General features: G+C 46.0%; 2 protein-coding genes across 4 annotated transcripts; one reads left to right on the top strand and one right to left on the bottom strand.

The window, feature by feature from the left end:
* The first annotated feature begins 20,157 nt into the window (after nt 1–20,157).
* LOC119349887 (reticulon-like protein B12) lies at nt 20,158–21,704 on the top strand. The gene is made up of 3 exons (XM_037617986.1): nt 20,158–20,528; nt 20,642–21,034; nt 21,169–21,704. Exons 1-3 carry the CDS (start codon nt 20,489–20,491, stop codon nt 21,339–21,341), a joined length of 606 nt encoding a protein of 201 aa, XP_037473883.1. The 5' UTR covers nt 20,158–20,488; the 3' UTR covers nt 21,342–21,704.
* Nucleotides 21,705–22,043: 339 nt separating this feature from the next.
* Nucleotides 22,044–31,350, bottom strand: LOC119349886 (protein argonaute 4B-like). Of its 3 annotated transcripts, none has more exons than XM_037617983.1 (23): nt 31,118–31,350; nt 28,689–28,974; nt 28,385–28,590; nt 28,054–28,284; nt 27,823–27,959; nt 27,628–27,725; nt 27,445–27,542; nt 26,728–26,887; nt 26,532–26,648; nt 26,310–26,417; nt 26,153–26,215; nt 25,963–26,076; nt 25,722–25,887; nt 25,510–25,622; nt 25,268–25,405; nt 23,820–23,947; nt 23,643–23,708; nt 23,469–23,532; nt 23,253–23,364; nt 23,062–23,135; nt 22,868–22,962; nt 22,734–22,765; nt 22,448–22,626 (listed from the first exon to the last, which is right to left on the bottom strand). In XM_037617983.1, the coding sequence occupies exons 2-23, from the start codon at nt 28,971–28,973 to the stop codon at nt 22,448–22,450; spliced, it is 2,784 nt and encodes a 927-aa protein (XP_037473880.1). In that variant the 5' UTR covers nt 28,974; nt 31,118–31,350. The 3 variants fall into 3 exon arrangements, with proteins under 3 accessions (XP_037473882.1, XP_037473880.1, XP_037473881.1); XM_037617984.1 differs by having other exon boundaries at nt 31,122–31,350; XM_037617985.1 differs by lacking the exon at nt 31,118–31,350 and having other exon boundaries at nt 22,044–22,626; nt 28,689–28,973.
* Between the last annotated feature and the right edge of the window lie 40,739 nt (nt 31,351–72,089).

Here is a 72,089-nt window from a genome sequence, read left to right as displayed (position 1 = left end):
AAAGACTGTTAATAGGTCTACAAGGAATTGGTCCAAGAAACTGGACGATGCATTATGGGCCTATAGAACTGCATATAAGAATCCTATGGGTATGTCTCCGTATAAAATGGTTTATGGAAAAGCATGTCATTTACCTCTCGAACTAGAACATAAGGCATATTGGGCTATTAAAGAGCTCAACTATGATTTCAAACTTGCCGGTGAGAAAAGGTTATTTGATATTAGCTCACTTGATGAATGGAGAACCCAAGCTTATGAAAATGCCAAGTTGTTTAAAGAAAAAGTTAAAAGATGGCATAACAAAAGGATACAAAAGCGTGAGTTTAATGTAGGTGATTATGTATTGCTATACAACTCTCGTTTAAGATTTTTTGCAGGAAAACTTCTCTCTAAATGGGAAGGTCCCTACGTTATCGAGGAAGTCTATCGTTCCGGTGCCATAAAAATCAACAACTTCAAAGGCACAAATCCCAAGGTGGTAAACAGTCAAAGGATCAAATACTATATCTCAGGTAATCCTATAAATGTTGAAACCAATATTATTGAAACTGTAACCCCGGAGGAATACATAAGGGACACCTTCCAGACCGTTCCAGACTCCGAAAAGGAATAGGTATGTGGTACGGTAAGTAAATCGACTCCAAAACAATTTTTAAGGCAATATTTCTCCGTTTTGGAATATTTAGAAAAATAGAAAAATAAGTGGCAGTCCGGGAAGGACGCGAGGCCTTCACGAGGGTGGAGGGCGCGCCCCCCTACCTCGTGAGCACCTCGTGTGCCCTCCGAACTCCGATTTCTTGCACGATACGTATTTTGGTCGGTAAAAATTCATTATATATACTTCTGAAGGTTCTGACTCTCGTATCACGCAAATATCCTCTGTTTTTGTTTTTGAGCTGTTGCTGCTGCAGATTAGAGCAAGATGTCTTCTCAAGAGTCAGTCGGGGAGAGCCGGGTATCTAACCCAGCACCGGAACCAAGGGCAAACAGCGACGCTAACCACTTTGGGCCAGCAACGGAGGAAGAGATGGAGGCTGACCTGATGAAGGTAGATGCCATGGAAGATCAAGAAGTCACCTCTCGCCTCCGAGCTGGGTTTACGATGGGGGAACTACAGAGCTCAGCTATTCCAAACTTGGTTATCCCTTCCAATGGTAGATTTCTTCCTTATGAAAATATGAGGAGGAGTGTCTCTTGTTCTCCCGCAGCTATGTAACACCCTTGGGTGCAAGGAGCTTTAGCCGTTACAGGAAAGCTTCACAAGGAAATAATGGACCTCAAGCAGCAAGTCAATAAGCTCGAGGAGGAGAACCATATCTTGAGGGGAATCATCGCAAGAATATTACACCAACAACAAAGAAGGAGATATAATCACATGGGTATGTGCACTCCCCTTGGCAACTGCCAAGCTTGGGGGAGGTGCCCTGGTATCGTATCACCATCACTACTCCTATCTTTACCGTTTTTCTTAGTTCGATCCTTTTAGTAGTATCTTGATTTAGTGGAATAAAGTCATGGCATGATCTAGCTTTGAGTTTTGCTTTATGATCCTTCTTTGTATTCGAGTTCGTGAGCTATATAATAAAGATTAGTGTTGAGTCAAGTGCTTGATTATTTTGCAATGATCTTGGGTGAATAGAAAGAAGAAAAGGAATAAAAATAATCAAAGAGTTCATATCGATCTTATTGAAAGTAATGAGTTCACATAGAAAGAGTATGATGATTAAAGGTTGTTGGGAGTTGGCAAATATAGCTCTGGTCATTGTTGCAATTAATAGGAAGTAATAAGGAAAGAGAGGTTTCACATATAGATATATTATCATTGACATCTTTTATGATTGGGAGCACTCATTAAAATATGACATGCTAAAGAGTTGAGGTTGGACAAGGAAGACAACATAATGAGTTATGTTTTCTTATATCTGAGATAAAGTATGTTGTCATGGATCCTCTAACGTGTTGAGCTGCCTTTCCCCCTCATGCTAGCCAAATTCTCAGCACCAAGTAGAAATACTACTTGTGCTTCCAAATACCCTTAAACCAGTTTTGCCATGAGAGTCCACCATATCTACCTATGGATTGAGTAAGATCCTTCAACTAAGTTGTCATCGGTGCAAGCAATAAAAATTGCTCTCTAAATATGCATGACTTATTAGTGCAAAGAAAATAAGCTTTGTACGAACTTGTTGTGGACGTAATAAAAGCGACGGACTGCATAATAAAGGGTCTACATACAAGGGGCAATATAAAGTGACGTTCTTTTGCATTAAGATTTTGTGCATCAACCCTAAACGCGCATGACAACCTCTGCTTCCCTCTGTGAAGGGCCTATCTTTTATTATTATCCTCTACCTTATGCAAGAGTCACGGTGATCTTCACCTTTCCTTTTTCATTTTATCCTTTGGCAAGCTCAGCATGTTGGAAAGAACATGATATATATATCTAATTGGATGTAGGGGAGCATGAATTATTATTGTTGACATTACCCTTGAGGTAAAAGGTTGTGGGGCAAAACTATAATCCCCTATCTTTTTCTGTGTCCGATTAAAACTCCGTAACCACAAGTATTGCGTGAGTGTTAGCAATTATGAAGGACTAAGTGATAGTTGAGTATGTGGACTTGCTTTTAAGCTCTTACATAGACTCTTTCCGATGTTATGATAAATTGCAATTGCTTTAATGGCTGAGGTTATAATTTGTTGGTGCTCAATAAGGTTTCTGATTCATACTTTTTGCTTTGTGAAAAGATCATCACTTGAACATAAGTAATCATATGATAAAATCTATATATGTTGTTGTTATGGAAATAATCATGATGCCTTCATGCCCGTATTTTATTTTTATCGACGCCTCTACCTCTAAACATGAGGACTTATTTATTGTTATCAGCTTTTCGCTTGAGGACAAGCGAGGTCTAAGCTTGGGGGAGTTGATACGTCCATTTTGCATCATGCTTTTATATCATTATGTATTGCATTATGGGCTGTTATTTCACGTTATGTCACAATACTTATGGATATTCTCTCTTATTTTACAAGGTTTACATGAAGAGGGAGAATGCCGGCAGCTGGAATTCTGGGCTGGAAAAGGAGCAAATATTGGAGGCCTATTCTGCGCAACTCCAAAAGTCCTGAAACTCCATGGAATATCTTAAAATAAATAAATAAAAATCGTCGCCAAAGATGAAGGCCACGGGGCCCACACCCTGCTCACAAGGGTGGGGGGGCGCCCCCTACCTCGTGGGCCCCCTGGTGGCTCTCCGACGCCCATCTTCTCATATATGAAGTCTTTCGATGAGAAAAAAATAGAAGGCAACCTTTTGGGACGAGACTCTGCCGCTATGAGGCGGAACCAATCTAGGGCTCCGGCAGAGCTGTTCTGCCGGAGTCACTTCCCACCGGGAGGGGGAAATCATCACCATCGTCATCACCAATGCTCCTCTCATCGGGAGAGTCACCAGCACCATCTCATCTCCAAACCCTAGTTCATCTCTTGTATCCAATTCTTGTCTCCAAGTCCGGGATTGGTGCTAGTAGGTTGCTGGTAGTGTTGATTACTCCTTGTAGTTGATGCTAGTTGGTTTATTTGGTGGAAGATCATATGTTCAGATCCTTTATGCATATTATTACCCCTCTGATTATGAACATGAATATTCTTTGTGAGTAGTTACGTTTGTTCCTAAGGACAAGGGAGAAGTCTTGCTATTAGTAGTCATGTGAATTTGGCATTCGTTCGATATTTTGATAAGATGTATGTTGTCTAGCCTCTAGTGGTGTTATGTGAACGTCGACTACATAACACTTCACCATTATTTGGGCCTAGAGGAAGGCATTGGGAAGTAATAAGTAGATGATGGGTTGCTAGAGTGACATAAGCTTAAACCCTAGTTTATGCGTTGCTTCGTAAGGGGCTGATTTGGATCCATATGTTTCTTGCTATGGTTAGGTTTACCTTAATACTTTTGTTGTAGTTGTGTATGCTTGCAATAGAGGTTAATCATAAGTGGGATGCTTGTTCAAGTAAGAATAGCACCCAAGCACCGGTCCACCCACATATCAAATTATCAAAGTACCGAACGCGAATAATATGAGCGTGATGAAAACTAGCTTGACGATATTCCCATGTGTCCTCGGGAGCGCTTTTCCTATTATAAGAGTTTGTCCAGGCTTGTCCTTTGCTACAAAAATGATTGGGCCACCTTGCTGCACTTTATTTACTTTTGTTACTTGTTGCTCGTTACAATTTATCTTATCACAAAACTATCTGTTACCACTTATTTCAGTACTTGCAGAGAATACCTTGCTGAAAACCGCTTATCATTTCCTTCTGCTCCTCGTTGGGTTCGACACTCTTACTTATCGAAAGGACTACGATAGTTCCCCTATACTTGTGGGTCATCATCAAGTAATTGGAATCATCCTCAATTCTTGAGCCGGCACATGAGCTCGTCTTGAAAATTTCTGACAACCATCACATTTACTGACCAAATCTTCTGCATCAGCATGAGCCGTCAGCCAATAAAACCCATGAAGAAAAGCCTTAGCAACAATAGACTTAGAACCGGCATGATGGCCACAATCTCCTTCATGAATTTCTCTTAGAATTTCACGACCCTCCTCAGGGGAGATGCATCATTGAAATACCCCTGTAACACTGCATCAGTGTAGCTCACTATTGACAATAGTCATTGACTTAGTCCTCCGGGTTATTTACCTGGCCAAAGTTTCATCATCAGGTAACTCACCTCGGGTCATATAAGCCAAATATGGATCTGTCCAATCAGGAATAGCATGGAGAGCCGCCACCAACTGTGTCTCCGGGTCAGGAACTTCAAGATCTTCCTCCGTAGGCAATTTAACCGAAGGATTATGTAGAATATCAAGGGAAGTATTAGGTGGCACCGGCTTATGCTGGGACCCTAGCCGGCTTAAAGCATCAGCAGCCTCATTTTTCCTGCGATCAACATGCTCCAATTGATAACCCTTGAAATGACCAGCAATAGCATCAACCTCGCGGCAATAAGCCGCCATGAGTGGATCCTTTGAATCCCAAGTTCCTGAAACTTGCTGAGCCACCAGGTGTGAGTCGCGAAAACACCTCACCCGGCTTAGATTCTTCTCTTTAGCCATCCGAAGACCATGGAGCAAGGCTTCATACTCAGCAGCATTGTTAGTACAAGGGAACGTCAACCTCAAAACATAACAAAAATTATCACCTCGCGGGGAAGTCAAGATAACTCCAGCCCCCGAGCCTTCCAATTGCCTAGATCCATCAAAATGAATAGTCCAATACGTGCTATCCAGCTTTTCCTCAGGCATCTATAGCTCTGTCCAATCATTGATGAAATCCAAAAGTGTTTGAGACTTGATAGCCATCTGAGGCATATACTTCAAACCATGAGGTCCAAGCTCAATAGCCCACTTGGCTACCCGACCTGTGGCTTCTCTGTTTTGAATAATATCCCCTAAGGGAGCAGAACTAACCACAGTGATGGGATGACCAAGGAAATATTGTTTCAACTTACGGCTAGCCATGAACACATCATAAACCAATTTCTACCAATGTGGGTATCTCTGCTTAGATTCAATGAGCACCTCACTGACATAATAAACCTGCCTTTGAGCCGGATATTCCTTACCTGACTCTTTCCTTTCCACCACCACTGCCACACTGACAGCTCTATTGTTTGCAGCCACATATAAAATCAAGGGCTCCTTCTCAATAAGAGCTGCAAGAACCGGCGGTTCAGCCAGCTGTCTCTTAAGCGCCTCAAACGCCTCATTGGTAGCATCACTCCAGACAAAATGATCTGTATTCTTCATCATCTGATAAAGAGGAATAGCCTTTTCCCCTAGGCGGCTTATAAACCGGCTCAAAGCCACAATACGACTCACCAAATGCTGGACGCCATTTATGCATGCCGACTTAGCCAAAGAAGTGATAGCCTTGATTTTCTCCAGGTTAGCTTCAATGCCTCTCTCAGAGACCAAGAAACCCAATAGTTTGCCAGCTGGCACGCCAAAGACACACTTGGCCGGGTTAAGCATCATCTTATAGACCCGGAGATTTTCAAAGGTCTCTTTCAAATCATCTATCAAAGTATCTTTCTTCTTGGATTTCACAACAATATCATCCACATAGGCATGAACATCGCGTCCAATCTGGTCATGGAGGCAATTCTGAATGCACCGTTGATAAGTCGCCTGGGCACTCTTGAGCCCAAAAGGCATAGACACATAGCAGAATGCTCCAAAGGGAGTGATGAAAGTTGTCTTCTCCTGGTCCTTAACTGCCATCTTGATCTGATGATAACCAGAATAAGCATCCAGAAAACTCAAATGGTCACAACCCGCCATAGCATCAATAATCTGATCAATATGAGGGAGAGCAAAAGGGTCAGCCAGACAGGCCTTATTAAGATCTGCATAATCCACACACATGTGCCAAGTGCCATTTTTCTTAAGCACCAGCACCGGGTTAGCCAACCACTCAGGATGAAAAACTTCAATGATGAACCCAGTCGCCAAGAGCCGGGCCACTTCTTCACAAATGGCCTTACGCCTTTCTTCATTGAAACGGTGAAGGAATTGTTTGACCGGTTTAAACTTTGGATCAATATTGAGAGTGTGCTCAGTGAGTTCCCTCGGTACACCTGGCATGTCTGAAGGTTTCCATGCAAAGATGTCCCGGTTCTCACGGATGAACTCGATGAGCGTGCTTTCCTATTTCGGATCCATATTAGCACTGATGCTGAACTTCTTGGATGAATTTCCAGGAACAAAGTCAACCAGCTTAGTGTCATCCACCGACTTAAATTTCAACAAGGGGTCATGCTTTGTAGTTGACTTCTTCAAAGGTGTCATATCTGTCGGGTCAACATTATCTTTGTAAAAGTTCAACTCCTCCCTGGCACAAGCAGACTCAGCATAAGCGACATCGCCTTCTTCACAGTCCAGCGATCTTCCTATCACCATGAACCATGATGGTGCCTTTATGACCCGACATTTTAAGCTGCAAATAAATATAACAAGGTCGTGCCATAAATTTGGCATAAGTCGACCGTTTTAACAACGCGTGATATGGACTTTTGATCTTGACCACCTCAAAGGTCAATTTTTAGCTGTAGAATCATGGTCATTACCAAAGGCCACTTCCAGGGTTATCTTACCCACCAGATATGCCGACTTACCAGGCACCACCCCATGAAAAATAGTAGAAGACATCTTAAGATCTTTGTTAGTCAAATTCATACGGCAAAAAGTATCATAGTATAGGATATTGATACTACTACCTCCATCCATAAGCACCTTTGTAAGCTTGTACCCTCCTACCTGAGGAGCAACCACCAGTTCCAATTGACCCAGATTTTCAACCCAGGGCGGGTGATCCTCACGGCTCCATATGATAGGCTGCTCAGACCACCACAAATATCAAGGGATCGCCGGCTCAACCAAATTCACCGCCCGCTTATGGATTTTTTGATCTCGTTTGCACAGACTCGTGGTGAACACATGATATTGACCACTATTTGGTTGCTTTGGATTGCTCTGATCACCAGACTGTTGCTGCTGATTCCCTTGCCAGATTGCTGATTAAAGCCACCTTGATTGCCTTGGCCCTGAAAACCAGAGCTTAAGCCACCACCTCCAAAGCCAGGTCCGTGAGAGCCGGATCCTGAACCGCCATGCTATTAGGGAACGTTGCAGAAAATAAAAAAAATCCTACGGTTTCACCAAGATCCATCTATGAGTTCATCTAAGCAACGAGTGATAGGACTATGAGTGCATCTACATACCTTTGTAGATCGTGAGCGGAAGCTTTCAAGAGAAAGGGGATGATGGAGTCGTACTCGCCGTGATCCAAATCACCGATGACCAAGTGTTGAATGGGCAGCACCTCCGCGTTCAACAAACGTACGGAGCGGGTGACGTCTCCTCCTTCTTGATCCAGCAAGGGGGGAGGAGAGCTTGAGGAAGAAGGCTCCAGCAGCAGCACGACGGCGTGGTGTTGGTGGAGAGGCAGTACTCCGACAGGGCTTCGCCAAGCACTTAACGGAGGAGGAGAGGTGTTGGGGAGGGGAGGGGTTGCGCCTTGGATCAGATGTGCAGCCCTCCCCTCGCCCCTCTATTTATAGGGGAAGGGGGAAGGGAGCCAGCCCCCTCTAGATGAGATCTAGAGGGGGGGCGGCGGCCAGGGAGGGGGCTTGGCCCCCAAGCAAAGGGGGGCGCCCCCTTTAGGGTTTCCCCCCCAACCCTAGGCGCATCGGACCAAGGGGGGCGCCCAGCCCTCTAGGGGCTGGTTACCTGCCCCTTATGGCCCATGAGGCCCTCCGAGAGAGGTGGACCCTCCAGGTGGACCCCCGGAACCCCTTCGGTGGCCCCGGTACAATACCGATATGCCCCCGAAACTTTATGGTGACCGTATGACAACTTCCCATATATAAATCTTCACCTCCGGACCATTCCGGAACTCCTCGTGACGTCCGGGATCTCATCCGGGACTCCGAACAACATTTGGTAATCACATACAAGTCTTCCTGATAACCCTAGCATCACCGAACCTTAAGTGTGTAGACCCTACGGGTTCGGGAGACACGCAGACATTACCGAGACGACTCTCCGGTCAATAACCAACAGCGGGATCTGGATACCCATGTTGGCTCCCACATGCTCCTTGATGATCTCATCAGATGAACCACGATGTCGAGGATTCAATCAACCCTGTATACAATTCCCTTTGTCAAATGGTACGTTACTTGCCCGAGACTCGATCATCGGTATCCCAATACCTCGTTCAGTCTCGTTACCGGCAAGTCACTTTACTCGTACCGTAATGCATGATCCCATGACCAAACACTTGGTCACTTTGAGCTCATTATGACGATGCATTACCGAGTGGGCCTAGAGATACCTCTCCCTCATACGGAGTGACAAATCCCAGTCTCGATCCGTGTCAACCCAACAAACACTTTCGGAGATACCTGTAGTGCACCTTTATAGTCACCCAGTTACGTTGTGACGTTTGGTACACCCAAAGCACTCCTATGGTATCCGGGAGTTACACGATCTCATGGTCTAAGGAAAAGATACTTGACATTGGAAAAGCTCTAGCAAAACGAACTACACGATCTTGTGCTATGCTTAGGATTTGGGTCTTGTCCATCACATCATTCTCCTAATGATGTGATCCCGTTATCAACGACATCTAATGTCCATAGTCAGGAAACCATGACTATCTGTTGATCAACGAGCTAGTCAACTAGAGGTTTACTAGGGACATATTATGGTCTATGTATTCACACGTGTATTACGATTTCCAGATAATACAATTATAGCATGAATAAAGACAATCATCATGAACAAGGAAATATAATAATAATCCTTTTATTATTGCCTCTAGGGCATATTTCCAATAGTCTCCCACTTGCACAAGAGTCAATAATCTAGTTACATTGTGATGAATCGAACACCCATAGAGTTCTGGTGTTGATCATGTTTTTCTCGCGAGAGAGGTTTAGTCAACGGATCTGCGACATTCAGATCCGTATGTACTTTGCAAATATCTATGTCTCCGTCTTGAACATTTTCACGGATGGAGTTGAAATGACGCTTGATGTGCCTGGTCTTCTTGTGAAACATGGGCTCCTTGGCAAGGGCAATAGCTCCAGTGTTGTCACAGAAGAGTTTGATCGGCCCCGACGCATTGGGTATGACTCCTAGGTCGGTGATGAACTCCTTCACCCAAATTGCTTCATGCGCTGCCTCCGAGGCTGCCATGTACTCCGCTTCACATGTAGATCCCGCCACGACGCTCTGCTTGCAGCTGCACCAGCTTACTGCTCCACCATTCAACATATACACGTATCCGGTTTGTGACTTAGAGTCATCCAGATCTGTGTCGAAGCTAGCGTCGACGTAACCCTTTACGGCGAGCTCTTCGTCACTTCCATAAACGAGAAACATGTCATTTGTCCTTTTCAGGTACTTCAGGATATTCTTGACCGCTGTCCAGTGTTCCTTGCCGGGATTACTTTGGTACCTTCCTACCAAACTTACGGCAAGGTTTACATCAGGTCTAGTACACAGCATGGCATACATAATAGATCCTATGGCTGAAGCATAGGGGATGACGCTCATCTCTTCTTTATCTTTTGCCGTGGTCGGGCATTGAGCCGAGCTCAATCTCACACCTTGCAATACAGGCAAGAACCCTTTCTTGGACTGATCCATTTTGAACTTCTTCAAAATCTTATCAAGGTATGTGCTTTGTGAAAGACCTATGAGGCGTCTCGATCTATCCCTATAGATCTTGATGCCTAATATGTAAGCAGCTTCTCCAAGGTCCTTCATTGAAAAACACTTATTCAAGTAGGCCTTAATGTTGTCCAAAAGTTCTATATCATTTCCCATCAAGAGTATGTCATCTACATATAATATGAGAAATGCTACAGAGCTCCCACTCACTTTCTTGTAAACGCATGCTTCTCCATAAGTCTGGATAAACCCAAACGCTTTGATCATCTCATAAAAGCGAATGTTCCAACTCCGAGATGCTTGCACCAGCCCATAAATGGATCGCTGGAGCTTGCATACTTTGTTAGCATTCTTAGGATCGACAAAACCCTCTGGCTGCATCATATACAGTTCTTCCTTAAGATGCCCGTTAAGGAATGCCGTTTTGACGTCCATCTGCCATATCTCATAATCATAGTATGCGGCAATTGCTAACATGATTCGGACGGACTTCAGCTTCGCTACGGGAGAGAATGTCTCATCGTAGTCAACCCTTGAACTTGTCGATAACCCATAGCGACAAGTCGAGCTTTATAGATGGTAATATTACCATCCGCGTCCGTCTTCTTCTTAAAGATCCATTTGTTTTCTATTGCTCGCCGATCATCGGGCAAGTCTGTCAAAGTCCATACTTTGTTTTCATACATGGATTCTATCTCGGATTGCATGGCTTCAAGCCATTTGTTGGAATCTGGGCCCGCCATCCCTTCTTCATAGTTCGAAGGTTCACCGTTGTCTAACAACATGATTTCCAGGACAGGGTTGCCATACCACTCTGGTGTGGAACGTGTCCTTGTGGACCTACGAGGTTCAGTAGTAACTTGATCCGAAGTACCTTGATCGTAATCATTAATTCCCTCTCCAGTTGGTGTAGGCACCACAGGAACCTTTTCCTGAGCTGCACTACTTTCCGGTTTAAGAGGTAGTACTTCATCGAGTTCTACTTTCCTCCCACTTACTTCTTTCGAGAGAAACTCTTTTTCAAGAAAGGATCCATTCTTGGCAACAAAGATCTTGCCCTCGGATCTTAAGTAGAAGGTATACCCAATGGTTTCCTTAGGGTATCATATGAAGACGCATTTTTCTGACTTGGGTTCGAGCTTTTCAGGTTGAAGTTTCTTGACATAAGCATCGCATCCCCAAACTTTTAGAAATGACAGCTTAGGTTTCTTCCCAAACCATAATTCATACGGTGTCGTCTCAACGGATTTAGACGGTGCCCTATTTAAAGTGTATGTAGCTGTCTCTAGAGCGTATCCCAAAATGATAGCGGTAAATCGGTAAGAGACATCATAGATCGCACCATATCCAATAGAGTGCGATTACGACGTTCGGACACACTGTTACGCTGAGGTGTTCCAGGCGACGTGAGTTGTGAAACGATTCCACATTTTCTTAAGTGCGTACCAAATTCGTGACATAAATATTCTCCTCCACGATCTGATCGTAGGAACTTTATCTTTCGGTCACGTTGATTCTCCACCTCATTCTGAAATTCCTTGAACTTTTCAAAGGTCTCAGACTTGTGTTTCATCAAGTAGACATACCAATATCTACTCAAGTCATCAGTGAGAGTGAGAACATAACGATATCCTCCGCGAGCCTCAACGCTCATTGGACCACACACATCGGTATGTATGATTTCCAATAAGTTGGTTGCTCGCTCCATTGTTCCGGAGAACGGAGTCTTGGTCATTTTGCCCATGAGGCATGGTTCGCATGTGTCAAATGATTCATAATCGAGAGACTCTAAAAGTCCATCAGCATGGAGCTTCTTCATGCGCTTGACACCAATGTGACCAAGGCGGCAGTGCCACAAGTATGTGGGACTATCATTATCAACTTTACATCTTTTGGTATTCACACTATGAATATGTGTAACATTACGTTCGAGATTCATTAAGAATAAACCATTGACCATCGGGGCATGACCATAAAACATATCTCTCATATAAATAGAACAACCATTATTCTCGGATTTAAATGAGTAGCCATCTCGTATTAAATGAGATCCAGATACAATGTTCATGCTCAAACTTGGCACTAAATAACAATTATTGAGGTTCACAACTAATCCCGTGGGTAAATGTAGAGGTAGCATGCCGACGGCGATCACATCGACCTTGGAACCATTCCCGACGCGCATCATCACCTCGTCCTTCGCCAGTCTCCGCTTATTCTGCAGCTCCTGCTGTGAGTTACAAATGTGAGCAACGGCACCGGTATCAAATACCCAGGAGTTACTACGAGTACTGGTAAGGTACACATCAATTACATGTATATCACATATACCTTTAGTGTTGCCGGCCTTCTTGTCCGCTAAGTATTTGGGGCAGTTCCGCTTCCAGTGACCCTTCCCTTTGCAATAAAAGCACTCAGTCTCAGGCTTGGGTCCGTTCTTTGACTTCTTCCCGGCAACTGGCTTACCGGGCGCGGCAACATCTCTGTCGTCCTTCTTGAAGTTCTTCTTACCCTTGACCTTCTTGAACTTAGTGGTCTTATTGACCATCAACACTTGATGTTCTTTCTTGATTTCAACCTCTGCTGACTTCGGCATTGAAAATACTTCAGGAATGGTCTTCACCATCCCCTGCATATTGTAGTTCAACACAAAGCTCTTGTAGCTCGGTGGGAGCGACTGAAGGATTCTGTCAATGACCGCCTCGTCCGGGAGGTTGATCTCCAGCTGGGACAGGCGGTTGTGCAACCCAGACATTTTGAGTATGTGCTCACTGACAGAACTGTTTTCCTCCATCTATCAACTATAGAACTTGTCGGAGACTTCATATCTCTCGACCCGGGCATGAGCTTGGAAAACCATTTTCAGCTCCTCGAACATCTCATATGCTCCGTGTTTCTCAAAACACTTTTGGAGCCCCGGTTCTAAGCTGTAAAGCATGCCGCACTGAACGAGGGAGTAATCATCAGCACGTGACTGCCAAGCATTCATAATGTCTTGGTTCTCTGGGATGGGTGCTTCACCTAGTGGTCCTTCTAGGACATATGCTTTCTTGGCTGCTATGAGGATGATCCTCAGGTTCCGGACCCAGTCCGAATAGTTGCTGCCATCATCTTTCAGCTTGGTTTTCTCTAGGAACGCGTTGAAGTTCATGTTGACATGAGCGTTGACCATTTGATCTACAAGACATATTTTGCAAAAGTTTTAGACTAAGTTCATGATAATTAAGTTCATCTAATCAAATTATTAATGAACTCCCACTCAGATTGACATCCCTCTAGTCATCTAAGTGTTACACGATCCGAGTCGAGTAGGCCGTGTCCGATCATCACGTGAGACGGACTAGTCATCATTGGTGAACATCTCCATGTTGATCGTATCTTCCATACCACTCATGTTCGAACTTTCGGTCTCTTGTGTTCCGAGGCCATGTCTGTACATGCTAGGCTCATCAAGTTAACCCTAAGTGTTTTGCATGTGTAAAACTGTCTTACACCCGTTGTATGTGAACGTAAGGATCTATCACACCCGATCATCACGTGGTGCTTCGAAACGACGAACTTTAGCAACGGTGCACAGTTAAGGGGAACACTTTCTTGAAATTGTTATAAGGGAGCATCTTATTTACTACCGTCGTTCTAAGTAAACAAGATGCATAAACATAATAAACATCACATGCAATTATATAAAGTAGTGACATGATATGGCCAATATCATATAGCTCCTTCGATCTCCATCTTCGGGGCTCCATGATCATCTTCGTCACCGGCATGACACCATGATCTCCATCATCATGATCTCCATCATTTTGTCTTCATGAAGTTGTCACGCCAACGACTACTTCTACTTCTATGGCTAACGCGTTTAGCAATAAAGTAAAGTAATTTACATGGCGTTCTTCAATGACACGCAGGTCATGCAAAAAATAAAGACAACTCCTATGGCTCCTGCCCGTTGTCATACTCATCGACATGCAAGTCGTGATTCCTATTACAAGAACATGATCTCATACATCACAATATATCATTCATCATTCATCACAACTTCTGGCCATATCACATCACATGACAATTGCTGCAAAAACAAGTTAGACGTCCTCTAATTGTTGTTGCATCTTTTACGTGGCTGCAATTGGGTTCTAGCAAGAACGTTTTCTTACCTACGAATATCCACAACGTGATTTTGTCAACTTCTATTTACCCTTCATAAGGACCCTTTTCATCGAATCCGCTCCAACTAAAGTAGGAGAGACAGACACCCGCTAGCCACCTTATGCAACTAGTGCATGTCAGTCGGTGGAACCTGTCTCACGTAAGTGTACGTGTAAGGTCGGTCCGGGCCGCTTCATCCCACAATACCGCTGAAGCAAGAAAAGACTAGTAGCGGCAAGCAAGTTGACAAGATCTACGCCCACAACAAATTTGTGTTCTACTCGTGCAATAGAGAACTACGCATAGACCTAGCTCATGATGCCACTGTTAGGGAACATTGCAGAAAATAAAAACTTTCCTACGGTTTCACCAAGATCCATCTATGAGTTCATCTAAGCAACGAGTGATAGGAGTGCATCTACATACCTTTGTAGATCGTGAGCGGAAGCTTTCAAGAGAAAGGGGATGATGGAGTCGTACTCGCCGTGATCCAAATCACCGATGACCAAGTGCTGAACGGACAACACCTCCGCGTTCAACACACGTACGGAGCGGATGACGTCTCCTCCTTCTTGATCCAGCAAGGGGGAAGGAGAGGTAGGAAGAAGACTCCAGCAGCAGCACGACGGTGTGGTGTTGGTGGAGAGGCAGTACTCCGACAGGGCTTCGCCAAGCACTTAACGGAGGAGGAGAGGTGTTGGGGAGGGGAGGGGCTGCGCCTTGGATCAGGTGTGCAGCCCTCCCCTCGCCCCTCTATTTATAGGGGAAGGGGGAAGGGGGACGGCCCCCTCTAGATGAGATCTAGAGGGGGGGCGGCGGCCAGGGAGGGGGCTTGCCCCCCAAGCAAAGGGGGGCGCCCCCTTTAGGGTTTCCCCCCCCCCCAACCCTAGGTGCATGGGCCCAAGGGGGGGCACGCCCAGCCCTCCAGGGGCTGGTTCCCTGCCCCTTACGGCCCATGAGGCCCTCCGAGAGAGGTGGCCCCTCCCGGTGGACCCCCGGAACCCCTCCGGTGGCCCCGGTACAATACCGATATGCCCCCGAAACTTTCCGGTGACTGTATGACAACTTCCCATATATAAATCTTCACCTCCAGACCATTCCGGAACTCCTCGTTACGTCCGGGATCTCATCCGGGACTCCAAACAACATTCGGTAATCACATACAAGTCTTCCTAATAACCCTAGCGTCACCAAACCTTAAGTGTGTAGACCCTACGGGTTCGGGAGACACGCAGACATGACCGAGACGGCTCTCCGGTCAATAACCAACAGCGGGATCTGGATACCCATGTTGATGTTGGCTCCCACATGCTCCTCGATGATCTCATCGGATGAACCACGATGTCGAGGATTCAATCAACCCCGTATACAATTCCCTTTGTCAAACGGTACGTTACTTGCCCGAGACTCGATCGTCGGTATCCCAATACCTCGTTCAGTCTTGTTACCGGCAAGTCACTTTACTCGTACCATAATGCATGATCCCGTGACCAAACACTTGGTCACTTTGAGCTCATTATGATGATGCATTACCGAGTGGGCCCGGAGATACCTCTCCGTCACACGGAGTGACAAATCCCAGTCTCGATCTGTGTCAACCCAACAGACACTTTCGGAGATACCTGTAGTGCACCTTTATAGTCACCCAGTTACTTTGTGACGTTTGGTACACCCAAAGCACTCCTATGGTATCCGGGAGTTACACGATCTCATGGTCTAAGGAAAAGATACTTGACATTGGAAAAGCTCTAGCAAAACAAACTACACGATCTTGTGCTATGCTTAGGATTTGGGTCTTGTCCATCACATCATTCTCCTAATGATGTGATCCCATTATCAACGACATCTAATGTCCATAGTCAGGAAACCATGACTATCTGTTGATCAACGAGCTAGTCAACTAGAGGCTTACTAGGGACATATTATGGTCTATGTATTCACACGTGTATTACGATTTCCGGATAATACAATTATAGCATGAATAAAGACAATTATCATGAACAAGGAAGTATAATAATAATCCTTTTATTATTGCCTCTAGGGCATATTTCCAATACATGCGAGCCATGAGTATTCTGGAAAAAAATAGAGTTTTTATACTCCCTCATGATGAAGCAACCCTTCCACAGATGACTGGTGGGCTTCTCTTGCGTACCGTGCTTTGGGCAAGGTTGATTCATCATGGCCTCAAGGTTGAACTTCGACCCTCCAAACCGGGGCGTTGATGCTTTCCCCTTACGACGCTGATTATTGTGTTGCGCATTGGTGTTAGCCACAAAGTCCACACTGCTGTCAGCCTTGCGCTTACAGTTGCCACCTTAACTCGCTGTATTATGCTGTCCCTTTGCATTGCCACTCTTCTTCCTCTTGCTGACTTTCTCCTCATCAGACTCAGGGTCTTTAGTACTATCAGTATCGGCATATTTGACGAGAGCCGCCATGAGCTCCCCCATATCATTACAGTTGCGCTTAAGCCGCCCCAGCTTCTGTTTAAGAGGAAGAAAACGACAATTCTTTTCTAGCATCAGGACGGCTGAAACAGCGTTGATACTGTCTGATGAATGGATAACGGCCGAGATCTGGCGTACTCAATTGGTTGTTGACTCGCCTTCTCCATGGACACAAGAGTCTAAGTCTAGAATCAACATAGGCTGCTTTCATGTGTCTTTAAAATTTTGAATAAAACGCACTTTCGGCTCGGCCCATGATCTGACGGAGTTAGGGGACAATCCTTTCAGCCAAGTGCGTGCCGGCCCATCCAACATCATGGTGAAGTACTTAGCACATGTAGCATCGCTAACATCCGGCATCTCCATAGCCATCTCATAACTCTCAATCCAAGCTTCCGGGGGTTGATCCGCCGTGTAATTAGGCACTTCGCGAGGGCCCTTGAAATCCTTAGGCAAGCGCTCGTTACGTAGAGCCGGCACTAAACATGGCACTCCAAGGGTTCGGGAGGTCACACCTTCTTCCAGAGACACCAATGGGTAAGCCGGAGATTGTTTCTAAGCCGGCAGCTCAGCCTCACTCCACGCTCTGCCCTAGTCCACCAAAGCCTAAGCATCATTACCAGCGGCCGGCGGGTCAGGCCTACGAGGCTGGTTGTGGTGCCGCTCACTGATCGACACCGTTGGCGAATCAATGTGCCTACTATAACTCTGGCTTGGACGTGGGGTTGAATGAATCCGTTCACGACTCTATGAATAAGCCGCCTGTTGAGCCACTGCCGTCTGAACAAGCTCTCCGGCCCGCCGTATCTCCATCGCAGCTGGTGACTCATCTTGAATAGGGAGAGCCGCCAATCGGGTGGTCGTGGCGATCATATTGTCCAGAGATTTAGAATAATGACCCGGGGGCGTCGGAACATGCTGAGGAGGGGTCAAGTTCAAATGCGGGTGGTATGCAGCACGTGGCTGAACCGATGCTCCAGCTGCCGGTGCCTCAATGGCCCGGTCCGCAACGGGCAGGTTACTAGTTCCTGCCCCAGGTGTATTGAAAAGGTTTCTTGCATCGTACACTGGAGGTAAACGACTCTGATGCCTTTTGTTAAAGACGTCATTTGATGCATTCTGGTCCAAGCTCAAACAAAAAAATTCGACTTGAATCCACTCTGCTTCCCTCTCCAAGGCGGCTCGTTCCATCGCCATTCGGGTGTTCTCAGTGTTAAGATCCTCCTTAGCTTGAGCTATCTCAGCACGTAACTTTGCAACGTCCATATTATGTTGCGCTTGGTTCACCGGGGTTACCTCCACCGTCAGCAACGTTGATAAGCCTCCAACAGTTCATATAAAACTTGAGCCGGCGGGCGCACAGGGCCTCCTGCCCCGGCTGCTGTAGCAGTCGTTGAACCGGAGATCATTGCTGCCGCAGTCGAAGAATTCTGCACCGGCTGCGTACCGGCCATGAATATCGCAACCCGGTTTGGCGGCTCATAGGGGTCCGGAATACTGTCGCCATCGGAACAACCCCCAAGCCTATCATACTGCATTTGATACATATAGGAATTGGTCTCGCCGGTTGAAGACTCATCGCCTGAGTAGACGGCCGTCTCTCCACTGGACACAGATCCTCCTTCCAGATCCACTCCTTGAGTAAAGCCAACAAAGACACACTTTGGGGCGGCTTGAATCTTGGCGGGTCGCGCGCGCTGAGCCGTTTCGACGATGTCGGTGCAGGTGTACGGCTCAGCTTCCTACTCGTCGATCTTGCCGATGAAGACATGAATTCCGTCGAAGGGAACCCGGTACCCATACTCGATTGAGCTGGCCTCGGGGGCCCAGCCCGCGTCATCGATGTAGAGCTTGCTGCGGCGAATCTTAGTCATCCGGCCTACAGTGTATCCCTTGATCCCTGCGAAGTTGCCCTTCAAGAACTCGAAACCACCGTGCTCTGGCCCCACGGTGGGCGCCAACTGTCGTGGACTTAACATGGCAGATGTCCTAGCAAGAGGACTTAAGTGTGGAGCCATCGCTGCTAGGTTAGCTTGAAGGGGTTAAAAAGGGACAAAGGACACAAAGAGTTTTACCTAGGTTCGGCCCCTCTCAACGAGGTAAAAGCCTACTCCTGCTTTAGGTTGTATTGCTTGGGTTTTGATTACCAGGGAGCGAATATGCTTGACCTAGTTCTCGATCTGTTGTTTCTTACGTTAACCAGCCGCCGGGTCTCAGCTTTATATACATAGGTTGAGGCCAGGCGGCTTACAGAGTCCCGGCCGGCTCACACAACGTGTCCAGCTCGGTTTCTAACAATACTTGCTTCACATAACAAGTTAAACACATGTCGGCTCATCCCTTTGGGCCCTAAGTCGCCTCTGGGTCTTGGGCCTTCAATAAGCTTGGTTCATGAACCGCCATCTTCACATCTTGGGCTTCTTCATCTTGAGCCGCCCGTAGCATGACCCGGCCCCTCCTGGGCGGGTCATACCTAGTAGTTATATCCCCAACAAGTTGCAAATGATGTTAAAGGGAAGCAGAAGTTGCATGGAGTTAATATGAAGTATACTAGCCCGCCTCCCCATGTTGATGTGGCTGGTTGGATTAAGCCGCCTGAGAATCATAGAAAAAATAATGTTGACGCCTCTTTCAATGCAGCCACAGGATTGGCCGTGCTGGGAGCGGCTGGCAATGATAGTTTTAGTGATATTGTCTTCTGAACGGGTGGTATTTTTCATGGATGCTGAAATGCAGAGGAATCTAAAGTCCAGGCCCTATCTTTTGGCCTCAACCCGGCTCATAAACTGGATTTGATCCAGGTGCAGTTGGAGACCGATTGCATCGATGTGGTGGCCGTTGTGAGTGGTAGTAATGTTAGCAGGGCCAGCTGGTGGGCTTGCTATGAGAATTCTAAGGATATGATCAAGGAGTTTGGAGCTTGTTTTGTTTCCAAAGTCCATAGGGAGAGCAATGTGGACGCGCATGAGCTTGCTGCCTATGCTAGAGTGAATGGGGATTTTTCCTTTTGTTAGTTGATGTGCCACATGTTTTGAAACATGTAATTGCTGCTGATTGTAACCTAGGTGTGTTGATATACATGAAGCTCTCCTTATCCTCAAAAAACAAAATCTTGTAATTTCTTGGGATGATGACCCTCCGCATTTTCCTATATGTGTTTGCCAGCGGTGTAACAATTATTTGAATTGAGTAAAGTGTGCCACAAGTTGAAAATAAAATTTGTAGAAATACTCATTTGAGACACACAAATTGAAACTAGATTCAGATAAGTAGGTGCATAATTATACAAGTGCCCACAACATTTTTTTGAACATACAAGTGCCTTATACTTAATTATAGAAATGCTACCACTAGATTATTGAGAGGCAGGATTGATGGTAGTGGTGGTAGTTGGACACTCGGTCGGGTCGGGTCCAGGTGGATGGCCCCCACGCCCACGCACGGACCAACTCATTCCCTTCCTTCCATCATCGCTGTCCGTCCGTCTGGTGTAGCATTTCTGGTTTCTTTCTTTCTTTCTTTCCAGCGAAGCGAAAAATTGCAATTTGCAGCATAGCATTTGGGAAAGTGAATTGCACGTCTTGATCATTGATCAAACAAATTCCAATCCACCCGCTCTCTGCCTCGGATCATCCATGGATCATCGCCGCTGCCATCACCACGCCGGAGAATTCGGTCAGTAACCTCCTCCTCCTTCTCTTCTCTGTATCAGCAAGCAAGCAAGCAACCGCAGACCTGAATGAGTATGAATCAATGAATCAACCAATCGATCGATCGATCATTCGCAGTGGCGGACGTGGTGCTGTGGCGCCGAGGCCGGGCCGACCTTAGCGCGCTGCTGCTGGCGGCCGCCGTCGCCTCCTGGATCCTCTTCTTCCACGGCGCCTCGGGTTACACGGCCGTGTCGCTGGCCGCCGACGTGCTGCTCCTGCTGCTGGCGGTGCTGTACGCGTGGTCCAGGGCCGCGCGCCTCCTCGGCCGCCCCGCCCCGCCCATCCCGGACCTGCAGCCGGCGGCGGAGGAGCTCGCCGCGCTGGTCCGCTCCGGCCTCGCCGGCCTCGCCTCCGCCTTCCGCCGCGTCGCGCAGGGCCAGCCCGGCTCCGGGCGCGTCTTCGCCTGCCTCGCCGCCGCCGCCCTGCTCGGCCGCGTCGCGCGCGACCTCCCCACCCTCTGCTACGCAGGCAGGCACCTCCATTCTCTTTGCTCTGCTTTCTTTCTTGTCTCATCTCAACTGAACTGAGTAGTATCTTTCTTTCTTGAGAATCCGACGCCATGGTTGTGGCGGACTGTAATTGGATTGCCTTTGTGGCAGCAGTTGTGGTGGGCGGGCTGACGATCCCGGCGGTGTACCAGAGGTTGAGCATGGAGAGGTACATGAGGCTGGCGTCGCTCAACCTCTACAGATACGAGGTCTTGTACCAGAGCTTCTCCCTCACCTGCTACCTCAGCGCCAGGGACTACCTCGTCGAGCTGCTCAAGGAACCATGACCTTGATTCATTCCTTCATGAGCGATGATGGATGATGCGACATCGATGAGCTTCTTTCTGCCTGCACACCTCTCAGATTGTTTTTCGATTCATGAGTGATGATGGATGATGGATGTTTTTTGATCCACGATTGTTTTTCCAGAGTGTGCCTGCTTAGATAGATTGATTGATTGGGTTGCTGCTGCTTAGGGCTGTTAGTTTGTGAGGTTGCTCGCTCGCTCTCAGTTTTTCTACATAGATAGATGCAGGAAATGGTTGTGTCTGTGATGTGATGGACTATTTATGGCTGGAGATTGTCATAAATAATTTGGTTGATTGATTTGGTTGGCTGTTGGCGTCTGAATGCATCTAATTTGATGGCTACCATAATTGTTTCGTTTGTTTACGTTTGTTTTTTGGTCACTCTGCTTGCATGCTCTGGATGAGATTGAGATGCATGAATTGCTGTCGACTTGCAGTTTGCACTGCATTTTCTTAAGCTGTGATGAAGCTGGAGATTAATTTGGTACAACAAACACCAATCATATCAGGCTACAAACTGAAGAAAACACCTTCATCTGCACCAAACCAAACCACACACACCCCTGTATCTCTCTCTATATGTACCAACCTAGTTGCTTACTGATGATTCATCCAACTCAAGATTCTTCGATCTGCAACAACTTTCTTTACATCCACAGTTTGCAAACAAAAAACCAAACATCAACACCATACCATACCCTACTCATCAGGATACCAAATTCACAACTGCAAGCAAATTATCACCAAGTCAGGATGGAGATAGATACATATGATCCCACAATACATACCATCAGCCATGCATGGTCTAGCTCTAGCTCTAGCTCTAGCTAGCTAGCACATCATCCAATCCAAGCAAGGTTAAGCTAGGTTCAGGTTGGTTGGTTCAACAACGCCAACACCACAAACGGTAACATCCATGGGAACGTTCCCAGCGGCACCCGACACAACGGACCGACTTACGGGCACCCTGGATAACAGCTAAAGTTCCAGGTGCCATCTAGGTACTAGGTTTTATTTATACAGACGCACGGTTCAACCTCCACTGACAGAAAGCGGCATCGATCAAGTTCAAGAGCAGCATCAGATCAGCAGAAGAACATGGAGCTCCTCACTTTCTCGTGCAGCCGAGGCAGCTCCGGCACCGGGGCGCTGCCCGCAGACGTGTGGCCCCCTCCCTGGCTCGACGACGTGTCCGACATGTCCTCAAACTTCATGAAGGTGCCCACCTGCGCCGCCGCCAGATGCGCGTACGCTATCGGAGCAGCTGCCAAAACAAAACACACACCAACATAAGCAACCAAGCGCACACATGCGGCATTTGCAAACACAAACACAAACAGCAGCGAGCATGAATGGAGTCTTGAAACATACCTACTGATATCGCCGTCGTGCTCCTCTGGTACCTGAAACAAAGAAAACGCCACACCAACAGGTTCAGACACAACAAGAATGACCGAAGCCTAGACTGGTAGCAACATCATATGATATATAGGCTGTCCACATACACATAGGAGAGCGAGTGCACAAACTCCTGGAGCTCATCCCCACTGAAGCCGATCTCATCATGCAGAACATGGTAATGCGTTGGCCTCGACGTGCCCTGCCACACAAAAAACAGAGCAACTCAAGCACACCCTACCTACTGCTACATTGTGCTAGGGAACCAAAAACAGAGCAGAAAGCAGAGTTTACTACTCACAATCATCCCAGCATGCGCGCACATGTAGAAGTCAAAGTTCTTGGGATGGCACACTTGTTTATCCACCACAGTGCCTACACAATATGACATGGACACTTGCTGTTACAATCTATCGTTTCGTTTCACAGAAGAAAACTGGCATGCAAACCCACGTATAAAAAGCAGTGGACTTCTGAAAGACGTCTGCTTACCAGGAGGAACATTTTCTGGCGAGTTTGTCTGGAAAAACCTGGTATGATGGTTTTTCTGAGCAACAATGACCGTGAACTTGGGCTCCCACTTGTCGTCAAGGCACTTGCATGCCTGCATTGGTTGGTTAAAAGTAGACCAAATGAGTGACGCTGTCCAGCTCCAGCACGGGATAATTACTGTAAGAAGCACAAGTTGGGATCGAATAAATACACTACCTCAATGATCTGCTCAAGCTCAATGTTTATCACCTGAGTAAACTGGCTTTCGCTAACTCCATCCCTGAAAGTAGCATGAGTTATATCCATTTTCAGCAGAGCAACATTTGAGGAACTACAAAATATTACTGCTATATATTAGCAAATACTCCTAGTAGTTTCACAACTTGGTACCTGAAAATAATAACTTGGTCTGGCTTTCGCTTCCCAGAGCTAGTGTAGAAGTCAATAAGAGATTCCCTGGAAATCCATTCCATTCCATTAGGGGAGCGTCCAACAAAGCACAACATACATACTACAAACACCCACACACAGTTTGGACAATGAACTGGACTCGAGATTGACACGTACCGAATGAGGCCATCATCTTCAGTTCCCCGTGGTTTAAACAGGGAAGCCATCATCTCCTGTTTGGGTGACTGAGTGTGCACTGTTGCTCTGTATTTAGAGATGAGAGGCCACTCACGAGAACTCACCACCTAAACAAAATCCAAAAGCCATAGTTAGTTACAAGCAGTTAGAACAGAAACACTTTGAAGATAAGTAATATCAAGCACCAACAGTAGCATAAATTTGTGGCTTAGCGTTCTGCAGCTTCCAGTCAGTGTTCTAGAACACGATATGCAATTCTAAGATGCTCAAGGACTAATGTGGGCTCAACCTACTGGCCAATATATGCACTTGTTTGTATTCAAAACTGATTGATGACATTTATTATCTAAAAATATGTAAAGTTGATCAATGACAGTCTGTTTATAAGAATGTATCTGAACCGTGGGATTACTCATGGCTCATTTTCCATATCCCAATTTCTAGGGTTATACTTCATCTATGTGGTATATACAACAATAAACACTACTTGAAGGAAACTGTGAACTGGTTTGTTGACAGTTAATAAAAGACAGGAGAGAAGAACATAATGCAACCCTGAATTGCGAGCAAAGTTTAAGAAACAACCCTGAACTACAGAACCATCTACTTTACAACCTCAAACTTCCAAAACCAGACAAAAATCAACAGTCTCCGGTCAAACTGGTTTCATCTCTGTTTTGAGTGGTTTTGACCAGTCAAAAGCCTGGTCAGCATCCCAGTCACCCTGCCACGTCACTTTTGACCGAAAAATTGAAGTGCCCAGAAAAAATTGAAAAAACTCTAAAGAATGAACACCAGTATGATATTCAATCTGTGGAAATTTGATAACTGTTTGTCAAACAGATAAAATATTAGAAGAAAAATGCACATTCAGGAACATTTTGGGTCCAAATTTGGCCAAGAAATGTAAGTTTCCAGAAACTTTTGAAAAAAAATCTCAATCATGAACAATACTATGATATTCAATCTGGGAAAGTTTGAAAATATTTTGCCAAACCGATAAATAACTAGATGATAAATACACAATCAGGACCATTTTGGGTCAAAATTTGGCCAAAAAATGGAAGTTCCCAGAAAGAACAGTTACATAACTTTTGGCCAAAAAATACTGTGAACTGATTTCTTTGACTGTTGGAAAAAAAAAAGTTAGTCAGCAGGTTAAATTGGGTTACATGAGATTATCAGCGATTTTTTTCCCATCACATGGCCATAAGGAACAGTTACATCATGCATTCATGGTTTGAGGGGCCTAGTTTTGTCAGGATAAATCCACACAAGATAGCATAAAGAAACCTTGCAGAATTGTGAGCAGATACCAACGACAACTCGGGATCCTATCTTCATGTTGAAGATCTAAGACATCATCATCTACGGATGAAACCTGAGCTACTATTCATCAGAGAGTAAAAAATACGTATCCCGCTTACCGCAGCAATGGAAGGCCTGTCGGATTGGCCAGGTTGACCATGCGAGACATCCATGCCCAGGATGATAGTAGGCACCTTCCCCACAATGGGTATTGCACGGGCTGCTTCAATTTGAAGCAGTGTGTTGAGTCCACCGAGCTGGGGTGGAAAGACGAAAGCGACAAGCCTTAGCATACAGACACAGTAGCCCATAAATAAATACAGTTATAAGAAAGAAACCAGGGTTGGTCACGTCAACAAACCTTAGCATTTATCTTGAGTAGCAGATTACTCAAGTACTGGTCATTGACTCTTTGCGGAGCTAGACATTGGGTGACTATGCCGAAATCAGCAAGACACTTCTTCTTCCAAGGACCTGCAGCAGATTCAAGCAAATATATATTATGTATGGTTCCCCAACAGTTGATCATGTTTATGGGGATGGGTAACACAACCAAAAAGAAGATGAACCAACCGTAAACTTCGCAGTTCTTCCTCTCAGGGAGGAGGCACAAAAGAAACAAGGGTGCTCCAGGTAGCTTGGCCTTTATCTGGGCAAACATCTCCTCCACTCTTCGTGCCACCGGAGCTCGTCTCAGTGACGGGCTCTCTTCAATTACAGTGTGAGGGTCCTCATATTCCTGCAAACAAATGAAGTTCAGCAGCAGAACAGAAGAAAAACTAAGAGAATATGTTGTAGAGAAGTGGGAACATACGAGTCCCATTCCAGTCGCGACCCTTTTAAGGTCTTGGACAAGACCACGAAGATCACAGCGTGCAGAGAAGTTGACGACGGACCACCTCTTGACAGAGCTGGTCCTAATCAGCTTCTGAAACAAAAAAAGAATCAACAAACAGAAGGGACATTGATAGAAAGACATATTAGAAAGAGAGAGAAATGTCGACCTTCCTCGCAATATTCCAGCGCCCGTTGCGTGCGAAGAACTCTTCACCGTTGCCAGCTTTCAGCTACATGATAGAACGCTTGATTAGATACATATTCTGAAAAACATCGAGCTTTCATTTGGAATATACTAAGCTTGGAGAATTATCACTGGCTAACCTTGGGAGCAGGCAGGACCCTCCCTTCAATCTGAGTGAAATTTTGCGCAATTTGAATGCCACATGCCTTCAGCATGGGGTCAGCATCATAGTTGCTACGCTTAAGTGCCTTGCATATAAAATAGATTAGAATGAACTGTCAGTTGATTGCCAAATCACTAAAAACAGCAAGTTATATATATGTGGTTGCATCATGCAAGCTAAAATCTAGATGATCACTCACATCATTAAGTGTTGACATTCTTTCGTGAGGCTTCTGTCTTGACTTCTCGACAAGCGAAGTCCTCTGCATAGTTGACAGAGCCTTCGTGTATCTTTGCAGAGGAACAAGCGTGCAAAGCTGGTCGCACAAAAAGTTCACATCAGGACTTGAGAAGAAATTTCAGAAGGGTGTAAAACAGCAAGTCTGTGAAACAAACCTCCACGGGGAAATATGTCGGACGCTTTGGCCTCCCAGCATTGATACAGGGAAGATTGCCAGAATAGCGCAGCTCTATTCCTCTGTTCTTCACAAAGTAATCATAGACAGTGATCTCAACAGTTTCAGTGGCGTCCCCATTCCTCCGCCTCAACGGGAACCTAGTTAAACATGCAAATCACAAAGCAATGAATAAGTAGCAGCAAAATGCACAACATAGAACAAGCTAGAAACAACAACAGACACCTTTCTGAGGGATACTATAAATTACTGCAGTGATGATTTTTGTGATCACAAAAAGTAATGCCCCGTATGATGAAGATATACTCTCTAGCTAGCTCTAAAAAGAGTTGTATACATTTTATCCTTCACTACAAGATCTTTTGTATATCAAAAAAATATTGTGTCCATACTTGGCAGTAACTTTGTAAATAGGAATTAATGCTGTATATGATGATGAAGGTTTACTCTCTAGCTAGCTCCAAAGTCCAAACAGAGGTATATTTTCGATCCTTCACCAGGAGATCTTGTATAAATCAAAACTACATTTTCTGCACATAATTACAGGCACTAACTCTGTAAACAGGAATTGATAATGCTGCTGATACTGTGGTCACAACAGATATTGTATATCTGATGGAGAAGATTGACTCTCTAGCTAGCTCTGCTCTAAACAGAGTTGTATAAAATGAATAAAGCAGTAAGGGGGAACTCTCACATCTGTTCGTTGCAATTTCTCTCGCTCAACCCAACAATCTTGAACTCTGAATTTGCAGGAGTGGTTTTTATCCTCAAGTTCTTGAGAGCGCGCTTGGCCTGTTAGTCAAGCAGGCAAATTAGATATGGTTGCACGCCTGACTGTTCACAAAATATCATCAAGAACACAAGAGATGCAACTTACCTTCTGCCAGTCGATTTTGTCAGGGTGGTCAACTTTCTGGTTAGCGAGAAGAAAGTCAATGACAGGACCAGGTTTAACTATCATGGTAGTTGAAACATCTGCAAGTTAAAAGAATTTTGCCACGCAAATGTTAGATCGTCTGTAGCCCTCGCAACATGAAGAGTTTATACAAGAATACTGTGGTGAGATGCATACCAATGTTTAGGGAGAGTCCACTCTGTGTACCACGGAAGCTTGAGTGAAATCCCCGGCACCCCATCACACCACCGCCCAAGTCGACGAAACTGCTAGGGTTGTTGTGGAAGAACGACTGGCGAACTAGAAGGCAGCCCCTGTGGTGCGGATAGTCAGAAGACATAAACTGCATTCATGAGGCCGCTTAAGCACGGAAGGAACACGTATGGAGGCATAGGAGTGGATACATACTGTTTTGCGGAGTGCTGCCTGAGAATGATGTCAAGCACTCGAAGTGCCTCGAGGGAGTGCTCCGATTCCTGGCCTCTGATGGCGTGCCCAATTGCAGCCATTGGAATTGTTGCCGCAAAGTTGAGCTCCACCTTGAAGGTCTTGGCCTGGTAGGGTCTCCTCACCCTCTTCTGGTCACCACCTCCAGGACTACCGTTGTTGTTATTACCTCCAGGACTCCCGGCAGCAGTCCTACAACCAAGTGAAACAGAGTTATATACCTTATATACCAAACACTGAGCAACATAGGAACAGACAGTATGCAGGCAGGTCAAGAAGGAGCAGAACTCACTTGCCACTACCGATGTCTTCCAATACCACGATGAACTCATTGTTGATCTGTGGAAGAGCCCCGATGGTGAAGAGGCTCTTTTCACCATCATATGCAAAGTCCTTGTCCGCGAGCTCAGAACGGTAGGTGTGCTGCAGCTTATCAAGGACCTTTCTGCCGATGCCCTTGCTGTCGACTGGCGTATCATCCTCATACTTGAGATTAACCTACGCATCACCAAAGGATAACACAGCTACCAAGTCAGCATGAATCCTACTAGTTGGTTGTGAAACTAGCTAGGAAAGAAAGCAAGTGTGCTTCTTACATAGTAGTGGTTGAAGAACTCCTCTGAAGGCTTGACAGAGACTTTGTAGTGGTTGGCAAGCAGCTGGATGGGCTGGCCCTTCTTTCCCAACCCATTGGGAGGCCTGGCCATTATGTGCCTCCTAGGCTTTGCTGGTTTGCTTGGAGGTGGCGGTGGCGGTGGCGGTTCACTCTCACTGGCAGCAGCAGCAGCAGCATCTTCTGCTACGATGGGCACCACGTTGGGAGGCAGAGGGGGTGGTGGTGGCAACTCATCATCAGCCGGCTCTCCATCATGCGGGTCCATCCTGAGCAAGATCAGAAGGACAGCAATGGTTAGTAAGTAGTGGTAGTACCAAGACAGGAAACAGAATTTGATTCCAGGATGACCAAACAAACGTCACAAAAGAAATGGTTCGGCTATGAAGAACATTTACTCTCTAGCTGCTGTAAACTGTAAGTCATATACATGTTATCATTCACTAGGAGATCTTGTATATTAATGAAAGGAAGGTGTACATAACTAGGCGCAGTAACTTTGTAAATAGGAATCAATGATGGTGCTGATATTGTGATTGCAAAAGTAATGCTGTGCATGACGAAGAAGATTTACTCTCTAGTCTCTAGCTGGCCCCAAACAGAGTTATACATTTTGTCCTTCACAAAAGCAATAATGATACTGTGATCACAAAAGGAATGCTGTGTATGATGAACAAGATTTACTCTCTAGCTAGATCGAAGCAGAGGTACATTTTCTATCCTTCAGCAGGAGATATTGTATGAAACTATAAATCAAAACTATACTTTCTGCGCAAAATTACAGGCAGTAACTTTGTAAACAGGAATTAATAATGATGCTGACAGACACTGTGGTCAGAAAAGAAGATATTCCTGAATCCTATGATTTGTCAACCCCAAAAAATGCATCGCCCCGCCAGATAGAGGCGTGATGCCCAATTAGTCACATCACAGACTAGAGCATGCAGAGCATTTTGCTTGCTTCTTTTTTGCTAGGGAAAGAGGTCAGATATGTACTGTACAGAGAGCACAAAGATTGATGGCTAGGGAACAGAGAAAAGTAGACAAGAAAGATTGATGAAAGGAGCTTTACATTGAATCATTTAACCTATCCCAGGGAATTTAAAAGGAGCATTTAGAGCGTGCATTTTGTTTGCAAGAAGAAGAAGCCTAGCCAAAAATGAAAAACCCCAAAACCAAAGAAGCTCATCCATAAAAAAGAAGCTCAAAAAAAGAAAAGAAAATTGGTGCGCATATTTTACAAGCAGTATAATAAATGAGCGAAACAGAGGTTTTGTTTCAGAATGCTATGACATGTGAAGCCCAAAAAATGCATCGTCAGAGAGACAGGTGCATCACTTGTCACATCACATCACGACTAGACATTTTTATTTTTAAATGCATGCTAGGAAAAGGGAAGATGCGTACAGTACATACTAGAGAGAGAAAGAGAGAGCAGAAAGATCGATGTAGAAAAGAAGAGGAAGGTTGATGAAATGGCCTTTAGATTAGATTGATTGAAGCCAAGAATTAAAAAGAAGCAGAATGCATTTTGTTTTGTTTTGTTTTATTTGTAAGAACAAAACTAGACAGACAAAAAAAAATAAGAACAAATCTCTCCCTATCCCTTGAGAAAGAAAAAACCCCAAAGCTGAAGAAAGAAAACCTGAAAAGTTATTAGGGCGCAGAATGCATAATGGTGTGGGGTGGGCAGTACAAACAACAAAACAAATCTGTGTGTGTTGAAGAAGGAAATGCACAGCACTAGTGCTAGTGTTAGTAAAAACAAGAGAGTGAGAAACAGGTGAAGAAAGAAAGAAAGAAAGGCTTTTATTATGTAGGCTCTTATCTTGTTCTTTTCTTATCTAGGATCTGGAACTAGTATTAGGGTACTTTTGTGCTGTATTGGAAAAAGGCTTTTATCTTGTTCTTTTGTTACCTAGGCTCTGGAACCAAAAGGGAGAGAAGCAGTAAATCCGAATCTATCTACATCTACATTCATTAAAAAAAAAGAATAGATAGATTGGTAAATGGAAGCAGCTCAAGAAAGAAAGAAAGAAAGAAAGAAGAAACGGGAAGAACCCTAAAAACTAACCCACCCACCCTAGCCGTGCCGAGGGGACGAATCTGGCCTGGCCTGGCGTGGCGCGAGAGGAAGGAAAACCCAACCCTAAACCCTAGGATAGGATAGGATAGGATAGGATACATTGCATTGCATTGCAGCGGGCGGATGAATGAATGAAATGGGGATTGATTTGATTAAGATTAATTTACTAGTACAAGGAAGGAAGGAAGGAAAAGGAAACAAGATTTAAGGGGAAACAAGGAATCCAACCCTAGGAAGGAAGGAAGGAAGGAAGGAAGGAAGGAAGGATGAGGGAAAGAGAGATTAACAAGGAATGAACTGGAAGGAAGGGTGGAGGGAGTGATTACCAACCGGCGATGCGAATGCGAGTTCCGTCGCGGCGGCGGCGGAGGTGTGGTCTTCTCTGATCTTGTCTTCTCCGGTGGGGGTGGGGGTGGGGGTGGGTGTGGGTGTGGGTGTGGGTGTGGTCTTCACTCCCCCTCCCTCACTCTGCTCTTAGTTCTTAATGAGAAGAGGAGTAGTAGTAGTAATGGAGGAGGAGCCCTGCTGTGCTCTGCTCTTTTCTTGGGTGCGGTGCGGTGTTGGGTGTTGGGTGTTGGGTATGGGTACTCTCCTCTACTCTCACGCCGGCGTGGGTACCTAGTACTATCTCCGTCTCGGTGAACAAGTCATTCGCGTAGTTCTAGGTCGACGATTTAACTATCTAAATATGTAAATCAAAGCAAAGCAAAGCCATGTGGACGGACGGACGGCCAGGATGAGTCCTCGGCCGCGTCGCTACCGTCATCAGTCCGTTGGTGCGCGGCTGGCCTGCTCTACCGCGCCGGATGACCCGCTCGCCCCTTCACTCAACCACCCAACTGTCCTGTCCTGTGTCCTCTACCAAATCAATCTTCCAACCTCCCCTCCATGCACTTGCACTTGCACTTGCAGTGGCACACGGTACGACGGCCGCGTGGCCGGCCAGCACTTGCACCTCCCCTCCCTCCTGCTCCACACCACCACCACCACCACCACCACCACCATGCATGTCCCTACTGCGCTCTCTCTCCGTGGAAGGAGTACTAGTATACTCTGCATTCATAAAAAAAATTCTAGCGGACCATTTGGATTTTCAAGCCTTTTCTTTTTCACCATACTATTTACTACTGCATTTAGGAGCCACATCAAATAAATCTTCTTCCATAAACCTCTTCCTTCTATTTCTTCTTCTCTTGCTTTCTTACTTACTATTCATTCTTTCTTTCTTTCTTTCTTTCATGTTGCATTATAACTACACTCCTCACCCCTATTTCCTACTCTACTATTATCTTCTAATAGAGAATTCTCTTCAACAAACACAACCTAAGAAAAAAAAAGGTATGTCACTAATACACATAATACATACATACATACATACATACAAATACAACCTCCTGCTTCGACCCCTCCCCCCTCTGGCGGTCGGCCAAGAGTGAGGAGGACGCACATCTTGTGTGATATGTATACTAGTTGGTTTTTCCTCTCCAATAAATCAAATCCGCTTCCTTCTCCCAAAATGTGGTTGAGCTTCATCGTGCCCATGCTCGACACAATAAAGCTCACGAAGCTGAATATGAGGCCATTCTCCGGCCTTCCGTTGAGGAGGGGATTTGCGAGGCCCTATATTTGGATTTATCTTCGTCTGCCACTCCTTTACTCCATAGTGGAGAAAAGGGATGGGTCCCAACTCGATTCTTGCGACCATATTTGTCACCAAGAAGCATGAACGAGGCGATAATAGTGTATGTGGTTCTACTTTGTCTGATCCTCTTCGTAAACAATGACTTGGTTGTTTTTCCATGTTTTAGTTTTGGTCGTTATGACTGATGCTATGTACCACCGTCAGAGATGATTTCAGCAAATCCCTCGGTAGGGCATCCCGACGTGGTGACTAGGTAGCAGGAGAAACAAGGATGCGAGTTTGCCCAGGTTCAGGCCCTCCGACGGAGGTAAAACCCTACTCGTGTTTCGTGTATATTGCGATTGGGGTGTACAAAGTATGGTATAAACCCCAAGGGATTGTATCATGTCTATCAACTAGCTCGACCCCGGCTTATATAACATACCACCCCCTACAATTACACAACCTAGTCGGCTACGTATGTGGGGAGGAGTCCTCCACGACTCCGGCTTCCTTGTCTTGGACGACAAGGCCCTAGAGTCTTCTCTTATGAGGCCCATGATGATGGTGTCCCGGACAGGGGGGTCTCTCACCATGACATCTCCCGGCTTTATGGGTCGGGCCGAGGATCCCCATTTATCAGTTCAGGAGTGGGCCATGTCAGGAGACACATGACACGTACTCCAAGATGCTTGACTCGTTGAAGACTTAGTCTCCTCACACATAGCCGACTAGGATGTTGTAACCCTAGACCCCACCCCCGGTATCTATATAAATCGAGGGGTAGGACTCACAGAAGACACAAAAATCTCAGGGTAAAACATCTGTACTTGTACTCAATCAAACGCAATAAACAGAAGTAGGACGTAGGGTATTATCTCCTGGAGAGCCCGAACCTGGGTAAACCTCTGCCCTTGTTGTCCTCATGCTTAGACGGTTAGCTCGGGATCCCCTACCCTAGGATCTGACATATTTTAGCTCCGTCATTGGTGGCCCATGCAGGTCCCGCTAAGCGATCATCATGGTACAATGACAAACAAGATCAAATAGCAGATCGACGCCAGGGCAATATTCATGTCGGGGCAGATCTTCGTATTCGACAGTGTCGCTCTCATCGCCGACTCGACTCTCACCCAGATTGAATCCTTCACTCCAGGCCAGGTCACCAGATTCGGCAAGATGAAGCATACCACGAACACCCACGGTAATCACATGTTGGGTGTCTCACTAATGTCAAATCGGGCTCCAGACGAGCATGAGAAGTCTTCATCGGACTTGACCTTAGATCAGGACCCGGTGCCACCTCTGATGGTCCGGATGTCAGTCCATACCATGGTGTGAAGTGTGAGAAACCGAGGTCCATGCCAGATCGGATCTTGGAATAGCTTCCTCTAGCCCGATGCCAGATCAGACCCAGGAGGAGGGCGAGAAAGTTCTTTCTGAATGAGATGTTAGATCGAATGCAGAAGCTCACGGTTTTGGACAACTGTAAGTGCATCTAGTGCCACCCCTAGTTGGTTTTGGAGTATTGGCGACAAAGTTGGTTGAGGGACTAATGCGTTTGTGAGAATTGCAGGATAACGCAGGTAGTGTCCCTCATTGATTCGGTTTACCTACCGGAGATGACCCCTAAAAATGTATGAAGACATTGAAGACAATGGTGGTATGAGAAGATATTCATATTGAAGACTATGACATGAGAAGACATTGCGTGAAAACTATGGAGCGCGAAGACTGTGTGGTTTCGTTGTTTCCTTTTCTTCTTTGTTGAGTCATAGGAACCACCGTACTACTAAGTGGGGTCCAGTGAACTAAGTCAGAGTGACTGAAGTGATGCTCAACCCAAATCCTATGTCTTCGAGCGAAGACAATGAGAGCAAATCTTATCCAGAGCTGGATGAGTCAGCTTTGCTTGTAGCCCAAGTAAAGTTGTCGCGTGTGTTTGAAATCTGACCGTTGGAACACGTGTCAGTTCCTTAGTGACCTAGGGTCATTAAGGACAAATCAGGTCGGGTTGCCTTGTGGCTATAAATAGCCCACCCCCTACACCATAAATTGGTGGCTACTCAGAGTTAGTGCATGGTTTTTGTCGTTTTGAGAGCAACCCACCTCGAAGCCTTTGAGAGAGAAATCCTTGCGAGGACAAAGCCCAAACACCCAGAGCCAAAGAGTGTTAGGCATCACTGAAGTCTTTCTGTCTGTGTGACCTGAAGACTTATTACACTTGAGGACTGTGTATCCTCCAGCCGGTTAGGCGTCGCGTTCTGAGCATCCAAGAGTCATTGTGGATTGCCGGGTGAACGAAGTCTGTGAAGGTTTGGAAGTCTACCTTGAAGACTTACCAGAGTGATTGGACGAGGACTGGGTGTCCTTAGCTCAAGGGGAATAAGGTGAAGACACGGTCTTCTGAGTTAAATCTCAGCCTCCCTAACCAGACGTACAGTTGTCACAGCAACTGGAACTGGTCCAACAAATCATGTGTCTTCAACAAGCGACTGGTTCTATCCCTTTCCATCCTTTACTTAAGTTTGTCTTCGTGAAGTCACTGCCTATCTGTGTATCTGTTTGACTTCATTGCTTGACTACTACTGTTGATTGGCTTCACCCTATCTTCCATCCTGATCCTTACTACTTAGCTGCTATTAGTCCTGTACTTCCACATCATTGCAAAGTTGACTATGGCTTGCTTATGATAGTTTATCTTCCGCTGCATATCAACTAGGTCATTTATGTTGTTTGTCTTCGAAACTTCTAAGTTTTGAAGACCTTCATAAAAATCGCCTATTCACCCCCCCCCCCTCTAGTTGATACTAGCACTTTCAATTGGTATCAGAGCAAGGTACTCCCTTGTTCTGTGTGATTCGGTTTAACCACCTGGAGTTTCAGATATGTCCACTGCAGGGATAATCAAAGTCTCCGCTGCTTGTCCGGTGTTCGATGGAACTGAATATCCCTACTGGAAGAATAAGATGCGCATGCATCTTGAAGCCATTGATGTCGATCTCTGGTATGTCATCAAGAACGGCGTTCCCAAAACTGGTGAAGGTGTCACCCCCACTGATGTCAAGAAGTTCATTCAACTGGACTCTACTGCAAAGAACATCATCTGTGGTCATCTGACCAAAGGACAGTATGGCCGTGTGAGTGCTCTGGAAACGTCGAAGCTAGTCTGGGACTGGCTATCCAAGGTCAATGAAGGCGTCTCAACACAGAGAGATCAAAGGATCAGTGTTCTTCGCAACCTCTTCAACTGCTTCAAGAGAAACGACAATGAAAATGTCCAGCTCACGTTTGATCGTCTGACTGACATCACAAATGAGCTTCAAGCTCTTGGCGCCACTGAGATCACCAAGCATGAAATCGTTAAGACACTGCTGAGATCACTTGACAGCTCCTTTGACACCCTTGCCCTCATGATACAAGAACGTCCTGACTTCAAGACACTCGATCCGTCTGATATACTTGAGAGGCTCAACACACATGAGTTCCAGCTTTCTGAGAAAAGAGATATCTATGGTCACAATTATGGCCGAACTCGTGCCTTGAAGGCAAAAGTGGTTTCCTCATCTGAAGAAGAATCTAACTACGGTTCTGATGATCCTGAAGACATTGGAAAGGAACTTGCCATGCTTGTGAAGAAGTTTCAGAGGTTCACCAAGAAGAAGGGCTTCAGAAAGTCTTCACGATCTAGCTCCAAGAATGTTGAAGCTTCCACCCATGACCACAAGAAGAGAACCTGCCACAAGTGCAAGAAACCTGGTCACTACATATCTGAGTGTCCACAGTGGGACAATGAGAAGAAGAAGAAGAAGAGCAAGGAATATGATTCTGATGACAAGAAGAAGAAGAATTCCTCAAAGTCTTCTTCCAAGTCTTCATCACACAAAAAGAGCTCATCAGGCAAGGCTCGTGCCTTTTGTTGGCAAGGAAATGGATTCAAAGGAGGAGTCTGCTTCTGAGGAGGCGGAGGTGGAATCTGGAGAGGAGTCCGACCCTGGCGTTGCAAGTCTGGCTCTAGCCACAGCCTATGTTGCCAAGTCCATCTTCAACACTGAAGGCAATGACTTCCACACCAACGCTGAAGCTGATGACATGGACGATCCTGCTCCCACCTATTGCTTCATGGCACGTGGTGCCAAGGTAAAATCACGCGATGCTTACTTTCAAACATCAAGTGAAGATGACTCTGATTGTGAATCCAAACCCAGCTACAAAACACTTGCTAAAATTGCTACTGAACAACAAAGGGCTATGGAACATACTCAAAAACTGTTAGACAAAAGCGATGACCTGTTGGACACGGAAATGACACGTTCCCAGTCCTTAGTAGAAGACATAAAAAATCTTCATGCTAAGTACCAAGAACTTGAAAGTCTTCATGAGACGCTCTCAACCACATATGAAAAGCTCTCCTATGATTATCTTCAAAGGAAGCAAGAGCTTGAGAAATTGAAAGCGACTCATGAAGATCTTCAAAAAGAGAATGAGTCACTTCGTGCTCAACAGATCAGTCCCGCTCAGGATGGATTTGAACCACCATGTCTAAAATGCATTGAGCGTGATAACGCTGCATCTCTTGCTGAATGTTCCACTGCTGCTGCTGTTTCATTGTCTTCAACTACTGATGTGGTTACTAACCCCTTTGCGGAGGATACCACTACTATTGCTGATGAAAATGCTAGGTTGAAGACATTGCTTGAAACAGGGATGTACAAAAGTTTAAAGGGACATCAGACACTCTGCGATGTCCTCAAAAAGCAGATTCTGAACCGAAACACTAGGAAAGAGGGTGTTGGGTTCGAGAGGAAAATGAATGCTGATGGTTCCTACTAGAAGCCTGAGCAGTATCCCAAAACCACTTGGGTTGCTGTAAAGGAACCTTCAGTGGATCCATCCACTTTATCTGGATTTACCTGTGCTAATCCTATTATCATTGATGAATCCTTTGATGCAAACTATAAACTGTTCAAAAATCAGAATGGTGAGGTGTTTGCTAGGTATATTGGTACTAACTGCAGGAATGGACCTCCTATGAAGAAGATCTGGGTTCCCAAAAGCTGCCTTGAGAATCTTCCAGTGAATGTCATCATGACACCACCAGGGAAGAAGACAAACCCCAGACCAAAGGCATCATATGGTCCAATGGCTTCATACGAACACAGGACTCACTTGAGTCACCCTAACGCCAATGTTTTGCAGGGAAATCATACTCAGACTCATGAATATGAGCATGTGTCTTCAAACCGCTATGTTCATAGAACTAAGAACTTTTCTGCTTATTCACATGAGTATCATTCATCTCCTGCAAGGCTATTTGCTAGGGCTTCAAAGCCGAAATTCTCAGATGCTGCACTTAGACTCATTGCTTCTAAGCCACCCCTGAAAATGTGGGTGGTGAAGAAGAATTAACTCTCTTTTGCAGAATGTGGTCTCCAGCCAGCAATCAAAGGCGTCCGATATTATTGTTGGGGACCTAAAACATAAAGGGACGCATGACTTACTATGTATTCCAGATATGAATCTCTTAGCTGCCATACTGTGTGTTCTAATCTTGATCTAAGCTGTGATAATCCTAGTGTGCGTCAAATGCTTATGCTTCACAACATACCTTGTGAAGCCTATCCTCCTAACTGCACTGTAGGGCATGTCACCAAAAGCTTCAGAATGGATTATTGACATCGGATGCACTAATCATATGACTGGTGATCGAAGTCTTCTCATGGACTCAACCTTACGTCCATCCGACAAGAGTCAAATCACATTTGCTGACACTGGTAAAAGCAAGGTATTGGGTCTAGGTAGAGTTGCAATCTCTAGGGATCAACACATGGATAAAGTGATGCTTGTTGAATCCCTTGGGTTCAACTTACTGTCTGTCTCAATGCTTTGTGACTTAAACATGATTGTGCTATTTGGAAAATATCGTTGCCTTGTACTAATGGAATCTGACAAGTCTCTAGTCTTTGAAGGATATAGGAAAGATGATCTATACATGGTAGATTTCTCAGCAGGTCCACAGCTTGTCGTATGTCTTCTCACAAAAGCTTCAGAATGCTGGCTCTGGCATCGAAGGCTAGGACATGCTGGCATGAGGAACTTACACTCACTCGTCAAGAAGAAGCATGTCATTGGCATCGAGGATGTCAAGTTCAAGAAGGATCATCTATGTGGTGCCTATGAAGCTGGAAAGATGACAAGGGCAAAGCACCTCTCGAAGACAATCATGACAACATCTCAACCCTTCGAGCTGCTACACATGGACTTATTTGGACCTACTCACTACTCCACCCTCACAACAACTGCCTGTCTCTATGGCTTCGTCATTGTTGATGACTACTCAAGATACACATGGGTTCATATAATTCTTTACAAGACTGAAGTGCAAGATGTCTTTAGGCGCTTCGCCAATCGAGCAATGAACAATTATGGCATGAAGATCAAGCATATCAGAAGTGACAATGGCACTGAATTCAAGAACACAGGACTTGATCTGTACTTGGATACAATGGGAATCACTCATGAGTTCTCTGCTCCATACAAACCTCAGCAAAATGGCATCGTTGAGCGCAAAAACAGAACCCTCATTGAGATGGCTCGAACAATGCTAGATGAATACAAGACACCAAGAAAGTTCTGGCCTGAAGCTATTGATACAGCCTGTCACATCATCAACCGTGTCTACATCCATAAGCTTCTGAACAAAACATCCTATGAGCTCCTTACTGGCAAGAAGCCAAATGTCAGTTACTTCAGAGTATTTAGAGCTAGATGCTGGATCAAGGATCCCCATCACAAGTCAAAATTTGCACCTAAGGCTCACGAAGGCTTCATGCTTGGCTATGGAAAGGACTCACACTCCTACAGAGTTTTCAACCTCTTTCTCTACAAGATCGTCGAAACTGTGGATGTGAGATTTGATGAAACCAATGGTTCACAAAGAGAACTCCTGCCAAGTACACTAGATGAAGCTCCTCCAAGCAAATCTATCAAGCTGATGGGAACTGGTGAAATCATGCCTTCTGAAGCACAGCCTGAAGAGTAACTTATCATCTCTGCACCAAATCAACCTGAAGACAATGCTCAGACCGAAGACAATCCTCCCAATGATGACAATGATTAGCAAGAGCAAAGTCTTCGTCCTGTTCATCCTCGTGTTGCAAATGAAGTACAAATCGAGAAGATAATTGACAGCATCAATGCGCCTGGTCCGCTTACTCGCTCAAGAGCAACACAGTTAGCAAACTTCTGTGGGCACTTTTCATTTGTGTCAATATCAGAACCCAAGAAAGTTGTTGAAGCTTTTATGGAACCTGAATGGATTCAAGCCATGCAAGAAGAACTTCAACAGTTCAAGCTAAATAATGTTTGGGAACTTGTCAAGCGACCTGACCCTCGCAAGCATAACATTATTGGAATGAAATGGATATATCGAAACAAGCAAGATGAGCATGGTCAAGTCGTCAGAAACAAAGCACGTCTTGTGGCTCAAGGATATACTCAAGTTGAAGGAATTGACTTTGATGAAACATTTGCTCCTGTTGCTAGGCTTGAAGCTATTCGCATACTGCTAGCCTATGCTAATCATCACAACATCTTGCTATATCAAATGGATGTGAAGAGTGCATTTCTCAATGGCAAGATTGAAGAAGAAGTATATGTCGCTCAACCACCTGGCTTTGAAGATCCAAAACATCCTGATATGGTGTACAAGCTAAACAAAGCACTGTATGGCCTCAAACAAGCTCCTCGCGCATGGTATGATACGATCAAAGACTTCCTGAAGAGCAAAGGCTTCAAACCAGGATCCCTCGATCCCACACTCTTCACGAAGACATATGATGGTGAATTGTTTGTGTGCCAAATATATGTGGATGACATTATCTTCGGCTGCACCAACCAGAAGTATAGTGATGAGTTTGGATACATGATGCAAGAGCAATATCAGATGTCCATGATGGGAGAACTGAAGTTCTTCCTTGGTCTTCAAATTCGTCAGCAAAGCAATGGCATCTTCATATCTCAAGAAAAATACCTCAAAGATTGTCTGAAGAAGTTTGGAATGGAAGACTGCAAAGGTTATACAACGCCAATGCTAGCCAAACACCACCTTGGTCCCGACGACAATGGTAAAGAGTTCGATCAAAAGGTATACCGCTCCATGATTGGTTCTTTACTTTATCTATGTGCATCTAGGCCAGATATTATGCTTAGTGTTTGCATGTGTGCTCGATTCCAAGCGGCACCAAAGGAATCGCATCACTTAGCTGTGAAGTGAATTCTTCGATATTTGGCTTACACCCCAACACTCGGATTATGGTATCCCAAGGGCTCAAAATTTGATTTGGTTGGATTCTCGGATGCTGATTATGCTGGTGACAAGGTGGATCGCAAGTCTACATCAGGCACATGTCATTTTCTTGGTCGATCACTTGTCTGTTGGTCTTCAAAGAAGCAGAATTGTGTATCACTCTCAACTGCCGAATCTGAATACATTGCTGCTGGATCCTGTTGTGCTCAGCTTCTATGGATGAAGCAAACTCTCTAGGACTATGGCATCAACCTGAAACAAGTACCTCTCTTCTGTGACAACGAGAGTGCCATCAAGATAGCCAACAATCCAGTCCAACACTCGAAGACAAAGCACATTGAAATTCGTCATCACTTTCTCAGAGATAATGTCATGAAGAAATATATCGATATCATTCACGTCAACACTGAAGAGCAACTTGCAGATATCTTCACAAAGCCCTTGGATGAGAAAAGGTTTTGCAAGTTACGGTGTGAGCTACATATCTTGGAATCCTCTAATGTCATGTGATCAGGCACACATCCTAACACTTATGCATGTTGATAACTGAGATGTGCAACACACAAAGTAATATATATCTTCAATCAATGAAGATTTACACTCTGAGTGTGAATACATTAACATGGAATTTGACTTCGGAGCACCACGATAATTTTGCGCCGTGTCTGGGTCTAATACTTTCTATACGGTGGGTAACGCCACCACCAAATTTCTCTTTTTGAAGTGTTTCACTCATGGCGTTACTTTTGCAAAGACTTCGCATTTGGTTTGTCTTCAGTTTCAATTTATCTTCATGATTTTCTGCGCTATGATAATTTGATTGCATATATATATACACTAGTGTTCTGTCCTCTACAACATTCACTTATAGATATGTCTTCAAGTTGAATCTTTTGAACTAAGTGAATGTGATCGGACCCTAACCTCTCTATGCTTTCTATCTCAAACTCTATCTGTCCAAATCATATGCATTCTATTGAAACTATCGAATGTCTTCTCTGCGTCCTAGTCAGCAGAAGGCAAAGAGACAAACATTAAATTTGTTTTAAATGACTTATCCTTATTGTTGAAATCTGGAGAAGTCGGAACAACTCTCTGACATGCCTGGCGGGCGTGGGAACGTGGGACAACTCTGAGTATGTTGCATGCTTCCCACGTGCCTCTCAGATGTGAACCGCCAGGGGCACCAGCGTAATTGTGCTGTGCTGCTCACCTACTTATAAATACTTGTCCCCTGCGGTAAAGAAATCCTTCTTCCACCTCTCCACCTCGTCAAAACCTTAGCACCATCGCTAGCTCTCGACGACGCCGGCGACGAAGTGCTTAGCTGCCGCGACTTCTCCGACGCGTCCTCACGCCGGCCGCGGACATCGTCCTCTCCGCCGTCGTCGTAGGTGTCCTCCGTCGCCAAGTTAGGGCACAGTGGGCTGAACTGCTCGGTCTCCTATTCATCCCATCTAGCAGTTCTTCGTGTGGTAATTATAACTCTATTTTTACCACCTTTTTGATCTTCATAGATTCATCCTATTTACCGAAAGTGGTTTCTACCTACTCATTGTTAGATCTATTCTGCCTGCATCTCATAATGCCTAGTCTATTCACTTAGATTTCCTTTCTAGTTTGATTCCTCACTTGTACTTATTCACGGATTGGTACAAATCTGGAACCAACTCACCTCATATAAGTGAATGTCTTCGCATCATGAGGTTAATGTCTTCAAACTGATTTATCTTCAAAATCTTCTGAGAATGCATATGACCTCTTCCCCTTCCCTCGCATCTCTAATGCTGTCACAGGTACATGTCCGTGGGAGAATCCCTTGGTTCTCATAGTCTGCATTCGTTTGCAGAATACTTACAGCATCATATCAATTCTCCTGAAGCCAGTTCCTGCTTGACCAGCAAGCGAAAGTCTCTGAAGCCATTGAACATATTGAAGCCATTCAGTTTGAAGTTCATGGCTGCAGAAAAATCAGCAAGGAAGGGTGGTAGACAACGCCGAGAAGGAACATCCAAAGATCTGCCTGATGACCTAGCAGAGCTCTACAAGACAGATCCTGAAGAGACATATCATCAGCGCAAGACACGAATCCAATGGATTCGACGCTATTGGGCTGAAGAGTGGTTCAAGTACAAGTTCGTAACCAAGGAATATGCAGAGAAGAATGCAATCAAGAGTCCTTGGGGCGATATTCTCTATTGAGGTCTTCAACCCAAGAATAGAGTTGAAGCTATTGCACAAGATTTCTATCCTTGCATGGTCCATGGACCTCAGCCTGAGAATGCCGATCCCACATCATTACTCTGGTGTCGTGATGATGCTCTCTTCAAGCGCAACTTCCAGCACGCAAAGGCTTCGACCAAGGAAAACAAGAAGTCATTGGGACTAGACTTCAACCCTGGTCCCTCTGCTCCTTGTGCTGACGGCTCTCGTGATGCAGAACCCAATGTCATCGGCCCCTTCTCCAACCTTGACGGCCTCATCACCTACATCTTGGTTCAGGGTGCCAGAGTAGATCATTCTGATAATGATGCTGACACTGATGAAGCCCCAGCTCCTCCTCCGAAGCCACAGAAGCAAAAGAAGCTAAAGGCTTCTAAATTAGCACCTCCAAAAGCTTTACGTGCAAAGCCTCTGGCAACTGCACCTCCTGAAGCCAGTGTGTAGTCTGAAGATCAATCCCGCATCTCCAAGAAGACGGAGAAGAAAAAGCAACTTGTCAGGCATACTGATCAAGCCTTGACTCCTGCCGCCATTCTGCGCGAAGAACCCATTGATCTGTCCAGTGATGAAGATCTTGCTGATGATGCCCTTGAGCAACTGATAAAGAGCAAGGAAGAAGCAGAAATCTTCAACAACTTGCCTCTCTTTGATGTGGCAATCATCCATAACTTTATTGATGAGTGGTTCGACACCCCCAATCTAAGCTTTGAAGATTTGCAACTTCCCATTGGCCTCAGCGTCTCTTTCAATGGCGCCATTGCTTCTGAGCTAGCTCTTGCTCAACGCATTGTTGAGCTGAAGAACAAAATTGATTATGAGAAGGCTCAATTCAAGAAGCATGTGGCGAAGCTCAGTGTTCAAGACGTCAGAAACTTCAAGGTCATGCTGCATGAGCTTAAAGAAGCTTTTCTGAAGAAGCGCCAAGAAGCTCAAGGCTCTCGTGAGCGCATGAAGAGTTTGGCTGATAAGTGTGTGCTTGCCTACAATGAGGCTGAGAAGCGCAAGTCACTTGGCCGTCCTGGCATTGACCCCGGGATGGCGGGAAAGAAAAAGAAGAAGCTTCCTGCTGACCAGCCTGCACCTTCAAGCCAAGAAGCCCCTCGCATTATCTTCCCAAGCAGCATGACTGGCTCGAAGCCAAAGGTCACCACAACCGCTTCAGAACAGAAGAAGACGAGGGATGCCGAGGCTGAAGCCAAAAAGAGGAAGAATACTAAAGCCTCTGATGCCGCTCCCTCCAAGAAGAAGCGCAAGACCAAGAAGACTAGGGCTGCTCCCACAGAGCCCTTAGTTGTTGAACCCATTTCAATGGTTCGCCCTGCGTTAGAACATCAAGAAAGAAGGATGATAGTTCATGAGCCTACTTCCACAGAGGCTCATGAAGCTGAAGATATACCAGCAGCTGAACCCACCGCTGCTGAAGACATTGGTCATGATGACAATGTTGAAGATGATGAAGTTCTTCCTCAGATCGAACACAACGTGGTATCATCGCCTGTTCTTACGAACAACGAAGTCATCAGCATTGGTCGTCCTCTGACGCCAATTGCTCAGGATGCATCGTGGGCTGATCACCCACAGCAACAAGACTCCCCGAGTACTCCCCAACAACAACAACAAGCTACACCACCCGTGCAAGAAGAAGATGAAGACTTTGAGGTCCAGCCAACTCCATCTCCAAAGGCGTTGCCAGCACTTCGCAGGCTTCGCAAAGGACAAAGGCCTCAAGTCCCTCTGTCGAGCGTTCCAGAAGGAGAAGTGCAACGCCAACCTGTTGCACGTCAAGTATTTTCTGAACCCACTCCAACTGTGAATGTCTCCATGTCTGAAGCCCAAGCTGCTGAAGACATTTCGGCTGCATCAGCCGAAGAGAATCAAGAAGACGTACGTGTCCCTGATGTGAACGTGCCAGTGCCCGACCCTCCTGTTCATCAATAGGAGGTTGAAAATGTTGAAGCTGCCACCACCAACGACAATGAAGCCGATGACGTTGTCATGGCTGACGCTAATGTGGAGTTTGAACCAACCAGTGTGCCTGAAGCTAATGAGGCCATTGCACCTGAAGCTAATGAGGCATCTGCTCCTGAAGCACCTGTTGTTCAGCCTGAAGCCTCAGCTGTTGCCCCTGCTCCAGTTCCGCCACCAAGGCCCCATACAGTTGAGCAAGCATACAGCCATGGTCAGCTAACCACTGTTCGATGGCCCATTCTGGTACCTCCGCCTACTGCCTCTGGACCTCAATTTGATTATCATGTTGAGCATAGGCCTTAGGTCCAAAAGCCCAAGCCAAGACTGCCAAGGTTTCCAGGTACTGCAAACTCACCAGGGTCCTTCAATGCTAATGGCTTCAAAAGCCACAATACCTTCTTTGACAGCGCCAAGAACCCTTACTCAAAGCCAAGGATATCATTAGATCGGTTCTGGAGCTATCAGCAGAGAAGCTATTACTCCTGCGTTCTATATGATCAAGGGCGCATTTTCCCTCATATGCGCCTTGATAATGAAGCCATTGCTGGACTGCCGTGCTTAGAAGAAGCACTTGATTGCTTTCGTGATGCTGGTCTGCTCAACTTTGTGACAGACAAAGAACACTGGAATGAAGAGCTATTGCTTCAATTCTATGCTACTCTACACATTTGCGGCTATAACAGAGATATCAAGACATGGGTCCTCGAATGGATGACCGAAAACGTTCATCATGAAGCCAAAGCTCTTGACATCATTGAGCTTACAGGGCTAGCCACTCCTGGCGAGCTATATGAGCCTGATTGTCAGCTACACCACAATGCATTGGAGAGCATCTTCCATAAGCCAGAACCCAACATGAGCCAGATGTGGAGCATGATGAAGCCCTTGCCATCTGACGCTGAATATCCAACAGAGTTCTTTGTTGAAGACCTTGATTATCTGCCACGCACAATATATCATATTATCAGGCGAACTCTATGGCCTATCAAAGGACATTCATCAGCGGCCAAGCTTCAAGGAGCTATGAAGACTTTGGTCTTCTACATTCTCAATGGCATCAGCTTCAATACTCCAGAATTCTTCATCAGGCAACTTGCTGCTTCTGGATCTGATCTGTTTGGTCTAAAGTTTTATGCTCCATGGGTCATGCGCCTCATCAAGCGACACTCATCTGTCAACTATCAACCATCTACTCGCAATCATCTGATCTTTTTACCAGAGGTTGATATGTCAGTTGAAGCCATATACTCTGACCCTGCCAAGAAGCCTCTTTGTCTTCAGAATGCCGAGCACCAAACTTCACTCAACCCATTGAAGGTGTTCAAGCAGCAACACGAATCTATCCATTGGCTGGAAATACTCGTCTGCCTCATCGAGCACCTACTGAAGCCACTGAAAGCACCATTTCCCAAAGGCCTCAGAAGCGTTCTCGCGTTCTCAATGACCGAGAACTTCTAGTGGCCCTTCATCAGAAACAAGATAAACATCACTTTTGGCTCAAAAGACAGATGCAAAGCCTCTTGGTGGATGTCAATCGCATTCGTAACCTTGCCACCAAGAATGCCTTTGTTGCTCATGAAACTTGCCAGAGGTTATGGAAGAGCTTGACCCTGCTTAGTGCTGAAGCAGATCTTCAAGACGATGGCTTCAATGAAAGATTCTAGTTTGACTCCACTCCTCCACGGACTGCTGTCCTACGTCGCACTCCATCTCTTGAAGACTCTGAATATTCTTCCTCCGCGGCAACTATCAATGACAGAGTGATCGATGACGAAGATGATGCTACTTCACCACCTCCTACTACTGCACGCATCGACACTGCACCAAGTTCGTCTGCACTGCCAACCAACGATGATAACCCTGCTGCTTCACCTACTCATGAGGACGAGTAGATGCTCTATGTCTTCAAACCTTTTTAGTCCTTACTAACAAAAGGGGGAGAAGCGTATGAGTTGACAGTCTTCAAGCGGGTTCATATGGGCGGTTGCATTATATTTTGCCTCATGCTTACAACTCTTGCTTTTTAAAACATTTGGTTCTTTGAGTTGTAACACCTAAACTTGATGGTCGTCTGCTACTTATTTGCTTTACTGTGATGCGATGATAAATTCCGCATATGCGATGATAAATTCCGCACTTAGATCATCCTGCAGACGTCCATTTTTCATTATGCATGTCATCCTATTTGCTATATCATTTCATGCATGATGAATTATCTTCATAAGTTGAAGTGGATCTCCACAAGTACAACCTGCCATGTGCATTTGCATTCCAAAAGCAAAATTACTTATATGCACATCTTCAGGGGGAGCCCTTGCTACTTATGAAGACAATTTCCTATCCTTTACAATTTCACATACTTTATCCCCGTTGAAAACTTCAACCAGTTTGTCATCAATCACCAAAAAGGGGGAGATTGTAAGTGCATCTAGTGCCACCCTAGTTGGTTTTGGAGTATTGACGACAAAGTTGGTTGAGGGACTAATGCGTTTGTGAGAATTGCAGGATAACACAGGTAGTGTCCCTCATTGATTCGGTTTACCTACCGGAGATGACCCCTAAAAATGTATGAAGACATTGAAGACAATGGTGGTATGAGAAGATATTCATATTGAAGACTATGACATGAGAAGACATTGCGTGAAGACTATGGAGCGCGAAGACTGTGTGGTTTCGTTGTTTCCTTTTCTTCTTTGTTGAGTCATAGGAACCACCGTACTGTGGGGTCCAAGTGAACTAAGTCAGAGTGACTGAAGTGATGCTCAACCCAAATCCTATGTCTTCGAGCGAAGACAATGAGAGCAAATCTTATCCAGAGCTGGATGAGTCAGCTTTGCTTGTAGCCCAAGTAAAGTTGTCGCGTGTGTTTGAAATCTGACCGTTGGAACACGTGTCAGTTCCTTAGTGACCCAGGGTCATTAAGGACAAATCAGGTCGGGTTGCCTTGTGGCTATAAATAGCCCACCCCCTACACCATAAATTGGTGGCTACTCAGAGTTAGTGCACGGTTTTTGTCGTTTTGAGAGCAACCCACCTCGAAGCCTTTGAGAGAGAAATCCTTGCGAGGACAAAGCCCAAACACCCAGAGCCAAAGAGTGTTAGGCATCACTGAAGTATTTCTGTCTGTGTGACCTGAAGACTTATTACACTTGAGGACTGTGTATCCTCCAGCCGGTTAGGCGTCGCGTTCTGAGCATCCAAGAGTCATTGTGGATTGCCGGGTGAACGAAGTCTGTGAAGGTTTGGAAGTCTACCTTGAAGACTTACCAGAGTGATTGGACGAGGACTGGGTGTCCTTAGCTCAAGGGGAATAAGGTGAAGACACGGTCTTCTGAGTTAAATCTCAGCCTCCCTAACCAGACGTACAGTTGTCACAGCAACTGGAACTGGTCCAACAAATCCTGTGTCTTCAACAAGCGACTGGTTCTATCCCTTTCCATCCTTTACTTAAGTTTGTCTTCGTGAAGTCACTGCCTATCTGTGTATCTGTTTGACTTCATTGCTTGACTACTACTGTTGATTGGCTTCACCCTATCTTCCATCCTGATCCTTACTACTTAGCTGCTATTAGTCATGTACTTTCACATCATTGCAAAGTTGACTATGGCTTGCTTATGATAGTTTATCTTCCGCTGCATATCAACTAGGTCATTTATGTTGTTTGTCTTCGAAACTTCTAAGTTTTGAAGACTTTCATAAAAATCGCCTATTCACCCCCCCTCTAGTCGATACTAGCACTTTCAACAACCCGTTCTCGGTGTATGATCAGATCTAGGAGTCCTAGGGACATGTCAGGTTTTTCAACCCACCCACCACCTACCACGTTGCTAACATCGAAGACCAAACCAACGATAGGGATGCTAACAAGTCTAAGAACACAGAAGAATAGGATGACAGTCCCTTGATGTCTGGTAGAACTACGTCGGTATTTCCCCAAAGAGGAAGGGATGATGCAGTATAGCGACGATAGGTATTTCCCTCCTCACACCATGTAAACAGCACCTGCACACAAATAACAAATACTCGCAAACCGACGTGTTAAAGGGGTGTCAATCCCTTCCGGGTACGACGCCTCAAGATAGGCAAATAACGTGAGGTAAAAGTGGTCGATAGGATAAATAGATCGCGGAACAACTAAATTGTAGCAAGGTATTTTTTGTATTTTTTGTTTAATAGATCTGAAAATAAATGCAAGAGAAAATAGATCGCAAAGGCAAATATGATGAAAAGAGACCCGAGGGCAGTAGGTTTCACTAGTGGCTTCTCTCGAGAAAAAATAGCAAACGGTGGGAAAGCAATTACTGTTGGGCAATTGATAGAACTTCAAATAATCATGACGATATCCAGGCAATGATCATTATATAGGCATCATGTCCAATATTAGTAGACCGACTCCTACCTGCATCTACTACTATTACTCCACACATTAACCACTATCCAGCATGCATCTAGTGTATTAAGTTCATGGAAAAATGAAGTAATGCAATAAGAACAATGACATGATGTAGAAGAGATATGTTTATCTATTGCATAGATATAGATCTCATCTTGTTATCCTTAGTAGCAACGATACATACGCGTCGATTCCCCTCCTGTCACTGGGATCAAGCACCATAAGATCGAACCCACTACAAAGCACCTCTTCCCATTGCAAGATAAATAGATCAAGTTGGCCAAACAAAACCCAAATACCGGAGAAGAAATACGAGGCTATAAGAAATCATGCATATAAGAGATCAAAGAAGACTCAAATAACTTTCATGGATAAAAACATAGATCTGATCATAAACTCAAAGTTCACCGGATCCCAACAAACACACCGCAAAAAGACTTACATCACATGGATCTCCAAGAGACCATTATATTGATAATCAAGAGACCAAGTGATTGATTCATATGGTGGCCTAATTCTTGTTCCAGGGAAATGTTCCATTCCCTTCCTTAGTGGAAATTGAAATTTAATATTGCCCTCTTTCATATCAATCACGCCACCAATAGTACGCAAAAATGGTCTACCAAGAATAATTGGACAAGACAGATTGCAATCAATATCAAGAACAATAAAATCTATGGGCACATAATTCCTATTTGCAAGAATAAGAACATCATTAATTCTTCACATAGGCTTTTTAATAGTAGAATCCGCTAAGTGCAAATTTAAAGAGGATTCTTCAATATCGGTAAGACCAAGCACATCACATAAAGATTTCGGAATTGTAGAAACACTAGCGCCCAAGTCACATAAAGCAAAACACTCATAATTTTTAATCTTAACTTTGATAGTAGGTTCCCATTCATCATGCAATTTTCTAGGAATTGAAACTTCTAATTCCAACTTTTCTTCAAAAGCTTTCATCATGGCATCAACAATATGTTTAGTAAAAGCTTTATTTTGTTCATAAGCATGAGGTGAATTTATCATGGATTGCAACAAAGAAATACAATCAACCAAAGAGCAACTATGATAATTAAAGTCTTTGTAATCCAAAATAGTGGGCACATCACTAGTTAAAGTCTCGACCTCTTCAAACTCACTTTTATCAATTTTTTCAACAAGATTTTCACCCTCCGAATCATAGGGACGCCTTCTAACTAAAGTTGACTCTTCTCCAGTCCCTTTTTCATCAATCTTAATTTTACTAAACAAAGAATCAATAGAAGAAACACCAATCATTTTAAGATCTTCATTACTTTTATGAAAATAATCACTAGAAAACGCTCTTTCTAAAAATTCTCTTTTAGCTCTAAGCATAGTGGTTCTTTTCTTACTTTCATCCATAGAAACATAAAGAGCTTCAATTGATTCTTCAACTTTAGGCATAAATTTTTTCATCTTGAGAGTTTCTACATCATGAGTAATTCTATCAACACTTCTAGACAAATCATCAATCTTATTCAACTTTTCTTCTATCGAAGTGTTGAAAGCCTTTTGCGTATTGATAAATTCTTTAATATTTTTCTCAAGATGAGAGGTGTTTCTATTATTATTGTAGGTGGGATTACCACAGGAATTACCATAATTATTAGAGGAATTACTAGGAAAAGGCCTAGGATTAAAATTACCTCTATAAGCATTATTGTTGAAATTATTTCGCGAGACAAAATTCACATCTATGGCATCACTATTTTTCTCAATCAAGGTAGACAAAGGCACATCATTAAAATAATTAGGAGCACTTTTATTAGCAACCAACTTCATAAGAGTATCGAATTTTTCACTCAAAGAATTTATTTCTTCTACCGAATTGACTTTTTTACTAGTAGGAGCTCTTTTGGTATGCCATTGCGAGTAATTTGCCATAATATTGTCTAGCAATTTAGTAGCTTCACCCAAAATAATTTCCATAAAAGTTATCAGAGAAACATCCTGCAAAGTGACCGTCATCTCCCCAACATAGAAGTGAAAAGTATGTGTCTCAGGGCTCCATCGGCCAACGAGTGCCGTGATCGCACAAGGGTTCATGTTCGGCATCGAACGAGACACGAGTGAGATGAAAGGGAGAAGCCCGGTCTTCCGGATATACTCCGTGTATCGCTCGTCATACTCCATCTTGTCATGAACCGAACCGGACCTCAGGTGAAGCTGATCAAAAACCCTTCCTTCTTCTGCCATGAACCGTCCACGATGCAATTGATCGTATGATGGATTGATAAGAGAGGCCATCCTGCAAATTACAAATACAAATGTATATGGTAAGCCCCGTTGTCATTTGCAAATATCCGTACTAGTGCAAAAACATACATACATGTGCAAAATTTCTACACTAACTCTTCTTCCATACACCATATATATGTGCATAAAATTTTCTACAATATCATACACCATATATTTTGCACTATCTCTTCCATACACCATATATGTGCGTACATATCTTAACCAAATTCACAGCACTTTCATAAGAAATCCTATATCATACATATTCTAAGCCATACATATCCTAAATCACACTAATCCCTACATTATCACACCAAAATCCACTATCCATTTCAAGAAAAGGATGAAGTAGGGTTTCACCCAAATCAATCAAATGCAGAGATTTCAACCAATATAAAGAGGGGAAAGAGAGAAGAATACCTTGAGGATTAGAAGGGCAACCGGATCCACCGATCTTTGGCTCAGATCCGCAACATTTGAGTGGGGAGAGGGAGGGGCGCCATGGTGTGGGGAAAGAACAGATAGAGGAGAGAAAGAACAAACAGAGAGCAGAGGGTCTTGGGCGGTGATATGGTGAAGGGGTATGGCGCCCCAGGCCGGGGCGTCGTGGTACAACCCATGGCGCCCTGGGCCGAGGCGTCATGGGCCCAAGGCCAGGCCGACGTGGCAGTTAGCGCCGACGCGCATGGCGCCTTTGACCGGGGCGTTACAATATCTAGCATGGCGTCCCGGGCGCGGGCGTCATGCGGGTAGGGCCATTTCGTGATATATTTTTTTCAAAAGAGGGTCATTTTGTGCCGAACTTTGGTCAAAGGGCCGGTTTTGTGATTTTTCACCACCACATATATAGGATAGGTAGGAGAAATAAATCATTTAATTTTGTGTCACATAGAACCGATGCTATTTTTGTAGTATGGCTTGCTGCCGAGAGTGTCCAGTAAAAATCGAAATGGGAGGAGGGAAAAGAGTGGTATCACGTGAGGGTGGGTTGGGTACCTGCATCCATCGTCGGTCCGTTGGTTCGGTTGCCTGCCACTGCCGTGGCCTTCCCTAGCGACTGCTGGCCGGATGCCCCACAGGCCAGTTGCCCGTTTCGGTCCGGTCCGGTCCAGTCCAGTCAAAAGTGCAATGTCCATGCAGTGTGTGTCTAGGACCAGGACACCTCCTCCTCGTGCTCGGTGCTCCACCGCTCCACACCACACTCATCTACTCTGTACGAGAATATTAAATGGAATATTTAATACTCGGAGTATTAAATGGAATATTTCTTCTGTGTGAGAAAACACTCACTCTGTACGCGTGGATGTGAAGGTGGATAGAGCCAGGAGGATAAAAAGTGTGCGTCATCGGGCCGTTGGTTGGGTTGCGTGGTGTCTCTGCCGCTGGCATGGGATGCAGAATTGCAGAGGAGACGATGTTTGCAGGTGCCCGTGGCATCAGGCTGGTCATAGTGTGAGTAACATAGGTAGTAACATAGATGCCACATAAGTAAAATTGGTGATGTGGCAAGTAGTTAATGAGGAGAGAAGCAAATAGAGTAACATAATATGTTACCATCACATAGCGGTTTCCAATGCATAATGAGTTTACAAAGTAATAAATGAAGGCAACTATGTTACCACACCTATGACACTACCCACTATGAAGGTAGTAACATAGACTAGTAACATATGTATGTTACTAGTCTAAGTTACTCTCCACACTGACCAGCCTCAGGCATGCATGCAAACCCCGCTCCACTTATTAGTTTCTTTCTTTTTCTCCTCGATCGAGCTTTCCTCCTCTTTTCTGCTCTTTGGTTTGCTTTGGTTTCTTCAAGACAGCAATGGCCCTCTCCTCTCTTCAAGACAGCTTTGGTTTCTTCAAGACAGCTTTGGCACGGCAGGGGAGGAGGGAGGGCCCACCCTCTCCTCTCTCTAGTAAGTAGTACTATACTAGGAGTAGTATATGCTGCTCCTCTGCTCTCTGTGTACTAGTATTACTCCAGGATGTATTACGCATGTATGATGTTTTATTAGTTTTTTTTAAGATAATATCTGTTATAAAGATTCACCGTAAGTATAAAAGCACCTCAAATCAATTTAGAAATTATATTGAGTTCCATGGACTACCGAACGACTATTGCCGCCGTCAGAATGAGCCGACGAGGCGCAGTTGTCGCCACTCTCATGTCATAGCTGGCTTGACCTTCTCGACGACTGCCGAGAAGTCTTCGTGCACGTGCCCCTAAGGACCATCTCCTGGGGTCGTAACCTTTGGATTCTTAAATCGATCTGAAGAACATGGCACCAAATATTGTCGATTCGTACGAACGACGAGAAATCCTAACCTCGTCACCCCGAGGAGCCGGCAGAAATCTATGCCGGAGCTCAAAAATAATAGAAATTATATTGAGTTCCATGGACCACCAAGCAAGTATTGCCGCCGCCAGAACGAGCCGCCGATGCACCTACCGCCGCTCCCATACTGGAGCCGGCCTGACTTTGTCGATGACAACCGGAAAGTCTTCGTGACGTACCCCTAAGGACCAGCGTCCTGGAGCCGTAACTTTTGAATTCTTAAATCGATCTGAAGAACCTGGCACCAAATATTGTCGTTTCGTACGCACGACAAGAAATCCTAACCTCGTCGCCCCGAGGAGCCGGCGGGAATCTACGCTAGAGCTCCGTCTAATCCGTCGACGAACATGAGGAGGATAGGAACCCGAAAAACTGACTTGAAGAAGAAGCGACGCCATCCATCCAAACGGCACCCCTGCGACGACGAAAACCCTACCTATCTACTAACCGGCCGGAGCCGAGGCACCAGAAATCCCTCCCTCCTTCCGGTCCTCGTAGCGGCTGGCAGACGGAGGCGCATCCACGGGCTCATCGACGAAGATCCAGGGGAGGAAGGTTTATCCTAGTCGCCTTGCGAAAGGGGCAAGAAAAGCAATCGCAGCGTTTTGGTAGTTTCATATATTTAGAAACAGAGAGTGGGAAGTATGTGTGCATGCATGTATACGTGTACTCTTTCTATACAGGCCGGGTACTGTAGTACAGTACGTACGTGGTTTGGGTGAGAGAAAGAGAACGGAAGCCTCAAACCACGACACGGGGTACGGTGTGCTGTCTACTGGCAACTCGACTTGCGCCGGCCACCCGACAAGGACAGTAGCCCGATCCTGTGCAGTCAATATGTATCCGAAACTGCTGTGCAGCCGATACTGCACAGACGACATACAGCCGAACGACATATCCAACGGTGCACCGGTGCTGCTGCCGTGCGACGTATGGTGTGATCTCCAGCGTCGTCCACAAATCGGCTATTAGCGTCGTGTGTATAGCAGTGCTAATATGTATCCATGCCATGCCATGCAGCGGCCACGTGGTGCCTTATTAGCTAGGACAGGGCAGCCACTTCCCGGACCGGACATCACACGGGCTGCACGGCACAATCCCATCCTGCCAAGTCAACACAAGAGGCATAAACCGGCGGGTGGGCCCCACCGCTACAACCTCCTTCTTAACCTTTGTTAGAGCATGGCTAGCCTTTCTTTGGTTCATACGATGGATTATCACATGAATAGGAAACTTGTAGGAAGTGCGATGACGTATATCTCAAATTTTATGAGTATGATTAGGAAAAAAGATGTCATTTGATTTATATCATAGAAATTTTTCTATTGAGTCTAGGTTCATGTTTATTTTTCTTTAAAATGTGAAGGATAGTAACCAATCATATGTAGTAATAGAAATTCGTTCCTATGAACCAAAGGCTTTTAAAGGAAAAATTCCTACGAACCCTATCCTATATAATTCCTTTGAAATTTCTCCAAAGCAAAGGAGGCCTTAATAGTATAGCCAACTGATGGCTATATGATATTGACATGTCATCTATAGTCAAGGTTATAGCCGGAATGTACAACAGTTAGATGTAAAGATGTGCTACTTTATTAATAGATGACCCACGTCTCACTCTCACATAACGGCTAGGAGCATGTGTTGCAGCTGGCTCTTATTCTGTTGCCGGCTCATCTTCTCTCTCCTCTTTTCTCCCCTTCACATTAAAAAAATATAATATTTTAATTCTTATAGCCTGCTTATATAGGCTTATTATACTTGCTCTTAGGCATCTCCAACGGCAAGCGCTGCGCTAGGAAGAAAATCCCGTTCGATTTGCCAGCGTGGCCTCCAATCCGGCAATGCGTCGCGTCGGGCGCTTCGCTAGAATCACACACCCGAGCGAGTCAGTTTTAAATCTTTAGCGCCTTGCACGTCTTGCATGGGGTGCTATCTCAAAAATACTTGAAACTCCTTTTGCACTCCCACGCCGTTGCCATCATATATACCATGTCGGGATCAAGATTAGCTCTGCCGCCGGGATCAGGTTATTCAGAAATTGACGATGCATGTGAGCAAGAAAACAAGCCAAACCGTATAAAAATTACCCCGACCCCCGCGTCGCTCCTTCCCGAGGGCGACACGGGCGGCGCCGCCAACTCCCCCCGGCCAAAGCTCCCCTCCCTCCTCCTCCCTCTCGCCGTCGCCGGCAGCCTTCGACGGGCAAAGCCCGCACAGAGCCGACGGCGGCTGGATCTTCTCCTGCCCGGTGGCTTGGCTTGCTCGCGAGGTGGGGATCTCGTGGCGGCCGATAGCGGTCGGCGCCTGGCCTAGCGCGGCCCGCGTCGTCGCATCCGGTGGTGCGGCTGGCGGCGGGGATTGCGGCGGTGGTGGCTGGCTGGCGTGTGTGGCGGCTGCGAGTCGGATTGGAGTGCTGGACCGGAAGGCGCTCGATCTGGCGGCCTCGTTGGGGTCGAGCTCCGGTGTGCGCGTCGGGGCTGCTATGTGCTGCTGCCGGCGGGGTGGTGCGGCCGTCTTTGTCGCCGGGGCTGCCGGGCAATGGCTGTTCCTTTCTCTCCCTTAGATCCAACAGGGCTTCGGGACCCACGGCGGCGGCTGCTCGTCCGGCGGTGCGACGGCTGGGTGACGCGACGAGTAGGCACGGCTACGACGGCGGCCTCGCGACGTCCAGCGGTGGGTCGAGGCTACGCGGTTGCGGGGGCTCCATCTCGCTCGTGCGGCTCCGGCTTCCGGCGATTCAGATCTATTGCGGCTCGGCTGTAGCCTCCCGGCGGCGGCTTTGGCTGTCCTCCGGCCCATCGAGGCAAGGCTTGGGGCGAGGTCGTAGGCTGGTCAGGCCCTCCCTTGCCTCCAGCTCTGCGGTGTGGGCTCCATGCCGTCGGGCCTGGCCGGACTACTTCCGGCGGTGAAGACAATGACGTGGTGGCTCTTGGGCTCCGGGGCGGCGGCCCCGGCTGTGGTGATGGCGGCTTCGGCCAGGGGGTGGTGCGTGTCTGGTCGCGGTGGATTGTGGGATCCCGTGGCCAGAGTGAGGTCGGCCTCGGCAGGGGTGGTTGATAGTGGGCGGCGGTCGGTGGTGGCAGGTGGTTGGACATCTCCGGGAGAAATCCTTGCTTCGGTCTTCACCGGAGCTGGCGACGACAGTGCCCGTGGGTGCCGCGATCTTTCTTGGAAGCATCGTCTTGGAGGTGCTCCTCCTCTTCCCCACGGCTTGGACTCCGGAGGGAAACCTCAGATCCGCTAGATCGGGTGATGGAGGCGTCTTCGCGTCTTTTTCCTCCTTGGGGGCATCGTCCTGGAGCCGAGCACGACTGAGAGATTGGAGGATGATGGCATCTTCGCCATCGACGGCGGCATCTTCGCCGCGTGGTTTGCTGAGGCGGGGCGCTGATTTCTGTTTGGCAACAATGATGGCGTCGATAAGACCTTGGTTCGCGGCGTGGAGGGAAGATTGGAAGCTGCGTTTTCATTGGGAACGCAGCTTCCAAACTTCCCTCCACATAGGGCTGAGATGTAAATTTCCCGGTCGTCTCCTCTATTTAAATGGCTCCCAAATTGATGTTTAAACTCAGCATGATAAGCAGACCGAATAGAAAAAAGTTTCAGATCGTGTATACTACCACGCTACAAAATCCTCCAAGATCTCAACCCACAGGAGCATTTACAAAATTTTGTTTACATCAACTGGTGAAAAAACAGATCCTATAAGAGCCTCCTCCCGTGTGTGTGGATCTATGTGTGGATCTATGATCGCTTCCACTTTAGATAGCATAATTTCGAGTGATAACTTTCCTAGAAGCACTTGATGGAATCCACGGATCCCCAAAGATTTATGTGTGCGCCCGATAATGGAGCTAAATCCGGTAGATCTCAGGTAGGTTCTGATCTGGTGACTTTGGCTAGATGGTAACATGACGAAGAAGGGACACATTGTTTATCCAGGTTCGGACCCTCTTGAAGAGGTAAAACCCTACATCCTGCTTGTGTTGTATTGATTGTAGATGGGGTACAAAGTACATGTTGATCTATCTCGAGATCTTATGTGAATGAATCTAACCTATAGAATATGTTATATCAACTAGCCTAGCCTCGGCTTATATAATATAACAGAGGTCTAGGATTTAGAAGAGTCCTCGTCTTGTGCATCAAGTCATGTGAAATCTTCCTTGTATACGTCATGGGCTACCCGAAAGTGGCCCAATAATGAACGCCACCGGGGGTCCTCGGCAGGTGACTTGATGCACAAGGACACATGTTATCCTAGGGTCCTGTCCAGGGTGTCAAAACCGGCGGATCTCGGGTAGGGGGTCCCAAGCAGTGTGTCTTGGGATCAATGGTAACAGGAGGCAAGGGACACAATGTTTACCCAGATTCGGGTCCTCTCGATGGAGGTAAAACCCTACTTCCTGCTTGATTGATATTGATGATATGAGTGTTACAAGAGTTAATCTACCACGAGATCGTAGAGGCTAAACCCTAGAAGCTAGCCTATGGTATGATTGTTGTTGTCCATCTCCATCAACTAGCCTGGCCTCGGTTTATATAATGCACCAGAGGCCTAGGATAACATGAGTCCTAGCCGAATACGCCGGTGGGGAAGGAGTCCTTGTCTTGATCGCCAAGTCTTGTGGATTCTTCCTTGTATGCGGCAGCTGTCCGGACTGGCCCATGAGTATACGGCCATGGGGGTCCTCGGCCCAATCCAACTGATCGGGAGACGACGCGTTGAGTACCCCCTAGTCCAGGACACCGTCAGTAGCCCCCTGAACCGGTCTTCAAGTTAAGGACGATCCTCGATTCTTCCAAACTGTTCTTCATCTTCGGTTGCCGGTCTTGAAAACTGGTTCAACAAATCTTCTCATCTTCTATCTTGAGGATCACCGAAATGCATTCGACGAGTTTACACGTCGGGTATCCGAGGAGCCCCTTTAAGTTTCCGGCCTTTATCAATGCCTTGTTATTTTTATGCCACACCTCGGGTTCGAAGTTGTTCCGGGGAGGCAGTGTCCTCTTGCGTCCGAGCTCTAACGCCGAACTGCATTCAAGGTATCTCTTGCAGCCGAGCACCAATGCCGGACTGCTTCCCGGCTCTAACGCCGGAATGTATCCGAGTTCCAACACCAGACTATGTATCCGAGCTCCAACGCCGGACTGTATCCGAGCTCCAACGCCGGACTACGTATCCGAGTTCCAACACCGGACTGTATCTGAGGTGTCGTAAATCACCTTGGTTCAAAGAAGTTTGAAGGAGTTTAGCCGAGCTTAATGCCGGAAATGCCCTCTATGGAGCCGGCCACTAGCGCCCGAGTTTTATGCTGGACTGCTTCCGAGGTGGTGCACCTCCCTGAATGTGGGCCGATTTTTGTCAATATTTTTGAATGGTGCAATTTATTCTCTGCCGAGATACATAGCCAGTAGCCCTCAAGGTGGGTATCGGTCTAAAACCCGAGATGCACATGAAGGATGACATAAGACCGCTGATCCCCGTAGCCGCTGAGACTTAGGTTGATTTGCAAAATCGGTCTGAGGATCAAGTCCTAGCTCGGCAGAATACTTCGGGACACAAAAAGCGGCGTGCTCAGTCCTCGAGACTCAGGTTGGGTGCGGCCGACCAACCTGAGGATCAAAATCTCCTCGGAAACTGTATTGCACTTAAAATTTTCTGCATAGAACAGGCAATGCAGTAGCCCCCGAGACACTGGTCGGGTGGCAACACCAGATCAGGGGATCGATGTGCCCCTTTAATATTTGTAAATAATAAGCCCGAAGCCCAGTAGCCCCCGAGCCTTAATGCGGGCACGGGAGGCTGAATTAAGAATCGATATCCATAGTAAAATCACAAATTATGTGTAATGACTCTATGTATCCAAGTACTTTACGTCATTAATGGTCGGATCCGCATTGTACAAAACTTTGTTGACCGACCATCGGCTTCCACCTCCTCGGCCAATAGCCGAGGAGTGTTTGTCCTACTTTATAAAGCCTTTATGAGGGCAAAAATTTACAACAAACAAGGCAATCTGGCCATACGGTTTTATAAACAAAGGTACGCGGAGAGACATGTTATATTACTGTTTAATAGAAGAAATGTCTTCCAAAGAAAATAGTCCCGCTATCGGTTCCTTTCTTTTGGTTGTCATGCTAAGCATGATCATGAAACCTCAGCTCCAATGTAAGAGCAAAATATCGAGGATTTAGTTTGGAAGGCCAGTTAATAGCCCCCGGTAGTGTTCGGCGACAGTCGAGGTCAATCCGTAAACACTTCAGCCATTGTTATGAATGGCCCGTCGTTTAACGCCGTCATTGGATCGCCGACCAGTTTGCGCTTATTGTGACAGTCAGTTTTCGGCTTTCTCCACTGAGGTGCTTAACCATGTGAGCTGGAAGCACAATCGCAGTGGTCCTCCCTTTGCACACCTAGCCGAACAAAGCGGAACATAGGAGACAAGTGGGCAGGAGCCGGGCAACCCAACTATTGACCGAAGACACAATTCGAAACCGATGCATATATAGCAATATCCGAGAATGTTTTTGCCGAATCTCTAAAGGTGTCCGGCGTTGCACTGCGAGACTTGTGCTGAAAACACACAAATAGTTTAAAAGTGCCATGGGCTCGAAAAGCCAAAAAACTTATTCAAAAGGTTAATGTCCGAACTAGATCAAGTGTTCGGTGCCAATCTGAAAATTGGACTTTAAAGAAAAGGTGCTTCTGCCGTGCTTTAACATGACACATCCTATCTCAAAACTTCAAGCGGGTCAGCCTATGGCTTCAACCTCCTATCCCGAAGGCGGAGTACTTCTTACTAGGCCAGTTTAGCAAACTAATCTCTAGCGGTTTTGAGAGAGAAATTAGGCTCCCCGGCTAGTGACCGCACACTTGTGTCGAAAAAAGGAGTGATAAATAATAATAAAAACTTTGCAATGACTAAGAAGAAAAACACTTATCATAAAACAGCTCATATAAATTTAAGAGCCCCCAAGTGACTTGGGTAAAAGAATGATTGCATGTACCGAAGTACTTATATCATATCTATGTTCAACCGAACTTTAAACGCGTCTGAATCGACCGTCGGCTTCTTCCTCTTTGGTCAAGGACCGAAAAGTGTTATGTACTCCATCTGTCGAGAATATCGACGGTGTTTCCAATAACCAGGCAATCAGGCCATAAGGCTGTAACAGACAAAGCGCGCTCAGGGAACTTATGCTATATTACTGCGAAGAGTAAGAAGCATCTTCGAAGAAAATAGTACCCCCACCGATACCTTTCTTCGATGCTCATTGTTATTATGAGACTTATGCAATAGATTTTTTGTACTCATGAGTTCCGTTATGTGCCGACCATGATTGAAAACAATAAGAGCGCTAGCTTTCGGCTTCACCCAGTCTGAGGTCCGGCTCGGGTGACCCGATCGTGACAATCGCAGAGGTGCTCCCTTTACTCCCTAGCCGAACAATCAGGAACATAGGGATAAGCACAGGAGCCAGGCAACCCAGCTTGCAAATCGCTTAAGTCAATATGGTGCATATTGTGGCATAATACATGAACAAGGAACGAAGCCGTACAAGTATAACCATATGCAAGAGGAAAAAGCTTCATGAAGGAAGCCCCCAAGTAAACGGGGTATTTGAATTTGCGCATCACAAACAAAGTTTGGACAAGGAAATTTTTACAAGAAACTTTTTCCAAAAAAGTATAATGCTTGGCCGAGCCGAACACAAGTTAAAAATTTAAAACTTTGAGCATGAAGACAACTTAGCTGGTTAATGTGTTCGGTATTGATGACGCGGTCCGAGCTTGATGCGAGACAAGGTTCCATCCCCGAGCCGGTCCCAAGGTGGCGGAGCAAAGAGCTCGGCACTCCGAAGTGGTGACATAGCACGGTCAATGCAGGACAGCAGGGTGATGCCGAAGTCCCCGACATGGGGTAATGAAGTGTTGACGGAGCCCCCCATCCAGCCGAGGTGACGCCAAAGGATATAGTCCGGCCGGATCATTTTCCTGTGCACAAAAAATAGTGCAAACCGGAGATAATAGTAATAATAATAAGAATAAAAAAATTCGTTGCATATCAAATAATTTATGCAAAGTGAGTAATAAAAGAAATATGGCCTGGCGCCGAAGTCAATGTCGATGCAGGGCGGCGGCGTGATGCGGTAAAGGCATGGCAAGGCCTGAATTCACAGGTCGGTTCGAGTTCCGGATGCGGCGTTCGCCGGACTATGTACGAAAACTAACTGAACCACCATGCGACCATCGTTAATGCGGCCACCATTTGATAGACCTGTGTACATATGACGGACAAACCAGAGTAATAATTCATTGGCAAAAATGAACCCTAACAAGCAAAAAATACTAGGACTAATAGCACCTGGCTTATTTATTGTAGCAATTCGAAGAAAGGTGATTCCCAAAATTGGGACTCGATCCGCACACCTATCGCCTGATCGGCGATAAAGCAACGGCATGGCGATGCTAGCAAAGGTTGGCTCGCCGAGGCAAAGCCCTCGGTCCAGCTAACGTGACGGAGCTGGTCGGCCAGCGACGCCAAAGTCTCCGGAGTAGGTTGATGAAGAGATGATGAAGCCCCCGGTCCAGCGATGCAGGTCGTGACGTGGTCGATGCCGGCTTGATGAAGTGACCGTGTGGCGATGCAGGCGTGCCCGCTCCATGTAATCCGTGGGGTGGCGATGTTGGTGACGATTTATCCTTCGCGATGCCGAACTATTGTTTTGCTGGCCAAGATGATGATCCGAAAAAATTGAGCTCGGCTCAACAAAGCGACGACGTGTCTAACGCAGGTCGGCCGCCATGGAGTGATGTTGTCGGGCTGGTTTGACACCGGCGCGACGGTGAAGTTTGTATTGCAAGAATACTTTTAATACTACTGGGATGTGTTTGAGAATAAAACACAACACCCCATACGAAAACTTCCTTCAAAAAAGATGTCCGAGATCCCGTTCATAAAGAAGATGAATTCGGGTCGGATTCATTCTCGCGCAGAAAACAGATCCAAAAATTGATGCACTAATCGGAAGTTTCCCAGAGTTTGGACGGTCGGATCGAGCTGAATTTTTGGCAGGTGGTAGATATGGGAATTCCGCAGCAAATCAACGGTTGGATCCTCCAAAGGACGTCCGAGCTAGATGCTGGATACCACGCCCTAAACTCGTCGGGATTCTCGTCCAGATTCAACAGGGCTCCGGTATATCGGAGATTGCCGGAGATTCCTCCATCGGAACTTGACAAAATTTTTGCAGGGTTGTTGTAGACTTAATTCCGCATAATTCCACCGAAGTAATCGTTTAAGCGACACTCGAGGAGGCGGTGGCGGCGGATACAAGTTTGCTGTCCAGAAAAACAGCACGGTCGCCTGAGGGCAATGTTGACGTTGAGCCCCCGAGCTCCATGGATGACTCCTCCATGATCTTGATAGAGATCGGAGTTGGTGTTGATGAAGGCCTTCATCCAAACATGACGATTGGAGGTAGGGCGCAGTCCTCGGTCAAGCCAAGGTGACCAGTCGAGCTGGTGACGAAGAAGCCGACGTCGCAGTTGACCTGCAGTCGAGCCATTGATCCTTTCGCCGATCACACAGCGGAACTCGTAATGAAAGCATCAATGTCGGTGTCAAAACCGGCGGATCTCGGGTAGGGGGTCCCAAGCAGTGCGTCTTAGGATCAATGGTAAAAGGAGGCAAGGGACACAATGTTTACCCAGGTTCGGGCCCTCTCGATGGAGGTAAAACCCTACTTCCTGCTTGATTGATATTGATGATATGAGTGTTACAAGAGTTGATCTACCACGAGATCGTAGAGGCTAAACCCCAGAAGCTAGCCTATGGTATGATTGTTGTTGTCCATCTCTATCGACTAGCATGGCGTCGGTGTATATAATGCACCAGAGGCCTAGGATAACATGAGTCCTAGACGAATACGCCGGTGGGGGAGGAGTCCTTGTCTTGATCGCCAAGTCTTGTGGATTCTTCCTTGTATGCGGCAGCTGTCCGGACTGGCCCATGAGTATACGGCCATGGGGGTCCTCGGCCCAATCCAACTGATCGGGAGACGAAGCGTTGAGTACCCCCTAGTCCAGGACACCGTCAGCCCTCCTGGGCGGGAGGCGACATGGTGAGTACCCCTTAGTCCAGGACACCATCAGTAGCCCCTGAACCAGTCTTCAAGTTGGGGACTCTTCTTGCTCTTCAAAACTGTTCTTTGTATTCGGTCGTCGGTCTTGAAAGCTGGTTCAGCAAATCTTCCCCTCTCCGATCTCAAGGATCACTGAGGTGTATCCGAAGAGTTCACATGCGGGCATCCGAGGAGCCCCTTTAAGTTCTCGACATTCATCAAATGCCTTGTTATTTTTACGCCATGCATCGAGTTCAGAGTTTTTCCCTTGCGGTGGTGTCTTCTTGCAGCCGAGCTCCAACGCGTGACTGCCACCGAAGTAGTGCACCACCTCGGTCTTGCGTTGTCGATCTAGATTGTCGGCCTCCGTGAGAAAAAAAAAGTTTTCCGCCAAGCTGATTGCATTTTATTCTCTATGAAGATGTATAGCCAATAGACCTCAAGGTGCGTGTTGGCCTAAAATCCGAGGTGCACCTAATGGATAACATAAAACCACTGATCCCACTAGCCCCTGAGACCCGGGTCGATTCACGAAATCAGTCTCAGGATCAAGTGCTTGCTCGGCAACATACTTTTGGAATAGAAACACAGTGTGTAGTAGGCCCCGAAACTCAGGTTGGGTGCGACCGACCAACCTGAGGATCGTAATCTCCTCGAAAACCGTATTGCACTTTGAATTTTCTGCATTGAATAGTCAATGGAGTAGCCCCTGAGACTTGGGTTGAGCTATATGGCCGACCCTAGGATCATATCTCCTTGGGAACTTAGTCAGCCTCATTTTGCGTTTAGCCATCGTCAAGGTGCAGCACGATAGGGAAGATGACAAACTGCAGGTCAGAAAAGATATTTCGACTTCAACCTCCTTGCTTCAAAGGCACATACCGAGTGCTTCTCAGGTCAATTTAGCGAACTAAGCTTAAGCGACACATAGAGAAGCAATGCATCCCTGTTGGCCATTCTTCGAGTAAAATTTAGTAGAAAAAGACTTTGCAATGACTAAGAAGAAAACACTTAAGAACAACACATATTAGTTTAAGCGCCCCCAGCTAACTTTGGTAAAGTAAGTTGTTTTTAATAAACAACGTTTTTGTTTAACACAAATATAATGCTTGGCCGAACCAAACAAAAATTAAAAATTAAAAAATTGAGCATGAAAGGGCCTTAGCTAGTTTACGTTCCAGGCGTTGATGACGCGGTCCATGCTTGTGGCAGGACGAGGTCCCAGCCCCCAAGCTGGTCCCGATGTGACGAAGCAAAGCCCCCAGCTAGCTGACGTGACGAAGCTGGTCGGCAAGGTGATGATGGAGACCCAAAGCATGTATAGGAAGCGACGGCGAAGCCCCCAGTCCATCCGAGGTGACGAAGCAGATAAGTGAGGTGACTTTGGACACCCCATGCCAGCCGATGTGTCGGAGCAGGCCAGCAAGGTGGGCGTCTGCTTGATGAGGCGACGTCAAGGTGACGCTAACGCCGGCCAGAATTTGTGACATGGTTGATGCCAGCTTGATGAAGTGACGGCGCGACGATGCTGGCGCGACCGACCCGCTCAATCCATGGGGCGATGATGTGGTCTTGACGACGCCGAACTCCTTGTTGACTATCCGAGGTGGAGATGTGATACTATTGACATCGGTTCGATGGAGTGACGTCATGGTCGCTCAAAATGTGTATACAAAATAATGTGCTCTCATTCACTTGGTCCTTTATTACCTGCAAGTTCTAATTTTTGGGCTAATTGGAGAAGCGTCTGCTTGTGATTGTTGGTCCTTTCTTGGCCTCCCAGGCCCTCTCTTGATACTCATTGATGTTGGTTCTGGCTCCTTTCTCGGCCTCCCATGCCTCTCTTTGGCTTCGAGAAATAATCTCTAGAGGTTCTCATAGGTGTAGTGTCGTCTCCACTATGAAAAGAAGCTTCTGACGGACCAACTGTTTATCTGTTCCTTGGTCTCCCATGCCCTCTCTTGGTCGATTGGAGGAAGCACGTCCTCCATTGGCAGACATTACAACCTTAGGAGGCCGGCCACACTCTCACCTTCGTGCGCATCCATGACCATGCTTTGCTCCCAACAAAGGAGTGTATTCAACAACATTATCATTATCACCACTATAGACATCCTCCTACTCATCATTGCTAGTCTTTAGTACCCAATATGGATCCAAAATTGAGATCCAACAAATTCTTGGGCTTGGTTGACGGAGCTAAATCCCGTAGATCTTGAGGTAGGGATCCTAAGCTAGTTGTCTTGGAGCGATGATAACAGGAACACAAGATTTTACCAGTTTTAGGATCTCTGAGGAGATAATATCCTACATACTGCTTGTGTTTATTGCATAGGGGTGTAATACAGAGTACAAGTATACAACAAGAGATTGTAATGTGTCTTCTATGAGCCTGACCCCTCGATTTATATAGGTATGGGGGGTCCTCGGGTTACAGGAACTTCATCTGATACGTACAAGGAGACATGGTTTCTCATGGATCCATCGCCTTTGAGTTCATGTCAAGTCTTCGGGATCTTCCTTGTAGGCATCATAGATTTCTTGGAGAGGACCAGAACAGAACCGACACGAGGGCACTCGGCCCAGCCCACTAGGCTAGCAATCGTCTTGATGAGAGCCCCCCTAGCTGGGACACCGTCAGTAGCCCCTGAATCGGTCTTCAAGTCTGGCCGCACATCGGCTCATTCGAACTTCTCTTAGTCTTTAACTGCCGGTCTTGAAACTAGTTCAACATGGTGTGGACCTCCCTAAGGTCACGTTGCTTCAAGTGAGATCATGTGTTTCGAAACACCTAGTGATTAATCGACTCCCCCCTTGATCCCCGCGTGTAATTATCGCATAAACATGGGGAAGAGGATGATTTACTGCCAAAAAGTGACACTAACCTATGGTCGGTTTGTTTTTACCCCTCCTATAAAAGGGAGGAAGGAGCAGGCGGAAAAGCTTTAGGCTCCCATTTTCTTGTCTTCTTCCTCCTCGCGCTTAGAGCTCTTGCGTCTTCCCGCACACCTTGCCTAAAAACCAATGCTTTATGCCCGTAGCCAGCCCCAAAACCATGGCTGGAGACAGGAAACAATGCTAGGGAGGGAAAGCGACAGCCGCCGAGAAGAAATCGGTGGTGGAGCCCAAAGCCCCTTCCTTGACGAACGGAAAATGGATGCCATCCACAGGGCAAGCTGAACCGGCTAACCGAAGCCGGCTATTTGCCAACACCGGACCGTGCCGTAGCACGCTCTATGCTCGTCATGAGGGATGCCAGCTCCTGGTTCTTCACGGTCCCACAACCCCGTGTAACAAAGAATGAGGGGTATGTTTGGTCCCCCACCTCGTGCGTGGTCTTGGTTTCCCCATCCACCCTTAGGTGCCTCCTTCATCTTTGTGGCCTCCAACTTCAAGATCTTTCCCCCAACTCTATCCGGCACATCTTGCGTACTTCGTCATGGTGTGTGAGGCTTTCCTTGGTTGCGCGCCGCATCTTAGGCTCGGACACAACTATTTTCGCGTCATGCTTTGACTAAAGGCCCTGAGACGTGTGAGTGTGGCGGCCGAAGATGGCACGAGAGCAACCGCTGGTGTCACAACCCATGGCATTGGCATCAGAGACGCGGTGTCAAAAGAGCACACAAGAGGTGTCCGTATTGACGGTGTTCTGGACTAGGGGGTACTCACCACATCGTCTCCCGATCAGTTAGATTGGGCCGAGGACCCCCATGGCCGTATACTCATGGGCCAGTTCGGACAGTTGCCGCATACAAGGAAGATTCCACAAGACTTGGTGATCAAGACAAGAACTTCTCCCCACCGGCGTATTCGGCTAGGACTCTTGTTATCCTAGGCCTCTGGTACATTATATAAACCGAGGCCAGGCTACTCGATAGATTATGACATTACTCATCATATCTCTAGGGTTTAGACCACAACATATGATCTCGGGGTAGATCAACTCTTGTAACCCCTATACTCATTAAAGTCAATCAAACAGTATGTAGGGTATTATCTCATAAAGAGAGCCCGAAGCTGGGTAAAATCCCGTGTTCATGTTACCATCGATCCTAAGACGCACAGCTTCGGACCCCTTCCCGAGATCCGCCAGTTTTGACACCGACATTGGTGCTTTCATTGAGAGTTCCACTACGTGATCGGCAAAAGGATCAATGGCTCGACTGCAGGTCAGCTGCGACGTCGGCTTCTTCGTCACCAGCTCGACTGGTCATCTTGGCTCGACTGAGGGCTGCGCCCTACCTCCGATCGTCATGTTCAGATGAGGGCCTTCATCAACATCAACTCTGATCTCTATCAAGATCATGAAGGAGTCATCCATGGAGCTCGGAGGCTCAACGTCAACATTGCCCTCGGGCAACCGTGCTGTTTTTCTGGACAGCAAACTCGTATCTGCCGTCACCGCCTCCTCGAGTGTCGCCTAAACGATTGCTTCAGTGGAATTATGTGGAATTAAGTCTACAACAACCCGGTAAAAATTTCGTCGAGTTCCGATGGAGGAATCTCCGGCAATCTCCGATATACCAGAGCCCCGTTGAATCTGGACGAGAATCCGGACGAGTTTGGAGCGGGGTGTCCGACATCTAGCTCGGACGTCCTTTGGAAGATCCAACCGTTGATCGGCTGCGGAATTCCCATATCTACCACCTGCCAAAAATTCAGCTCGATCCGACCGTCCAAACTTCGGGAACCTTCCGATTAGTGCATCACTTTTCGGATCTGTTTTCTGCGCGAGAACGAATACGACCCGAGTTCATCTCCTTTATGAACGGGATTTCGGACATCCTTTTTGAAGGACGTTTTCGTATGGGGTATTGTGTTTTATTCTCAAACACATCCCATTAATATTAAAAGTATTTTTACAATATGATCTTCACCATCGCGCCGGTGTCAAACCAGCCCGACAAAATCACTCCACGACGGTCGACCTGCGCTAAACACGTCGTCGCTTTGTTGAGCTAAGCTCAACTTCTTCGAATAATCATCTCGGCCAGCCGAACAATAGTTCGGCATCACGAAGGACAAATCATCACCCATCAGGCAATGGGTGTGCGGATCGAGTCCCAATTTTGGGAGTAACCTTTTTTCGGACCACTACAACAAATAAACCAGGTGTTATTAATCCCAACAATTTTTGCTTGTTTGGGTTTATTTTTCCCAAGGAATTATTACTCTGATTTGTTCCATCATCTATACACAGGCCCATCAAATGGTGACCGCATTAACGAGTTCGCGTTGTGGTTCGATCAGTTTCCGTACATAGTTCGGTGAACGCCGTATCTGTAACTTGGACCGACCTGTGAATTCGGGCTTTGCCACGCCTTTACCACATCACGCCCTGCATCGACATTGACCTCGACGCTCAGGCCATATATCTTTCATTATTTACTTCACTTGTATTAAATAAGTAGAAGAATATATTATATATATATATATATATATATTATTATCTTTATTTTTCATTACTTTTGGTTTGCACTACTTTTTCTGTGCAGCCAATTGACTCAGGCTGAGCCGCGCTGTCGCCTCCTTCGACCGAATTGTGTTGTCGCCTTGGCGCGCCGACTTGCTCCATTACCGCGGCTGGACTGAGGACCTCATCTTCTCGGAGTGCCGAACTCTCTGCTCGGCCACCTTGGGACCAGTCTGAGAGGCTGGAATCTTGTCCCGCATCAAGCTCGGACCGCGTCATCAATGCCGAACACATTAACCAGCTAAGTCACTCTTATGCTAAAAAACTTCCAGTTTAAAATTTTGTTCGGCTCGACCAAGCATTATAACTTTTTTGGCAAAAAGTTGTTTGCGAAAAAATTCCTTGTCATAACTTTGTCTGTGACACACATATTCAAATACCCCATTTATTTGGGGCTCCCTTGATGGAGCTTTTCCTCTTGCATATGATTATACTTGTACGGCTTCGTTCCTAGTTTGTGTATTACGCCACAATATGCACCATGTTGACTTAAGCAATTTGCAAGCTGGGTTGCCTGGCTCCTGTGCTTACCCCTACGTTCCCAATTGTTCGGCTAGGGAGTAAAGGGAGCACCTCTGCGATTGTCACGATCAGTTCATCCGAGCCGGACCTCAGACTGGGTGAAGTCGAAAGCTAGCACTCTTACTGTTTTCAACAATGGTCTGCACACAACGGAACTCATGAGTAAAAAAAATTTATTGCACAAGTCTCATAATAATAATGAGCAACCGAAGAAAGGTATCAGTGGGGGTACTATTTTCTTCGAAGATGCTTCTTACACTTAGTTAGTAATATAGCATAAGTTCCCTGAGCGCGCTTTGTCTGTTACAGCCTTATGGCCTGATTGCCTGGTTATCGGAAACACCATCCATATTCTCGACAGGTGGAGTACATAACACTCTTCGGTCCTTGACCGAAGAGGGAGAAGCCGACGGTTGGTTAAGACGCGTTCAAAGTTCGGGTGAACACAGATATGATATAAGTACTTCGGTACGCACAATCATTATAACATAAAATTCTTTTACCCAAGTCACTCGGGGGCTCTTAAATTTATGAGAGTTGTTTTATAATAAGTGTTCTTCTTCTTAGTCGTTGCAAAGTCTTTTTTCTGTCACTCCGTTTTTTGATGTGAGTGTGTGGTCAATAGCCGGATTTCCCTCTCAAAGCCGCTAAAGTTTGCTAAACTGGCCTAGCAAAAAGTACTCCGCCTTCGGGATAGTAGGTTGAAGCCATAGGCTGACCCGCTTGAAGTCTTGAGATAGGATGTGTCATGTTAAAGCACGACAGAAGCACAATTTTTTTTCTCTAAGACCAATTTTCTGATTGGCACCGAACAATTAATCTAGTTCAGACATCGAGTTTTTACTGATGTTTTTTGGTTTTCCAACCCTATGGCACTTTTCAACTATTTGTGTGTTTTTCGCATAAGTCTTACAGTGCAACTCCGGACACCTTTAGAGATTCGGCAACAATTCTCGGATATTGCTATATGCATCAGTTTCGAATTGTGTCTGCGATCAATAGTTGGGTTGCCCGACTCCTGTGCGTGCTTCCTATGTTCCGCTTTGTTCGGATAGGTGTGCAAAGGGAGAACCACTGCGATTGTGCTTCCAGCTTGCATGGTTAAGCACCGCAGTGGAGAAAGCCGAAAACTGACTGTCATAATAAGCGTAAACTGGTCAGCGGTCCGATGACTGTATTAAATGACGGTCCGTTCATAACATTGGCCGAATTGTTTACGGCTTGACCTCGGCTGTCGCCGAACACTAACCGGGGGGCTACTTGCTAGCCTCCCAACTTTAAGCTCCTATGACTAAGTGAAAGTTATAAAGCCCGCATATCTGATTGCCTCGTTTCCGCCAACACAACCGCCTTCGGGCACCGAGACATCGGCTAAGGGTTGTTTTGTTATTTTGGAAACACCCTGCGTAGCATTTACAAGGGGGTAGAAGCCGACGATGGGCCACTTTCAGATTATAAACGGTAGCAACAGAAGTGAAAATTTGGGTTCATTTAGACCACCGAGTTTGGAAGCTTTGCCTGAACTAAATCCTCAGTATTTTCCTACCACATTGATTGGAGCTGAGGTTTCATGATCATGCTTGGCATGACAACCCAAAGAAAGGAACTGATAGCGGGACTATTTTCTTCGGACGATGTTTCTTATGTTAAACAATAATATAACATGTCTCTCTGCATACCTTTGTTTATAAAACCATATGGCCAGATTGCCTTGTTTGTCGTAAATCTTTGTCCTCATAAAGGCTTTATAAAGTAGGACAAACACTCCTCGGCTGCTGGCCGAGGAGGTTGAAGCCGATGGTCGGTCAACAAAGTTTTATACAATGCGGATCCGAGCATTAATGCTGTAAAGTACTTGGATACATAGAGTCATTACACGTGATTTGTGATTTTACTATGGATATCGATTCTTAATTCGGCCTCCTGTGCCGGCATTAAGGCTCGGGGGCTACTAGGCTTCGGGCTTATTATTTATAAATATTTAAAGGGCACATCGATCCCCTGATCTGATGTTGCCACCCGACCAGTGTCTCGGGGGCTACTGCATTGGCAATCCAA

Source organism: Triticum dicoccoides, chromosome 1B (genome assembly GCF_002162155.2).
Source record: "Triticum dicoccoides isolate Atlit2015 ecotype Zavitan chromosome 1B, WEW_v2.0, whole genome shotgun sequence".
In the NCBI taxonomy this organism is placed as follows: Eukaryota; Viridiplantae; Streptophyta; class Magnoliopsida; order Poales; family Poaceae; genus Triticum; species Triticum dicoccoides.
Note: the sequence above shows the minus strand (reverse complement) of the source record. Positions and strands in the feature narration are given on the sequence as shown.

What these genes read in the sequence shown, in the direction of transcription:
- LOC119349887 (XM_037617986.1), top strand. Translation starts at nt 20,489, where the DNA reads ATGGATCATCGCCGCTGCCATCACCACGCCGGAGAATTCG. An exon ending in TCACCACGCCGGAGAATTCG is followed by an intron (nt 20,529 to 20,641) that starts GTCAGTAACCTC and finishes GATCATTCGCAG; the next exon opens with TGGCGGACGTGGTGCTGTGG. An exon ending in CCCCACCCTCTGCTACGCAG is followed by an intron (nt 21,035 to 21,168) that starts GCAGGCACCTCC and finishes TTGTGGCAGCAG; the next exon opens with TTGTGGTGGGCGGGCTGACG.
- LOC119349886 (XM_037617983.1), bottom strand. Translation starts at nt 28,973, where the DNA reads ATGGACCCGCATGATGGAGAGCCGGCTGATGATGAGTTGCCACCACCA. An exon ending in GCTGGAATATTGCGAGGAAG is followed by an intron (nt 26,077 to 26,152) that starts GTCGACATTTCT and finishes TTTTTGTTTCAG; the next exon opens with AAGCTGATTAGGACCAGCTC. An exon ending in AGCTTGAGCAGATCATTGAG is followed by an intron (nt 23,365 to 23,468) that starts GTAGTGTATTTA and finishes CAACCAATGCAG; the next exon opens with GCATGCAAGTGCCTTGACGA.